At 58.0% G+C, this 51,791-nt stretch overlaps 2 protein-coding genes across 3 annotated transcripts; both read left to right on the forward strand.

The window, feature by feature from the left end:
- The first annotated feature begins 8,751 nt into the window (after positions 1–8,751).
- CFAP45 (cilia and flagella associated protein 45) lies at positions 8,752–31,101 on the forward strand. 2 transcript variants are annotated; one of them, XM_059414142.1, is made up of 12 exons: positions 8,752–8,801; positions 13,150–13,275; positions 15,613–15,749; positions 17,518–17,662; positions 17,963–18,133; positions 19,169–19,347; positions 21,114–21,243; positions 24,018–24,164; positions 26,492–26,605; positions 27,212–27,405; positions 30,358–30,582; positions 30,905–31,101. In XM_059414142.1, the coding sequence occupies exons 1-12, from the start codon at positions 8,799–8,801 to the stop codon at positions 30,981–30,983; spliced, it is 1,650 nt and encodes a 549-aa protein (XP_059270125.1). In that variant the 5' UTR covers positions 8,752–8,798; the 3' UTR covers positions 30,984–31,101. The 2 variants fall into 2 exon arrangements, with proteins under 2 accessions (XP_059270125.1, XP_059270126.1); XM_059414143.1 differs by lacking the exon at positions 27,212–27,405 and having other exon boundaries at positions 30,905–30,988.
- An 8,932-nt stretch (positions 31,102–40,033) lies between these two features.
- Positions 40,034–46,857, forward strand: VSIG8 (V-set and immunoglobulin domain containing 8). Its single transcript, XM_059413957.1, has 7 exons — positions 40,034–40,139; positions 43,413–43,588; positions 43,966–44,167; positions 44,257–44,478; positions 45,048–45,167; positions 45,478–45,685; positions 46,528–46,857. Exons 1-7 carry the CDS (start codon positions 40,034–40,036, stop codon positions 46,808–46,810), a joined length of 1,317 nt encoding a protein of 438 aa, XP_059269940.1. The 3' UTR covers positions 46,811–46,857.
- Positions 46,858–51,791: the final 4,934 nt, after the last annotated feature.

Below are 51,791 nucleotides of genomic sequence, written 5' to 3' on the forward strand. Positions count from 1 at the left end.
TGGAGAGACCCCGAGGCCCAGGCCCTGGATCTTGCAACTCGGGGTTCCTGTCCTCAAGGCTCTCTGACTTTCTGGAGCTTTCTGACTGCTCAGCTTACCCCGGCAACAAAGGCTATCGAGACCATGAGGACTTGGAAGGCACTCCCGTGTCTTGGAAAGGCTTTAGTATTCCCATATCCTTTGTAGAAAAGAGAAAAACACACCTGAACAGTGTTAAGTGGCGTGCTCTAGGTCCCAGCGTCCTCGAACCCCTGGTGTATCTGCCTCTGGCTTCTGGCGCTCAGCCCGGTAGCTCCTGGCCCACCAGCCGGCTCACGGGGAGTTGGTGGTTTTGCACTGGCTCTGCATGTTCTAGAATCCAGATCTCTGGACTCCTGATCACTCCCTGGACACTGAAGATACCTAAAGTGAAGCATCAACAGGCCTGGGGCCGGTGGCCGGCGCCGGCAGACACAGCAGGGTTGGGCGACCCTAGGTCCCCTCCCGTATCTCCTCCGGTCCTCCACAAGGAGCCCAGCTTGCTCAGATGTCTTCTGTTCTCCAAGTGACATCTGTCCTCACGGTGCCAATACTGAAGTCACCCTGGACGCTGGTTTGAGATGTTTAGAAACACAGATTCCAGTTTGTCCTCTTAGAACCCTCCACCCCCCCAGTTCCCCCGGGGGGTGGGGGGTGCTCTCTGGAATTTGGTTTTAAACGGGTTTCCCCCATAATTCTTAGGCAGCCCTGTCCTCAGAGATGCAGAGAGAAGTTTCTCCACGGAAAACAGGTCTGGGAGGGCCCTGGCTGGAGGCCTGGCCCGGGAGTCGTCCCTCCCCCTCCCCCCCTACTGCCCTGTTTGGCGACTGCGGCTGGGTTGCCGGGGAACCAGGCTCTGTAACTTCCGGCCTTCGGCGGCTCTCCCACCTCGGCCTTATCTCAACATCCGCCAGGCAGTCCCGGGTCTGTGCCGGTCACGTAGGAGGGGAAGCTGGTGCCAGGCGTGGGGAGGCGTGTGGGGCACCAGGGACCTGGGGCAGGCCGGAGGGTGGAGATGGGGTTTGGAGGAGGGGCGGGGGCTGTGGTTTCCTCTAAGGTCTTTCTCCTTGGCCTGGGGGCTCTCTGCCCTGGGGGGCTGGGGCCAGGTAGGGGGTGGGCCGTGTGGCCTGCAGGGCTCTGTCAGCGCTCTGGAGGTCCCCCCACCCCCCAGGCCTGAGGGGGGTAGGGCACAGTGCTTCCTCGGCCGGTTCCCCTCACCCCTTCCCTGCTTCCTCCCTGGGGCCCCAGCGCCCTGGGGCGCCTGCCACACCCTCCTCTCTCTCCCCCAGCCCTCCGTCCCCCGCCCTATGCCTGGTGCTTCCCAACGTTCCCCAGGGTCCTCCAACTCTCTCCCCAGGCCTCGCCTCCTGGCTGTAGGGAGGCCCCACAGTTTTTAAGGATGGGCAGGAGAGTTGTGAAGAAAGAGGGGAGGCAGTGAATACTCGGGGGAGAACAATTCACGCATTTGAATGTTTGTTCCTGTGTTCGGCTCTACTCTGCTTTGGGAAGAACTGAAGGCCGTTTTGAGAGTTCAGGTGCTCCAGGAAGAAGGGGGTGCTGAGACAGGCTCTCAGGCATCTTTCAGGCAGCCTGATTCCTGACCGCATTTGTACTACACCGAGGACGAAGATGTCCCCCGCCGTGGCCCGCACATCCCCTGCTCTGGCGGGGAGGAGAAGGAGTAGTAACCGCCAGGCACGGTGCAAACTCTTTTTCGAGCCCCGTCGGCACAGTGCCTTTTGGGGCGGTTACCCCATGTCAGATGAAGAGGCAAGGCCCCGTGGCTGGGCAGGTGGCCCAAGGGCTCTCCCCTGTGAGCGGCTAGGTCAGGGCTCTAATCCTGCCAGTCTGGTTCCGAAGCTGCTGCCCCTCGAGCACAGATTCAGAGACCACACGAGCGGCCAAGGCCCCGTGGGAGAGCTTCTTCACCGGCTGGATGGACTTCCTGGCCACGAGGCAGCCGAGGAGCAGCGTGTTTTCCTGAAAACAGAGTGCGCATCCGCAATTCCCTTTACCGACAGCTGGGGTGCCCCCCCCCCCCCACCCCGGCCTCCAGCAGAAGCTGGCAGGCCGAGGCAGGCAGGTCCAGAGGAAGGAGATGGGGGCCCTGTGTCGGAGAACTCCCAAGACCCGTGCATCAAAGGCGTTCAGAGACCACAGGAGCGAGGAGAGAACTCACCGCGACCAACACAAACTCTTGGAAGCCCCTGGGCTGCCGGCCATTCTCTCGGTGTGGCCCAGCTACCCCCAAGTCCCTTACAGGACCCTCGGCCTCGCGGGTCCCCGGCCTGCAAAACGCAGGTTCCTAAATGCTTTTCAAGCACGGAAAGAGAGAGAGAGATCGAAAGAGATAGAAGGGAATCAGCTTCTCTTCTTGCCCTTAGGAGACGCGCTCCAGCGAGCGCCCAGACTTGTTTTAACCGTCGGCTCCTCGGGTCTTCTGTCCCCGGCTCCTCCCATTTAAATGTGCTTATTCGTCAGGGTCCAGGTTCTTAGCCCTCTGGCCGGAGCCAGTGTGGGGAGGGCGTCGGGACGCCTGCAGGGTGCGGCCGAGGCCCGGGAGGGCTCCAAGGCCTCGTGCGGCGAGAAGGAGCTGCGGGGGTGCCCAGGGGCCGCGGCGAAGGGGCGGAGCGCAGGGCGCGAGGGAACCGGGAGCCTGGGGATGCGGCCGCGGGAAGCGGACGTCCGAGTCGCGCCGCGAGGAGGCGGGACCAGAGGGAGGGCAGCGCGCAGGGGAGGAGGTGGGCGAGGGCGGCGGGGAGGAGTGGACGGAGCGGGCGGGGGCTGGGAGCGGAGAGCGAGGGCCGCCCACCCCGGCCCCGCCGGATAGGGCCGCACTGGGGAGCCGAGTTGTGCTAAGGGGAAGGCTGCCTCCAGGCTTCTGCGGGTGGACCCAGGCTCGGGGCGGCCCGAAGCGCGCGCAGTCTGGGAAGCCCCATCGGGGGAGACAAGGCCACGCTATGCATGCACTGTTAATGGCGAGCCTGAACGTTTATGTAGTTTAATCCAACGTGACAGGTTGGAAATGTTTCAAAGTCTGGCAAATACTGTAAACATCATCACATCTGGAAGAGTAACAGATTTAAGTGAAGTCACGGCCTGAGACAACCCCGAAATAGCTTTCACCCTTCCCTTTTTTGGGCTGTTTATTCTTTGTGTCCAAATGACAGCGATTTTATTGATATTTTATATGGAGAATAGAGTGATAATTCATTCCTTCTGATATGGATTCACACTTTTATTATTATTAATAGATTAAGGGGGCGCCTGGGTGGCTCAGTGGGTTAAAGCCTCTGCCTTCAGCTCAGGTCATGATCTCAGGGTCCTGGGATCGAGCCCCGAATGGGCTCTCTGCTCCGCAGGGAGCCTGTTTCCTCCTCTCTCTCTGCCTGTCTTTCTGCTTGTGTCTGTCAAATAAATAAATCTTTAAAAAGAAATAGATTAGGATGTTTCTTTTATTTCAGTTTGCCTTTGGTAAAATCATATCAATTTTTGTAATTGTACAATTTGGGGAAATCTGTGCTACGTTCCTTACCTGGGCTGTAGAATTTCAGGACATTGTTCAGTAATTACATGTTCTTTGAATTGATGGCACTCATGAACCAACTTGTCTTCGGTTCTGATTCTAGTGTACTGAGTTTTATGCAAGCTCTGTCAATGTCAGTATTTTATGTCAGATCAACAGGAAATCTGATACACTCCCGATGTGTTCATAGGATTTTCTTCTTGTTAATTGCATTATTCAACAATCCAAGGGCCTATTTATTCAAAATTTGTCTATTTCTCTTATTGAATTATGCTGTTGATAGAGTCTGAACGTTTTTGCTACAATTTACTTTTCAATTTCATAATAATTTGTACTGATTTCATGGTTCATTTTTATCACTTTGGTTTCATAAACCTACTGAGTTCTTTTATTGAGATATAATTGACACAGAACATTATATTAGCTTCAGGTGTGCAACAGAATGATACAGTGTTTGTATAAACTGAGAAATGATCACCACGAGAAGTCAAGTCAGTGTCTGTCACCACAAATGGTGACACATTTTTTTTTCTTATGATGGGAGATGTTAAGGTCTATCCCTTAGCATCTTCCAAGTATACAGTACGGTATCATTAACCACAGTCGTCCTGTTGCACATTCATCTCCGCGACTTACTTATTTGATAACTGGGAGTTTGTGCCTCGGGTGGGAGCCGGACGGTTGGATCTTCCACCTGCCCCTCCAAAATCTTAAAAGTTTGAGGCCTTAGCTGGGTCCAGTCACACATACTGGCCAAATGGTCTCAGTGCCCCATCGTTCTCTTAAGGCTGTGTTCTTGGAGCAGCCTCTGGGAGTGGTAAAGCCAAGTGGAACCCATATTCCAAGGTCAGGGTGGGGCTCAGGAGCCTCTGATTGCCTGGGTCCAGCTTACGGGTCAGCCAGTGGTCAGGTCTTTGATGACCTCCCCCAACAGCGGGATCATACCATTTGTCTCTTCCTGTCCAACTCATTTCACTTAGCAAAATGCCCTTGAGATGTATCCATGTTATCACAGATGGCAGGATTTCATTCTTTATGGCTGACTAGTATTCCATTATATATAATATATGTATCACATTTTCTGCATTCAGAATTTTCTGAATTCATTCAGACACTTAGGTTGATTTCATGTCTTGGCTATTGTAAATAATGCTGCAAGGAACACAGAAGCGTCTATATCTTTTTGATCTAAGTGTTTTTGTTTTGTTTGGATAAATACCCAGAAGTTGATTGCTGGATCATACAGCAGTTCTCATTCTAGTTGTGTGCGGAACGCTGTTTTCCACTGTGGCCGCACTAATTTACATTGCCACCAGCAATGCACAAGGGGTTCCTTTTCCCCACACCCTTGCCAACACTTGTCACTTCTTGTCTTTTTTGAAACTAGCCATTCTGACAGGTGTGAGCTAATATCTCATTGTGGTTGGCATTTGCATTGTCCTGATGATCAGTGATGTTGAGCCCCTTTTCATGTACCTGTTGGCCATTTGTATGCCTTTTCTTAAAAAAAAGATTTTATTTATTTATTTGAGAGACGGAGACAGAGCACGGGCAGGGACCAGGGATAGAGGAAGAGGGAAAAGCAGACTCCCCGCTGAGCCCCCCCCCCCCCCCCCCCTCGATCCCAGGACCCTGAGATCATGACCCCAGCCAAAGGCAGACGCTTAACTGCCCTTGACTGAGCCACCCAGGTGCCCCCATTTTTATATCTTCTTTGGAAAAATGTCTACTCAGAACATTTGCCCATTTTTGCATTGGATTTTTTTCTTTTTTCTTTTCTTCCTTTTTTTTTGCTGTGGAGTTGTAGGAGTTCTTTATATATTTTGGATATTAACCCCTCATCAGATACACAATTGGTAAATATGTCCTCTCATTCAATGGATTGCCTTTTCATTTTGTTGATCATTTTCCTTTCTTGCGCAGAATAAACTCATCAATTTTAAAGTAACTTTTCTGTTCTTCAACACATACGTTTAAAGTTGATGAAAGAAGGGAATGTGCTCTTTTTAAAAAATTAAAAAAAAAATTTTTTTTTTAAAGTAAACTCTGTGCCCAACATGGGACTGAACCTCACGACCTGGAGATCAGGAGTGGCACGCTCTCCCGACTGAGTCAGCCAGGTGCCCCGAAGAGGATGTCCTCTTGACGTAGGTCCACGTCTGTTCAATCTCACTTACATTATTGAAATCTTCAGAGAGACTTCAAGATCAGTTTAGAAAGGCATATTCAAGTTGTATCAACTTTTTGAATAAATAGTTTTGCATTTCCTTTTTTGTATTTCTCTTCCCAACCTTTGAAAATATGTTACAGATCCTTAAAAGGTCCATGTTACCGAGCAATGTGTGGTAGGCAGAATAAGGCACCACCTCCCCTCCAAGTACCTACCTCTTAATCCCCAAGCCTCTAAATATTTACCTTACGTGGTAAAAGGACTTTGCAGGTAGGAATAAGTTAAAGATCCTGACATGGGGAGATTCTCTTGGCTTATCATGGTGGGCTCAACCTAATCAGAAGTCCCTAAATGAGAGCAATTTCCCCAGTAGAAGGAAGGATGACTTCTTAGAGTTGCTCAGCTGTGTGATGTGACAGGCTTTAAAGACGGGAGCAGGGGGCCGTGAGCCCAGGAACATCGTGGCCTTCAGAAGCTGGATAAAGGACTCACCCTAGAGCCTCCATAAGGAACACAGTCCTGCTGATACCTCAGTTTTTAGGCCGGTGGGAACTCCAGGACCATGAGATAATACATTTGTGCTCTTTTAAGCAACTAAATTTGGGGTAATTTGCTAGAGCAGCAGTAGAAAACTAATATACAGGCTTGAACAGTTTTTAAATGGAAGGAAGTTCTCACTATACTCAGAAGAGTATATATATATTATATATATATTCTCACTATACTCAGAAGAGTTCAAGTGGGTGTGTGGGTTTGAAATTATTTACGAGAAGAATGCAAAAAGGAAAAACTGTGTCTATCACTGTTGGCAAAAACAGAAGTTGTCAACACGTTTAGGCCCTCTGGAGGCAGTTTCTTCTCTGGTGAGATGTGTAATGTGTTTATAATCATATATGTTGTATTACTAGATCTCTTCCTGGCCAGCGAGAACTTCCTTTTCGGCCTGGCAGTGATAAGAACAGAATCTCCACTTACAATTTTACAGAGTAGGAGGGTAACATTGATTCATGGACTGGCTTCTGGCTTCTGAAAAAATTTCAAACTTTGTTTTTCTTCCACTTTGCAAATCTTTCTGCTGTCGGGCACGACAGCCCCTTTTTCCCACGGAGAATGTGGCCAGCACTTTCCTGTCCGGACCTCAGGTGAGGTGGCAGGGTAGAGGGTAGAGGTACGTGGTGTCGGCCTCACCAACAGCCCGCCGGGGAGGCAGTAAAGCAACAAGAGAGGTGATGGGGAACCGACACAAACAGGTTTCACCCAGCCAAAATCCATGGATCCCTAACCCCGCTTCCTTTTGCAAACTCCAAGCAAACACACAGCAAAGAGCCCTGAAGGCCCGGAAGCATATTGGGCTTCCAGGTCAATGCAAACAAAGCTGGGCGAGGGGCTCCTGCTCTCCTTCCTGCCTCAGCCTTAACCTGGCCTTCAGAGCTCACCTGGGTTGAGAAAAGAACACCAAGTGTTGAGTTTGGACGGTGGTCCCTCTGGGCCTGTCTCCTCTCTGGGGATGGGGATGGGGATGGGTACACAGAGATGTGGCTGCGAAGACTCAGTGGGACACTTAGGGGAAGAGTCCCGTCTGGGGCAGGCCGCTCACGTCGTCCTGTCCCTTCTCTCCATGCTGCTGGGAAGAGGCTGGGAGGAACCCCAAAGCCCTCCCCTCATTCCCAAGCCCGTGGGTTGTGCTTCCCCTTCAGGCCTGCCCGGTGGGGTCGCTGCTCTCTCCTCCAGGTCGGATCCCACCTCCCACACTGTGGCCTCCCTCAGTCCCGCCCCCATGTTCTTTTGAGGATCCCAAAGGAGATAAGGCTGGGAAATCTGGAGAAGGAATGTGAGGTCTGTGGGAGTTAAGTCCTTTTAAGAAGAACTGGAGGTGACCCCGGCTGCCTTCCTCCGTCCCCCTGGGGCTGTGGACAGCCCTCGGGCCCCTGGCTCTGCGGACGGTCCAGCCCGGAGTGTGTCCCGGATGCAGCGCGGGGCTTGGAAGCAACAAGTCAAGCTGGAGGGAGCTTCAGAAGGGCGGGCTGTGAGGGCGTGGGGAGAGGTTCCCCAGTGGGAGGCAGTTCCCAGGATCACGATGTCATCGCGGCCTTCTGGCGGGAGTTCAGCTCGTCAGGGCTGGAGGGGAAACCTGCCTGGTGCTTGCAGAGGCTCCGAGGGGCTTGGGGTCAGCAGGCCGAGGCCCCAGCTCAGTTCATCCCTGCAGGCTGGGAGGCGTGAGGGCGAGCCAAACTGGGAGAATCCTAGAGCTCCTAAGACCTCTTCCAGAACAGTCCACACAAACGTTAAAAGGCAGATTTCCTAATCCAGTTCTGTCGATTTCCATGCTGGTAGTCTTTGGGGCCTCCCCGGTGGCTGAGCTGGAGGGCCCAGGAACTGCTCCTGAAGCTACACGCGCGCACGCACACACACACGCACACACACGCGCAAGGACAACATGCACGCACACACATACACACACATGCACGCACGCGCACACACGTGCGCACTCACATGCACATGCACGCACACACACACGCACGCACTTGCACACACATCCGCACACACACGCACACACCCACACGCACGCACGCTCACACACACGCACGCACGTGCTTACACACGTACTCGCGGTGGTAAGTTCGTCCTGCGGTCTCACTAGGCTCCCTCTTGGTGTGCAACTTGTCTCCTCTGATCCAGGGTTGCCTGGCATCTCCCAGGCGGCCCTTGGGCAACAGTAACCATGGTAACCAGGGGGCGTCTGGGCCTGGCTCTTGCAGGAGTGCCCGCAGTTGGACGTCCTCGGCCCGTGCCAGGCCCTTGAGGGTTCGGGTTGACCCTACGGTCCAGCCAGAGCCAGTGAAGAGCCGTGCGCCCTGGGCTCAGGCTTTCGGGAGCGCGGTTCCCAGTCGAGGCGGGGGTTCGGGTCCCGGAGATCACTGGACGCCGCGAGCGTCTGCGGGAGCCGAGGGGCGGGGCCGGGGGCAGGCCTGGGGCGGGGCCGCGGCTCTCGCTCGCGCGCTCTCTTGTTGCTATGGTAACGCATCAACATCCAGTGCCCGCGGCGGAGGTGGCCGAGGCTCTGAGCCCGGGCGGGCCGCTGAGATGGTGAGGTCCTGGGAGGACAAGGGTGGGGGCCCTCGTGTGTCCTGCACTGGGTTGGGGTTCTGAGCGGGGAGCGCGGGGAGCTGGGGAGCGCAGAAGATGAGTCAGGGTCTGCGGTCCGGAAGGGCTAGGGGCAAAGAGGACATCCCTATAAGAAGTAAGGGAAGTCCTGAGGAGGGTCCACGGGGGGAATTAGGGGTGGGGTCGACAGGGCTCCAAAACGTGGAAAGGTGCTAGCCCGAAAGTTGCCGAGAGAGGGACACTCCCTTCCCTCTCCGTCGGCCTAGAGCCTCCATGGGCTGGGGACAGTGCGCGGTGATGTGGGACAACCGCCGCGAGGAGGCTACATGCAGGTTATAGGACCTGCTGGGCCACAGCTAGCAGAGTGACAATGCGTAAGTCACCTAATGTCCCCGAGCGTCAGGTTTCTCTTCTGTTGGTGGGACCTTTGTTCCCGCACTAGGGCTCACGAAGTACTTGTGCATGAATGAACGGATGGGTAGGTACCAGCTTTGAAAGACCCTGGGGAGGGACCGGGTCTGCTCTAGCAGTTGACAAGGGCACCAGGCCCAGGAGGAGCTGTGAAGAGGTGTCCGGTTTCCAGTAAGGAACGTGTTGGTCCCTGAGGGATGGGGGAGTGAGCCAGAAGGTAGGCACTGGAGCCTTGGGGTGTTGGAAGTAATGTAGGAACTTCTGGGGCACACCAAGGGGCAGAGATGGCGACCTGTGTATTCTGTGGGCACATTTCACGCCCATAGGTCACGCTGCTTCTCTAGGACCAGTGGTTCCAATTCAGGGCCGCCAAATAGGGATTTCCAAGAACTTTGTTCATTATACACAAACCAGTCTCCAACCAATGCAGCTCCCCGTGTCTGAGGACTCCTTGCGGTGTGGCAGTGGGGGCCCCTCGCGGATCTGTTTTATCACATAGTTATCCCGGGCTCTCCCCGGGGCTTCCTAAGTGCAGGGTGTAATCTGTTTATCTGGGACGGCCTAGCGTCACCTCAGGCATCCCGGCTGGCATCTCAGGGCACCCAGTAACGGTTACTTCCTTTCTTTCCGGTTTAAAACAATTCATATTTTCCAGTGCAAATGAATCAGCTGCACTTAGGCTGGACGTGTGGGAATTAGCAGATCGGGCTTCCCCGCCAAGGGCCACTCAGGGCAGGGGTCAGCCCACTGTCTGAGCATTTCTGAGATCCCTTGGACAGGACCGGGCCTGCAGGCACCTTTGGGAAGCAGTGGGTCGAGTTAGTGGTCTCCGCCTCCTAGCAGGCTGTGTGTGTGCGCGTGTGCGTGTGTGTGGCTGCTGCTGAGTGTGTTTGGAGGGATGGGGAGAGGTGCTGGCGGCCGCCATGGGGAAGGCAGGGGCCCAGGGAGGCGGAGTCCCAGGACTCTTACGGAAATGACGAATAACACCATCCTCCAGAAGGAGGCTTGGGACCTCTGTACTGACTAGGATGCCACCTTGTCTCCCATTTGAGGAAAGAGGTGCCCTAAGTGGATCACTCAGTAAAAGGCAGGAGCCGCGTGCTGGGGCACCCTCGCCTTCTGGGTAACCACAGCCCACGGAAAGGGAAACAGCGTCGGGCTGAGAGCTGGAAGCTTGCCTTTGCTGGCCCCTGAGGAAGCTATATGCAAAAGGAACGGGGCGGCAGGGTGAAGAGGGCGTCCGGGGAAGGACGCCAGAGGTCTTTGTTCAGTCGGCAGGTGTTACCATTACGTCAGGGACACTCGCCAGCTGTCCGCGCCACCTGTGCCAGCCCCTTCTCACCGGATTCGAGCTGAACGTACAGGACCGGGGACATCCAATACTGCTGTTAAGGGCTACACCCTTCTGTTCAGAGTCCGGGACTAGCCCCAAGGCCAGTCCTTTTATTTGTTTTCAAATAAAAATACAGTGTGTTACCTACAAAAATAGTTACCGACTCAAAGGCAGAAAATTATTCTCTACGGGAACTGACGGAAGTTAGTGTTGTTTGGTGAACATTCCTTTAATACGCCCTTGGGGTGCATACCCTTCAAACAGATATTTTCGCAGGAAGAACTTTCATGGGTCTTCTCATCTGCTTTCTTCAGATCTCAATATGTTCTGGAGATTGTCCGTATCAATGACCGTGAAAATCGTCCGACTGACCCGCTCATCTTTTGGCACTGGAGCCTCTCCCCACATTCCTAGCAGTGGCCACATTCCTGCGGCCCTGGGGAGGGAGGGTACGCGAAGGGAGGGGTTAGCTGGGTCAGCAAGATGAGAACATCAAAGCGGAGCTGGCGTCTTTATCTGTCCCCTGTCCTCATCTTTGCCCGTGGAACTAGGAACTAGATGGGCTTGTCTCTGGGCGCTGCTCACCCTCCTGGGGACATTTATTTCGTGATCCAAGAAGTCACACCAGCCCCTCATTTCCTGAAAGAACCTTTTGGCTGCCGTCTCTGGCCTAGAAGGATCTAACTTTCCATTTCTGCTTGGCTCTTCATTTTTTTCGAGTGCTGTTCCACAGTGACCTCCCTAATTCTTCTTGTTGCTCTTGGCCAAAGTGACCATTCTAACCATGGTGCGTGGCTTGTGGCTTCAAAGTCAGCATTTCCTCAGTGAGGTTTCTCAGCCACCCAGCCCTAGACAGCGCAGTGCCTCCCTCTGCCCTGCCCACTGGCCACTTCTCTGTGGTCATCTCTTTTCCTTCCTCTGTTCTGACTTCTAGGCTCTGGCGGTGGACCGTCCCTTGAGTGGCTTCCTCTTGAGCTGGGTGCCAAGGGTGCAGGAAAGAGGTCACTCGGTGTCAGCCCCAGAGGAGCCTGTTGCCCGGTGGGCACCCGAGCAAAGGGCAAACCTGCAGGAGCCCTTGGAAAGAAACAAGAGAACACATACAAAAACAGTAATAATACTTTCCATCTGCCTTTCAAAGCCCCGTCACGGCGTTATTTTCCACAGCGATTTGGAAGATGTGGGGTCGGGGAGGGGCCTGGAGTCAGGCGTGTTCTGGGGAAGCTTCCAGCTCAAGCTGGCCCATGGCCCTCGAGGGGTCACCTTGCTTGGTTCCATTCATTCGCACTTCATCAAACGCGTGTCGAGCTCCTCTGACGTGCCAGGCACCCCGGCTTTTCCCGTACTTAGAGACGAACTCACCCCGTCCCTGCTGATCTGGTAGCTTCCACCTCTCTTCCTTCCCAGTGCTTCCCCTCAATCCCACTACCGCCGGGTCTGGTCGTTTCCTCTGGTTCTATTTTTGGTGGACAGGGGAGCAGTGGCTCACCACTAACCATGCAATAACCCTTTCGAGTCTGTTATTAGGCGTCCTCGGGGATGTTATATTTACCTTTTAATAAACCCAAGCTTTCCTGCTCTGCTGTATTGGGGTTGCCTGGAGCTCTAAAGGGAGGCTCCCACCTCACTGGCCAAGAGCCAGTAAGCCTCTTGCTGGCTGGGCAGGCAGAGAGGGGCCAGGCGCACGCAGCGGTACTCAGCTGGAGAATCAACTGGTTTAGCGGTGGGGCAGGTGCTGGGGAGTCTGGTTGGTTAGGGCAGACGGGAGAGAGCTTTGGAAACACACTGTCCAGGGCTTACTGACCCGGAACGACAGGGTCCGTCTCCCTGTCTACACTGTCCCCTTGACGGCTGCTGATTCCCAGGCTTGGGAGACCCAGAGTAGGTAGCTCATGCTGCGGGACATCTCATCTTAGAGACTGGGGGGCAGGATGTCTCCTGCAAAGGAAGAGTGGGATCAGCTGGAGAGTAAGGCGGGAGATGCCCACAGTCCTCACCAAAGTCACCTGCCGGAGACAGACTCCTCTGAGGGCTGAGCTGGGCTGTGGGAGTAGAGGTCGTCTAGTGCTGTTAGGTGCAGACAACAGAGTCAGAACTCTGGTTCAAGTACAAGGGCACACAGGGCGGGGGTATTGGAGAGCTTGCTGGCTGGGAAACTGTGCTTGGAAAATGGGGACAAAGGGAGGCCCTGCAACTGGAACCGGGGCCCAAATCACAACCCAGACCCGGTCTGGCCAGGCCCAGGCATGCGCCGCCGCCCGCCCAGCACTGGCAGCTTCGTGGGGTGCTGCTGTGCGTCCTTATCAGCACGGCCCCAGACGCCGGCTGTGGCTGCTGCTCTGCCTCCGCCAGAGCTTCTCTGGGCTCTCCGGGTGCCACCAGCTCCCCTCCATCTCCGGCTCTGGAGATCTGTGCCCAGCCCTGTGCCCAGGCTCCTACATATCAGGGTTTACCCGGTGCTTCCCCCCAGTGGTGTCCCCACATGCCCACCTGCTTCTCCCCAGCACAGGCTGGTGAAGTGTTTACCTTGCCCAGAGTCCTGCCGGCCTCTCCGTACAGATGAGTCGACCTTTCTGCCTCTCCCTGCAGCCGCTGAGCACCGCTGGCGTCCTGAGCTCCGCTTCTACTGCTTCCAACAGGTCGAGGAATAGGACGCGCTATAGGACCAAAGCCGTGAGCTCCGAGGTGGATGAGAGCCTCTTTGGAGGGGTCAAGGTAACCATCCCCCAGCCCCTCCCGGCAGCTGGCTCCTGGAGGCAGTGGCCGACTGGCATTGCTCAGGATGAAGCCGGCCCTGGGCAAGCCGTCCCCTCCCCTGGTTGACTCTCAGAGGGAGACTGGAGCCGCGGCACGCTGGCACCTACTGGGGCCCTTGTGAACGGGGGCACCCAGCTCCCTCCACCCCTGCAGTCTTCACATCTGCCCTGTTGTGATGTCGGGGTTGGGGGGCTCTGCTGCAGAGAGCAGATCGCTGCCCAGTGAGTGCCCCAGGAGGAAGGCCTGCGAGGGCCACGGACGGAGCTCGCAGACCCGGAGCTGCGCATGGCCCCCAGCCCGAGAACAGCGTTAGAGACAACCACAGATCCCCTCTCCCAGTGCCCCAGCAGCAGGGCTCATCAGCTCCGGGGAACCCCGAGCAGGTCTTCTTGGGCCGGTGTGGTCCCCACTGAAAGGCCGACAGCGTCCTCCGTGCGGAGGACGAGCGCTGGCTAGAGCATGACTCGGACTGTGGGACGTGTAGCAGGTGAGAAGGGGGAGGGCAAGGTCGCAGGAGAATGGGACACGGGGAGAGGGCGGCGAGGGACAGACAGAGAGACAGACGGACCGAGCCAAGGGCGGGAAAGATGCCGGCAGCTGTGTGAGCGCCAGCATGGATGCCTCTGCACGCCGGGGGGGAGGGGGGGGACAGGAGGCGAGCGGATGTGTGTGCTCCTCGCTGTCCTCAGAGCCTAGGACTCTCCGGGGACATCTGGGTGGCTCAGCTGGCTGAGCGTGCGACTCCTGGTGTCGGCTCTGGTCTGATTTCGGGGGTGTGAGATCGAGGCCCCGCCCGCATGTCAGCTCGGCGGTGTGACCCGTGATCGTGGCAGTCGGCTTGGGGAGTCCTTCACCCTCTGCCTCTGCCCCCCCAACCCCTGGGTGCTCTTTCTTTCAAGTAAATAAATAAATCTTTAAACAAACAAACAAACAAACAAACAGAACTTTCCAGAGATTTCAAGATGGGCATCTTTCTCCCTTTATTGTTTTTCCTTATTTATTTGTTTATTTATTTATTTGGGAGAGAGAGAGAGAGAGAGAGATGAGCGAGCCCACGGAGGGAGAAGCAGGCTCCCCACTGAGCAGGGAGCCCGATGCAGGGCTTGATTCCACCACCGGAGCCAAAGGCAGATGCTTAACCGACTGAGCCCCTTAAGTGCCCTGCTGTTCTCCATTTAGAAGAGCCCATCTGCGACTTTTCTATCGATGGGGAAGGAATCGAAGGAACATACCCTCACTTACAGACAGGTTCTGATTTGGGCCCCGGGGGTGACGAAATGTTTTGGAAATGGCCAAGTTCTTCAGGTGTCCGCCGTCCGGCGGGCTCTCGGGAGGGGCCGTCAGAGACTTGCCGGTTCCTGGCCCTTGGGCCTCCTTGCTGGGGGAGTCTGAGGTCTCTCAAGCCGGCAGCAGGGGGCAGGAGCGGTCTGTGGCGCCCCAGGCGCGCCCTCTTGGAAGCACACGGACAGCAGGTGGCAGCAGCGCTCTGGGGACGCTCTGTGCAAAGGGCCCTCAGGACCCCAAGGCCCACCCCCCAGGCCGGCCGCTGGCCTCCACGCAGGATCACCGTCACTGCCTTCATGAGACAAAATTCTCTGCTGTGTCCAGAATTTTCCTGAAATAAGTGGTTTCATTTTCTTATTATCTGACTCCTTCAATGAAGGTCGGAATGTTTCGGAAAAAACAAAACAAAGCAAAACATGCATTTAATATGTATTCCTGCTAATTCTGACTCCCTGACATGCTCACCGCATTCCATTTGGCCATTTCTAACATCCTCCAGGTGATTTTTTTCGGGGGAGCCAAAGTAAATTAATCATAAGGAAAGATTGAAAATTTCGAATATCATAGGTTGGATGAGTCTGTAACAAATTGTATTAACTCAAGTCACACTGTGGTCCGAGAGAGATCATTATTTCTTCTTTCCTAAATCATGGAGGGGGAGCAACGAGAGACCCCAGATTTTCATCCCTGATGGTTTTAGGTTAGGAACGGACACAAGCTAGCCACTCCCCTCCCCATCCATCCAGGACTATCTGCGCGAGACACGGGAGGGCCCTGCTCTCAGATGGGCTGGTCAGGAGGAACGCACACAGCCATGGTCAAGGGCCAAGCCGTGTGCTGCTTCCTCAGTGCCCCGGAGACTCTGGTGGTCCTGAGGTCTGGGCCCCAGCCAGCCTTCTCTGCCACCGGATGGGCTGGAAGAAAGCGGGGAAGGCTGCCCTTGAGGAAGTTGGGATGGACCCGTAGGATGTGGGCTGAGCAGCTTCTAAGCTGTCCTTCCTGACCCCACAGCCTCAGGCCCAGAGCGACAGCCCCATCGTGCTCCTCCGAGATAAGCATGCCATTAGGAAGACGCTCACGGCCCTGGGCTTGGAGAACAAGCCAGAGACCATCCAGCTCATCACCCGAGACATGGTCCGGGAACTCATGTGAGTGCTCAGGGCACAGGGCCTGCCTCCCCATCCGGGCCTGCGTTTCTGCTGAGAACCTGAGCAGGGAGAGTGGCCATCTGGTCTCCTCCAGAGAGCCCAGCCCCACTTCTGTCCTGTTCATCTGCCCCGTTCGCTTCCTGGCTGTCCTTCCTCGGCATCCGGCCTCTCTCGTTTCTCTGTCTCTTGTATCGATTCTTGCCTTGGCCTTCGGTTTCCAGCTCCTTCCTCTTCCCTGTCTCCTGGCTGTGCAGGGACCCGTGGACCGCGAGAGGCGCCGTGTGTGGTGGGTCCTCGCTGAGCCCTCCTGAGTGCCCTTGGTAGAGGGAAACTGTGCAGATGAGCCAACGCCTTCTGGCTGCACCAAGAATCTGAAGTGAAGGGAAACTGACCGGAGGCTAATCGGGCCCCGGGCTTCTTCCCAGGCTCTGAGGCCACAAGAGAAAGTTCCCCGGGTCTCTCGGGTTCCTTTGGGATTGGCTTAGCCTGGCTTCCTGACTGGAGCTGCCCCCTTGCTTGGCACCCCTGTGGTATCAGCAGTGGGAACTGAGCTGTCGCTGGGCGCGGGTTGGTGGGGGGAGGTGAGCTGCTCTCTTGGAAACCATCCTCCCAACTCTGGGTTCGCCCTCGGGGAATCTGAGCGCCCAGGAAGTGCCATCTGTGTCACGAGCCCAGGGTCACGGAGCGTGGTCTAATCAGCCATAGTGGCAGATGGCCATTCATGGTCCACGCCATCCTGTAGCACCCGTGGTGTGGCTTCTTGGTGTGGTCTAGTCTGGCAAGCGTGAGATCCGTCCTGGTCAGTCCAGGTCCCATGACAAGCCCCAGATCCACTCACTCATTCAGTCTTCCTCCTGGACTGCCCCCCAGCATGCACACACACACACACACATTTTACGAGATGAGGTTTCACTTCCTGCCTCAGACCGGCTGCGTCTCATTGCTGTGTCCCTGTTAAAGGGCCTCACCCAGAAGCAGCTTCGTTCCTGGCCCCTGCTGTTGCCGTGCCCTCCACCTCCAGTGCCTGTCGTTTGTTTGTAATCATTATAATTAGCTATTGGTTTGTTGAGTGTGCTGGGCGGCTCGGAGGAGAGGTCCCCAGACATGCCTCTGACTGTTGTTGATCAGAGATTTTAATTAATATTTAGGGTTCAAAGCTTCTCTCTGGGCCGGATGGACCAGCATGCTTGGGTTTCTCATAGCATCCGTTTCACACTGGGCTGGCGTCCCCCTGCCCTTTTTATGTCATCCTTGAGGAATAAGCTATTTTAAAAGTCTAGTTCACCAGCGCGGTTTTGAGGCCTCCCCCTGGGCTCAGCACGGCACCGGGGGGCTGTGCGGCCACTGTGGCCAGTAGAGGCTGCATCCTGGGGGAGCACACGGGCCATGCCTGGGAGTGGGGACACAGCCCAGTCCATGAGGGCAGAGCGTGGTGGCCTCCAAGGAGGTTGGCTCTCGGCCTGGCTGGGGGAACTGGCCTATGTTTACATGGTGGGGAGGTTCTCTGATGGGTGCACAGAGAAAGTGACACACGTACTAGGCCTTTTAGTGAAAGCCCTTAAAATGTCTCTGTTTGGCTCATCCCTCACCTGGGGCCCTTTCTCCCCAGTGGGCCAGGGGTGCAGCGGGCGGTCTCTCCTGCCATCGGTGTGGCACTGTGGGACACGGGCCGTGACGGGGGAGGGGTGACGGGGCCCGCCTGAGCACCAGCAACACTGTGCTAAGAGCTTCCCTGCGCCTCCCCACTGACTGCTATCCCCTGGGGCAGCGTTCCTGCCAAGGATCCCTCCGGGGAGTCCCTCATCATGAGCCCTGAGGAATTTGAGCGCATCAAGTTGGCATCCCACGTCCTGACCAGAGAAGAGCTCGAGGCCAGGGAGCAGGCCTTCAAGAAGGAGAAGGAGGCCGTTGTGGTAGCTGCCCTCCGCCAGCCCTGATCTCTGCAGATGGGAGGGGGGAGCTGTGGTCTGGGGGCCCTGGAAGGAGGCGTGAGTGTCTGCCTCGTGGAGACCAGAGGCGTGGTAGCGTGGACACCAGGTGTGGGAAGAGCTGGGGGCCGGGGGTGGGGTGAGGAGGACTCCAGGCTCGGAAACTTCTGGGTTCTGCTAGCAGGACGGGCGAAGCCACATGGTTGGGGGGTCCCACTGGGTGGCCTGTGGTAGCTGGGCCAGCGCCCCTGGCAATCCCCCGCTGATCCAGACCGTCTCCTGTAGGAGGCGGTGACCAAGCGCAAGAAGATCATGAAGCAGAAGGAGATGGCGCGGAGAAACAGCGAGAAGCTCAGTGACCTGGAGGAGGCGGCCCAGGAGAGGGCCCGGAGCCTGCTGCAGAGAGCCAGCGCGCTGCGCATGGAGCAGGAGGAGGAGCTCAAGGACATGAGCAAGGTGGGGACGTCGGTCCTTCCCTCCTCCGAGGACTCGCGGCCACGCCCCCTCCCTCCTCGTGGGGGCTGGCGGCGGGGGGCTGTTGTTGCCGCCGTGAGAGGGAGGAATGGCCCTGCCGCGTGCTAGCTGTGTGACCTTCAGCCGGTCACTCACCCGCCCTGGGCCCCACTTTCTTCCTGGGTCAGACCACTTAGCAGGGTGATTGGCGGGGAGAACTGAGCTCTGCCAAGTGGAGACCTGCCTTCTGTTTCTCTCCCGCGGGCTCAGTCGTGGCCGCATGGGGGGGCCCTGGGAAACGGGCTTCTCCTCAGGAAGAGGAGAAACCAAACTAAACCAAGTCCTTCCTTTAGCTGAGAGCGAGAAGACCGGAGGCTGGGGTGGGTATTTGGGTTCTCATTTGCATGTGGTTCACTTCCCAAGCAAATGAACCCTGCTGACGCCCAAGCCCGTCATCTACACCTTCTCTCCCAGGCCGATCTGTCCTCATGCCTCCTCTTGTTCTCTGGTGCTTTCACTTGGTCGTTCTCGTGGACGGCTGTCCCCCGACTGTCATGTCGGGTAGCTTGGCCTCTGCATGAGAATTTTAGTTTCCCTGAGAAGTAGAGCAGATGTTGGGGTTCATGGGTCCCTAAGGGGGACCTTGAATCTCTGCAGTTTTGTGGAAATTTTATGTTCTGTATACAATGAATCTTAAGGAGGACAGAGCCCATTGCTTCCCTCATACTCTCAAAAAGGGGTCCATGGCCCCCCAAATACGAAGACCCAATGCCCCGAAAGGTACTCCCATGGCTTCTCCTTTCACGGACTAGCACTTTGCAGGAGCCCAGTAAGTGCCAGTGCAGAGCTATAGTCAGGGCACGGGAGCAGAAGAACGCTCTTGCTCTCGCGGGCTTGCGCGTGGCTGCGCGTGTGTCCCGCGCACTCCGTAGCACCCTGCTCCCGTTTCCCCCTCCAGCTCCCTCACTCCGCGATGCGTCCCTCCCTATCTTCGTGCCTAGACCTGGTGCCACTGTGTCATTCCACCTCCCCCCACAGATCATCCTTAATGCCAAGTGCCACGCCATCCGGGATGCCCAGATCCTGGAGAAGCAGCTGATTCAAAGAGAGCTGGACGCAGAGGAAAGGCGACTGGACCAGATGATGGAGGTGGAAAGGCAGAAATCCATTCAAAGGCAGGAGGAGCTGGACCGGAAGAGGAGGGAGGAGAGAATCCGGTAAAGCGGTGGTTTTGGCATCTCCCTGCCTGTCATTTTCATGCTTCTCTTTGTCAAGAGGGAAGAGAAAGGGTCGTTGCCGCCATCTATTAGGATCTCAAAACCTTACGAAGAGATTCATAGAACCACAGACTTTCTTAAAGCTGATTCCTAAGATCACAGCAGGAGCTTCACAGCCGGGCCCCCGGGCAGCCTCACTCCCCGCCTTCCCCTGCCTTCCCCTTTGCACTCTGCTGCCCCCCAGCACACCTGGACTGCTCACGGTTTATGCTGTGGTCGTTCCTTCCGCTTTTAGTACACTCGTCTTTCCTTTTCCTCTGGAAAACGCTTTCTCTTCCTTTAGTACGTGGCTTTGCTGTCGCCTCCCCTGGAAAGCGCGCTCCCCCCAGCAAGCAGGCTTGGGGGCTCCTTTGCTTGTGCCCTGCCACACCGTGTTTATACCCCAGCACATGGCTTCTTGCGCTGGGACTCTCTGGCCCTCACTGGAGGCCTGCACGCTCACGGAGGACAGCACTCCTGGTGTGGTTCATTTCTGTAGCTCTTGGAACTAGCGCACTGTTTGGCCTGTGGCAGCTGCTTAACACACATTAGAGGGATACATTCAGTCCCCTTCCTTTTGCAGAGAAGGACAAGTAAATTTACCCGAGCAGGTAAGTTATTTACCAAAACGACAAGTAGATTGACCAGAACAGGTAAATTACAGAATCCCAGGGTCCCGGGTCTAGAACGTCAACCACAGAACGCGAGCGTCACCTTGAACCACCCTGACCGGCTCTGCGCTCTCCCGCTCTGATTCTGTGCTCTTGAACCATTCATCTCTGGGCCTCCAGTAGGTACCTGCTCGACTGTGGCAGGCTCCCTATAAATGTGGATTTAATGGCTAAGTGGCTCTTCATCTTCTGCATAAACAGCTCCAATTAAAGAAAAATCTCTGCCTCATTAGGCCGCTCTAATGACCTGAGCTGGTCCTTACGCCGAGCCCCAGCCTGCTGCCGTGTAACTCTTTTACTCATTCCTCCCGCGTATTTCATCTGGAGTCATGAAGCCATTCAAGGGCTCCACCTGAACGGGCGCCCCATTGTCCTTCCTCTTGATTCTTACCTTACCCCGTGTCTTCTCTCATTCTCCCAGCCTTTACTCATACATCATGGGGTCTGGATGCTTCTAAGTGTATTGCCATCCAGCAGCACCTAGGGAGTCACTGGCAGCAGCACAGATTGTAGACTCCGGGCTCTCTGCTTTTTACTGTGGAGCAAGGGCCTCGCTGAGTGGGGAGGCTTGTTCAGACCCAGCCCTGTCCGCCTGCGGTGGGGGAACCGTGGCACGTGATAGCGAACGCAGTGGGTGTGGGAGGCGGGTGGGAGACAGGACACACCGGGTGCTAGCAGGAGCCCCAGAGGAAGGAGAGGTCCTGGGCTTTCTAAATCTGTGACGCTGGCAGAGGAAGCTAGCTCCCCACGGTTGCTCCGGAAGGGTTTGGGAGGTGGTAGGATTTCAGAAGCTCTTGACCCACTGAAAGGCAGAAGGTTTGTTGCTGATGTGGGGTGCAAACAAAGTGGGGGGAGTCTCAAGACGGGCAGCTTGCGAGAGGAGAGGACAGCCCCTCACGACACTCGACACTTGAGGACTTTGGTCCGGGCTCGCGTGTAGGAGGCGCTTGTCCCATTGTCCCTGCGACACCTCCCATCTCGGTTATTTGGGTGGAGGTTGGAGCAGAGAAATGTGGGTGTGGGTTTCTAAGCCCCTGCGGTACCGTTCACCCCTAGAGGAAGACGGCACATCGTGGAGCAGATGGAAAAGAACGAGGAGGAGCGGTCGCTGCTCGCGGAGCAGCGGGAGCAGGAGAAGGAGCAGATGCTGGGATACATGGAACAGCTCCAGGAGGAGGATCTACGGGTAACGGGCCAGACAGATAATGCCAGGTTCCACCAGCAACAGGGACAAAGCTCTCCGGGTTTGGGGGTGTCAGGGGGTGGACCAATTTGCTGTCAGGCCCGTGCTCACTTTGCAAAACCATCACTGTCAGCTTTTATGGCCATGTTGAACGTTCATTTGGCTGTGGCACCATACTGGGGGTCGAGCCGGGATTTGGACAGCTATCTTCTGCCTCCTGGGGACTTGGGGTCTGAGACCAACGCATCCACGGGCATGGACACAGAAAGGAAATACACAGCTCTATGCATTGCACCAGTAAACATAGGGATGTTTCCTGGTCTTTCCGCAGCTGGTTAGAGATGTGATACATTTTGTAGATGTCTTAGCCCTCTGTGTCTTAGGCTCAGGCTCCCTGCTGTTCCCTCATATCAAGTACACAGCATGTGAGTGTGGTTAATAGTGTGAAGGAGCCCCCCCCCCCCCCCCCCCCACTAATCTAGATAAGATTTGCAGGCATTTCCATTGCAAAAGAAATGACGACATGCCTGCTCAGACCCTCTTCTGTTTGCCTGCTCCGGTCTGTTCCAATACAGGGACCCCTCGCACGTGGGGGGCCGGGCGAGCCTTGGGGTGTTCATTCTTTCTGTCCCCCTCAGTTTTTTACCTTTGAAAATTTTTATACACACAGACACGTTGAAAGAATTGTATCAGACCCGTCCACGCTTCATCTAGATTTCATGATGAGATGAAGGTGAATCTGCCTTCATTGTTTGTCCCTTTTCGGGGCATTTTTGTGTTCTGTTACTGTGAAAGTCTTTGACCGTGAGTTGCGGACATCTTGAGACTTTGCTACTAAACACTTCAGCCCTCGCCTCTGAAGAACAGAGACGTTCTCTTACCAGTTCTCTCACCATTACAGCTGTTTCATTCCCTCCTCCAAAAATGGAATCCAACGGAATCCAGTGTCATTTAATACTTAATTCACATTCAGATCTCCCCAATTGTTCTAAAAATGTATTTTTAGTTTTCTTTTTTTCCAGCCAGGATCCATTAAGGTTCCCTGCCTTGCATTCACCTAAACCTCTTTCATCTACTTTGACCTAGAATTCTCTCGTTCCTTCCTTCCTTCAATTTTGGGCACCCAGGCCAATTGGCTTGAAGAGTTCCCTCCATTCTGATCTGTCGGATTATTTCCTCATGGTGTCATTTGACTAGTGGGACACGCATTCTTCAATTTTTCTCCTCTTCCCCCACGATAATGGACAGTGGGGTTGTCGTCTCCCAGTGATCTGATGATGGTGGAACCAACAGAAACAACAACATGGAAAGTAAATAAATAGGCAAAGAAGTAAGTCAATACATGACGGTATACTTGTCCTAGATCAGCATTTGGCAGGTTTCCCAGCTGTGCTGGTCAGTGGGATTAAATAATGCGTGGGTCCCGACGGCAGGACTGACCCTGGAGGGAAGCTGCGAGAAAGGGAAGGAAGAAAGGGAGAAGAGGGAAAGGAGTGGAGAGTCACTGGGCCAGTGGGGAAAAGTGGGGTGAGTGAGAAGTGGGCCCGGGGAGGGTGAGGGAATGCTGGCGGCCGTGAGTCACGCACCACTGGCCGGGTGGGAGGCAGGCAGCACCAGGCGCAGATCTGGTGCAGAAGGCTCTCCAGGAGGCCGGCACGTGGCTGTGAGTCAAGCTTGGGGAGAGCCGGCAGCGTTGTCTCCGGATGAGTCAGGGTAGAAGCTGGCCTGAGGAGGAGTTGGAAGCAGAGGGTGGGGCATAGCCTTTGAGGAATGGAGGGAGCCGGGGACAGCGTGTGTGGGGAGCTGCTGCGTGGAAGAATTTGGAGGAGAGTTGGAGGTCGGTGGGAGGTCATCGGTGGGCCAGCTGCCGAAAATTCTACACTGGGGCCTGAGAATGTGCTCTGCTGACCATCCGGGGCTTTGAAAGGCTCAGGATCCTTCCTTAGGAGGGAACTTGTCACTCAAGGTCACGCTGGTACCCTGACCTCCATCATTCATTGTCTCTCTCTGTGTCTACTGGTTTTTCCCCCTTTTTCTCACATGCCACTCACTTTGGTTCCCCCTTTCCTTGTTTTAGTTTATTATTTGTTGTTTTCCTCTCATCGGGCTATGCATGTTGCCAGGGAAGACAGGGAGTGTGACATGGTCCCCATCCCCCGAGAAGATTGGAACTTGAATTCGGAAAGACCAGGTTTCAAAATTCTGGCTCTGCATTTTGTTAGCTGGATGGCCCTGGACAAGTAAATCTGGGGCCTCATCGTCTTCATCAGCACGAGAAAAATAACAGGTTCTACCTTTCAGGGCTTGGGGCTGTATCTGGGTTTCCGAGATAGGCTATGTAAAGTGCCCAGTGAATAGAAGATACTCAATGAGGGCGATACTTCATTATTTCACTCCTCACTATTGAACAGAGGCCAGAAGCCAGGGTTTGACGACGAGAGGGAAACTGAAGGCAGGGGAAAAGACCAGGAACAATGGGTAGAACTTCGCTTGACATGTGGGAGACACTGGGGAGACTTTTAAGAGCCTCCTCTTCCCTGAGAGTGCGTAGAAATCATCTGAGCCAGGTTGCCACCAAGCCAGGTGGGTACAGACTGAGAAGAGGCCATTCGGCTGCGAGGGGTCATTGATGACGCTTGAGAGAGCTGCTTTACCAGAGGCTAGTGGCAGCAGCTGGCTTGCAGATGTGCCCTTGCCCTTGTGTTTCTGTCCTTACGGGCCAGTGTCTCTGGATCTTGTCCACTTCTACTGGGAATCTCTCTTCCTTCTGATGCCAGGACATGGAACGGAGGCACCAGGAGAAACTAAAGATGCAAGCTGAGATTAAGCGCATTAATGACGAAAACCAGAAACAGAAGGCAGAGCTACTGGCTCAGGAGAAGCTGGCGGACCAGATGGTGATGGAGTTCACCAAGAAGAAGATGGTAGGTTCCTGATGCCTGGGACTTCTGGCCATGGGGAGTGGCCAGGTGAGATCTAGGGGACTCACACCAGAAAGCCGTGTGTCCGTTCCGGAACTCATGTCCTTCGTTCAAGGGCCTGGCTGCTCCTCCTCTTCCTTTTGGCCAGTGGTTCATTAGGCTGGAAGGGACACCCAAATTAGGGCATTATATCCTCGTTAACACCTGTGATTAGAAGTCGAATGAGGGTCAGTTACAGGCCGGGGAGAAGATGAAAACTATTGGGGAAAGTAAAGTTTTGTGGATTCCTCATGGAAAGCATAATTACATCCCCAGTAATCAGAGGTCACCCGCCCTATAAATTTCTTGTGACAATTCTGCTATTGGGCATCCTGTACTGGGGGCTAGACTTCGAGAGGAGAGCGTCTCCCACCGCGGCTGTGGGAACTCCAAGCACAAATGCAGTGCGGGGCAGAGAGCGACACTGCTCACAGGGACCCGGAGATGCTGCTCTGACGCAGGTGCCAGGCTGAGTAACGGAGTGACTGGGGGCAGTGAGAGGTGGAGGGCGAGAAAAGCTTCTAAGCCCAGTTTAGATGGAGTGAATATGGGGTGACACAGAAAGAGAAGGACTGAACGTGGCAGGAATGTTATTCCGTTCTTCATGTGTTGGTCCTGCCTCCCCTGCTAGTTTTGAGGCTCCATGGTGACAGAGAGCACCCGTAGGGGTGACAGGCAGGGAGATGGGTGCGCTCTGAAAAGGCGTATTTGGTATGGCCTTATGCTCCGAACGCAAACCTCAGAAAATGAAGCTCAACCAAGGGTATGTTTGGGCTTTGGCTTTCTTATTGGATGCTGGGATATGGAGGCAGCAGAGCAAGAACACATACGGGGACAAGGGTGGTTGGTGCCTAAGAATGACCACCCAACTCCATTCATTGAAGGTGAAGACTGTGCATGGGCTCTGTGCTAAGTGCTTTCCCTGTGGGTCTCGTCAAGCCATTATAATCCTGTCACTGAGTGATTCAAAATATCCTATGCGCTTCCCTGTGTGTCCAGTATGAGCCTGGGCTGAGTAACGGTGTGGACTTTGTGCAGAGCTCAGCCGCCGTTTCCTGGTGGGTGAAGGTGGTGAGATGAGCCGGTCAAGTGCAGGAGCTGCTGAACAGGTTGGCTGGCTGCAGCAGACCTGATGATGGTCATGGTCAGAGAGGAGGTGGTGAGGAGGCGGGTTGCTGAGAGCAGCTGCTGGGGATACCTTGAACCTTGAGCAGAGCTGGAAGCACGGAATGAGGAGGAGTCACTGTAGATTTCTGAGACTAGGGCCTGTCTTCGTACGTGGAAAGAACATCGGTAGGAGGAGCCACAGGACAGGCCAGCCACTGCCAAAGGGTTGGGCATTTGGGCATGCCCACAGCCCGCCCTAAGTACCAAGTGTATCACAAGTCCATCCCTGACCCCACAGTGGTCTCTCTTCTTGTAGCCGGGGCTGCCCCTTTAAAGCTAGGGGCAGAGATTGGTTGTGGAAACCTCCAGAGTTCCGTGCCCTGCCGTCTACGGGGGAGGTGGAACAGAGACCAGCTTTGACACCCAGCTCACAATCAGGCAACTCGCTGGGCTGCCCTGGAGTCTGGGCAGGTAGAACGGTGGTTATAGAACGTTGTTTGGGGGAGGATCCTATTTCCACTCAGCTCAAGCCATTCGTCTTATGACTACCCAAGAATGGCGGTTGGGAGGCTGGGTTGGGGAAGATCTTAGGGGTATGTCTGTTCTTTCAGAGAAGTGGCAAAGGGAGCTAACTTTGATGGTTCACTCCTTTCATATCTGCTAACCGCAGTGGGACTGCCCAAAGCATGGTTGGCCATTCGCCCAGGGACTAATGAAATAACTTCCACCTGCTGCACTTTACAAGACAGGCGGGCTGCCACAGTTGTTACTTGTAGAAACGTGACCCAGTGGCCTTGAAACTTAGACATTGTCTGCAATGCAGTGGAAGGGACATGACGGCTGGGCTTGGGATACCTGTGTTCAGATCCTCTTTGGTATTTGACTATGGGATCTTGGGCAGGACCCTTGATCTGTATGAATGTCAGTTTCCTCATCTATAAAACCTGTCCCACAAAATGTTGTAGGGGCCCTCTGGGATCATATAGGAGGAAGCATTTTGTAAACAATGAAGCATTTTGCAATGCTAATTGACTTTGGTCATTGACTTTGGTTTGCTAGTTATTTTGCCCTACTTTAAAAAGAGGGAGTGATACGGGAGATACTGGACAGACTGTGGCAGGAACTGTTTCTCTGCAAGGCTGGGGCAAGGGGAACCAATCTACAAGACCTTTTCTTCCTGGCAGGCTCGAGAAGCAGAGTTTGAGGCTGAGCAGGAGAGAATACGGAGGGAGAAAGAGAAGGAGATCACTCGTCTGAGGGCCATGCAGGAGAAGGCCCAGGACTACCAGGCAGAGCAGGTACCTTCTTAGTCTCAGCTTCCTCGAGCCTCTGCAACCCCTTAACTATTCCCTTGACAGCCTGCAAAATCAACCTGAAGGAGAGATGTGGAAGAGAGGGTGCAGGTTACCTAGACTTGAGTCATCTGAGGGCAAAGGGGTGGGCTGCCCCAGTGCCTGGTGCAGCGAGAACAGGGCAGGGTGTTACGTGCTGAAGGTTCAAGAGAAAGTTTTCGGCTGCTGTGAAAAGAACTTTCGACCTTAACTCTCACTGGAAAGTGTCACCAGAGGAACTGTGGTGCCTCCATCATTAGAATGAGAGGTGACTGCAGGATCGCCTGGAAGTGTTGGAGATACAGGGAAAGAACTGGGATCAGTGGTGGGAGAGGACAAGCCAAGACGCGTCAGGGTATCTGTCAACCAGAAAGTTCTACAAGAGTCCATGTGCTCTCCCTCGCACTCCACCTTGCTCTGGACTCTACCTTGTTGCCAGGGAAATAGGGAAATTCAAAGCTCTTCTCAAAGAAGGCTGTGTCAGATCCTGCGGTCGGCATCTTCCTAAGGCGCCCTGTGGGTACCGAGGTCAGTCTGCGCCCTCGCAGGTCTCCCCACCCTGTCCTTTCCCAGGACGCCCTGCGCGCCAAGCGCAACCGGGAGGTGGCAGACAGGGAGTGGCGTAGAAAGGAGAAGGAAAATGCGCAGAAGAAGATGGAGACAGAGGCCGAACTACGCAGCAGCCGGCTGGAGCAGGTGGCTTTCAAGGAGCACAGTCTGGCCGTTCAGGTGCAACGGGACCGGGATGAGTTTGAGAGGATTCTTCGGTAGGTGGGGCCGGGCGCCTTGGCTTCCTTTCCTCGTAGTGTGGCAGGGGTGGCCTCTACTGGGTGGAGAGGATCTTCCTGGCATGTCCACAGATGGATGTGTGTCCATCTTGCCTGGGGTGGTAGAGTCATTCCAATGAGATGAACAGCTGAAATGGGCAAAGACGAAAATTGAAAGCCAAGAATGTTCTGACCAGAGATTTGGAAAACAGCACCTGGACATGTCTAAGGAACTGGGTATTCCTGGTGTGAGTAAAAGTGTCTATCTTGTCCCTCTGCCCTCCCCTGCTTCCATGTTCCCCCTGCAAGTTAGGGATGAAGCTGCGGCAGGGAGGGTGAGGCGAGAAAGAGAGGCGTTCCAGCACCAAGGTTCTGGGTCCCTGGAGAAGAGCCTGGTTTGGGGGCTGGGGCCTTTGCCATTCATTTGATAAATATGTATGAAACACATAAATTCAGGACTCGGTGCTGGATTGTCTGGGAGGTATTGGAGGTGAGCAAAAGGCTGTCCTTGCCCAGTCATGTAGGAGGAGGCAGAAGACTCATATTTGGAGAGACCTCACCTAGATTTATGCATCTGGCCCGGCTGGCCTGCTCCTCATCCTTTTATTTTTGTTCTCTTTTGGCTCCGTGATAATCCCCACCCATAAGTGGAAGTGAAGAGCTCATGCCCGTCGCTGTCCCCGCCCCGCGTCCACCCCCAGAGCTGCCAGCAGCCACAGCTGCTCTGGCGTCTATCAGTCAGATCTGCCACCGCCAGACCCGGCCCCTGGGTGCTCCCCTGGCTCTGTTCCGGCCTAACTGGCAATGACTCCTTTCTTGCTCTGGTTCAAAATCTGTAAGATCAGAAGCTTTCAAAAGAAACAAACAAAACCGGAAGGGGGAGGGTGTAGATGCAAAATTAGAGAAATTCCGTTTAGGTGAGTGGAGATGCGATGGTGCAGCTTGGCTTTCTGGTCTACCCGCTCTCAGTGCTTGGCATTGTCCCAAGTACTTGCCAGGCAGCTCCGGGCCCCCTCAGCACCCCCTCCCACCCCGTCCAGGGCCCCCAGCTTGAGGCAGAGCCGACCTGTAGGAATCTCCGTGCTTGCCAGAGCCAAGTTCCTGGTCTTTTACCAGGGCCCCAGCCTGCCCCCACTAGCTGTGGCGCCCTTTGGCTCTGTAGCTTTCCTGGTTGGTACTGGGCCCTCAAGGGTCGTGCGATGGTCTCTGGAAGCCTGCTGAAGGAGGCAGCTTCCTCGATGGCCCCACAGATTCCGCCCCTGGGCTCCAGACTGCCTTTCAGATGTCTGCCATCACCGGCCTCTATGCTCTTGGACACCCCTGTTGCCTTTAGCAGGGAGTAACAAATATTAATGAAAAGGAAGTAAGGGTCCTCCTTTTGTCACTGACTCATTTGTCCCTTCTTCACTTTGTCTGCCCAAAGCATATGCACTAGCCGGTTAGTAAAGTGAGATCAGCCCTTTGGAGATCAGCCTAAGTGTGACACATAGGCTTCCATTTCCAGCCTGTTTTGCTTCACCTGATCTTCTAGGTGAGCATCTAGACCTGGTGTCCCTGGGGACACGTGACCGTCAGCGTGACTGTCTTCAAGAGCTCTGAGCATCTCTGCCATAGCCAGCAATCCAGGTTTTCCTATGTCAAAAACACGACCTTGTAGACGGCCTCTCTAGGGGCTTCCTGCTTCTGGCGAGAGCGATGCCTTTGCCAGGCAGCCCACTGACTAAGCAGTGATAGCTGACCTACCGTACCCGGGGGCTCTTAGAGATGTCTGGGAGCTCCCATAGAGCCCTGAGACCTGGGCTCCAACCCCACAGATTCTGATGTAACTGGTCTGGGGTGAGTCCTAGACAGCTGTAGGTTTTAGAAGCTCCTGGGTTTCTGTAAGACAGCAGGCTCCAAGGTCATGGCCCTAATCCCATGAAGTGACTAGACTTTTCCCCATTCAGATTTCTTACTGCCTGTCAGCCCAGGGGCTCCCTAGTGTGACACATAGGCTTCCATTTCCAGCCTGTTTTGCTGCTCGTGAAATAATAGAACACCATTCTCTATATAGGAGAATACATGGGCAAGGCCAAGAGGTGGGGCTTCCTGTTATCACGGAGGAGTCTGAGTGGTTGGGTTTGGAGTCTAAACAGAGGAGTGAGGAAGTCGGCAGGTGTCTCCTGGTGGACTGGCGGGTGGGGGGGGTCCTCTGGGGCAGGTGCAGCACTGGGAGGTGGTCCTGGGCAGCTGAGCTCAGCGTTTCCCCTGAGATGTGAATACATTTCATTCGAGGTTTTTTGGAACCTGTCTGGCCCCCATTGGCTGCTTTCTCCAGGGTATCGGGGCCGGTGAAAACCCCCTTGTGGGGAGGTTCCTCTGAAGAATCTGGAGAGCTGGAGGAGCCGGAGCACTGAGAGGTCCTGGGGCAGCTCCTTCCTCCTTCCAGCAAGTGGCAGAGCTGCTGTTACCAACACCAGCGCTTTTCCCTTCGGAGCATCCCCTTTGCAGTTTTGTTGATGTCATTGCTACTGTTCCTGGGAAGGGAGGAAGGAGATCTCGGTGTCTTAGAACCAGCTAGAGAGGAGCTGTGCATTGTTGCAAAAGAGAAGAGCTGGAAACATAGTTTCTGATGGGTGAGCCAGCTACTGAATTTGCAGGGCCTGGGGGTTCCCTGGTTCAAATAAGTATGAAGAATTTCAAAACAGTGATGAAAGAGCGGTAAAGCAATGTGGGGCCCTTCTAAGCATGGACATAGAGTCCTGTGCCCCACAGCACCAGGCCTGGCAGAGGAGAGGGGCCGCATGCACAGAGCAGCTTGGAGGCTGATGTCTGAGCCACAGAAGACGGTCGGAGTGGGCAGGGCTCTGAAGCGCGTCCCCTGGAGAAGCCCTTCTGGAAGGCTTCCTCAGTGCCTCTCCTCGCTGGGCCAGCTCAGCCTAGTCCATTCGGCAACCCGTGTCCCTCCTCCAGGGCTCAGAGAGAGCAGATCGAGAGGGAGAGGCTAGAGGAGGAGAAAAAGGCCACGGGGCGCTTGTGGCATGCCAACGAGCTCAGGCGCCAGGTGCGCGAGAACCAGCAGAAGCAGGTGCAGGACCGCATTGCCACCTTCGAGGAGGGCCGGCGCCTCAAAGAGGAGGCCCAGAAGCGGCGTGAGCGCATCGATGACATCAAGAAGAAGAAGATCGAGGAGCTGAGGTGCGCTGCAGCTCCCGCCGCCCGCTGCCTCTCCCCGTCTCCCCCTCCACCCCAGGGCAGGGCATGTGGAGTCAGGGGACCGAGGGCGTGACACGTGCTCTGGGAGGGCCCTTTCTCCTGAAGGGAGCTGCGGCTGAAGGCTCTGGGACAGGGGCTGCCTGGCTTTCTGGGAACTCCGAGGCGGGGGGCTGGAGCCTTGGGGGGAACGGGTTTGGGGGGTGGATTGTGGGGGTAGGGGTGGGGGCATCCCCCAGGTTCTGTAAACCCCCCACAGGGTCTGCTTCCTGCGTCCCCGTCACACCTGCCCTGTGTCCCCCTGCAGAGCCACCGGTCTCCCCGAGAAGTATTGCATCGAAGCGGAGCGCAAAGCAAACATCCTGCCAGCCGCCTCTGTGAACTAGGGGAGTCTCGGTGTCCCCGGGGACGCCCGCGGGGACAGGCTCTGCCCAGCCTCTGGGCGTCCATAACTGCCACTATCCTAGACATTTTATAGTTACAGATTAAATTGATTCTACTTAATTAAGCCACAGTCCAGCTTTCTTGGGGGCCTGTGGCTGCCAGGGGCAGGGGGTCCTGCGCTGAGAGCCCAGTGGGCCGTGGGAGCGGAGGTCATGGGTGGTGTCATGTTCTGGGGTGGGGGACGGAAGTGTGCTCTCTGCGGGTGGTCCCTCCTAGCCGCACAGGCCCTTTGCCCTGGGTCCCCTGACTTTTTTGGGACCCTGGGGACATTGCCTTTACGTCCACCTACAGCACAGCCTTGCTCTGGCTCTTTTCCGTGCCCGGTTCAGAGGTATTTCGGGACGGGGGGGGCTGGGGCTGCTCTCTCCAGGAGGGGCAGGGTCAGGAGGGAGCAGGGCTTCAGACACAGAGCTCCATGGGGCACCTGTAACTCAGATCACACCTGTGCGGGGGGGTGCGTGTGCACCTGGGGCTTGCCCTCGGGCTCTACCCTCCCCGTCAGAGTCCCACAGACACCTGCTGTCCCCTTAGGCACACCCAGGGCCCCACTCCTCACCCAGACCCGGCTGCCCCCTCACTGGAGCGGGCTGCTGGGCTCTCCTCGCTCCGCCTCACGCTGACGGGTGGGGCTCCGCATGGTCCTTGTTGCCGGTGTCAGCCTGCCTCTGTTTCCCCCAAACCCTCTCAGTCATTCGGTCCCTCACTCAAATGCTGCTTGGGTGTCTCCTTCGTGGGGTCCACGCTGGGCCCCCAGTGCCGCAGACCTGGGTCCACCATATGTCTTGTGCCTTTAGAATAGTCTCGGCTCCTTTGGAAGCAGCCTGATTCCCAGGGCCCTTGGGGGCTGCAGAGCTGTGGTCCGGGTGTAGAGCCATTTTTCCGTTTTGTGTGCCTGGGGCATGGGGAAGGGCTTGCCTCCCAGCTCCCAGCCCTCGGGGCCACCCTGCCCCCTCAGTGCTCCGTTCCTCCAATCCAGAGCCCAGCCTTGCCGCCCTCGATGGGCCCAGCACAGAGGAGGCCGAGAGCAGCAGCTGGGCGTGTCCTGAGTGTTTACAACGCCAGGTTATAAGGGCCCCGGGCAAGAGTCCTCTTTTCATAGGACCCAGGGAGAGTGGGCGGGCAAGCTGCTCCCTGGGCTTCCTCCTCCTCAGAGAAGCCTCTCCAGGGCCCTCTCCACCTGCCCCGCCCCGGCCAGGCTAGCTGCTGGGGAGGGTGGTGCTTACCCTCCTGTTCAGTGTCCCCAAGGACGCCCGTCCTACCTGGGGAAGCTGCTCCCTTCCTCCCAGAGGCTTTGGAAAGACGTGGTACTCCCCCAGGATGGGAGGGAGCCCCTGATCTCATGGCAGCACCACCGAGGGGCCCGGCATCTCCTGTGGCTGGCTGGTGGCTCAGCCTCCGGTGGGTGAAGCCTCCCCATACCTGCAGGGACCGAGCCATGACCCCTAACGTGTTCCAGGGGACCCTCCTGCCAGGACAGCCAGACAAGGCCTTGGGTGCTTGGAGTTTGAGCAGATCCCTCCCTGAGTCACCCGTCTTGGGGCGGGAGGAATGGGTGTCCTCGGAGTAAGGGTCGGGAACAAAGGCGTTCCAGGCCCATCGCTAACTTATGAGGCCACGTGGAGAGAAACTGGCGACGTTCACAGGCTTAAAGCCAGGCTTGCATTTTGGCAGAACGGGTCCCCGTGAAGCTGCAGGTGTACAGGGCCTGGCGGAACCCACAGCCTAAAACTGAGACCATCCTGACATGGCCTGGATCAAGGGGCGCGCAGCTGTAGTTCTGAGTAAATGCCTGGCTTCAGAGGCTGAGGGGCCGGGGTGGGGGCGGGACACAGCTGCCTCGGAGCAGGGGAGGACAGTTCTGCCCTCGGAGTCGCCCCCTCTGGGAATTCTTGGGGTCGGCCTGTGATGCGGAAGGGAGGTTTGGTAGCTCCCCTGGGGATTCCTCAGCAGCCCCCGTGCTGGCTCCCGCGGGCTTCGGGACAGGCCTGAGTCACCCGCAGGAACCCAGTTCCTAGAAGTGGACATTCCCGAGGGCCAGGCGGGCCGCTGGCATCTGAGACGAGCAGGCGGCTTCGGGGCTGCATCTTTTATAAACACCCTCCCGCCCCCTTGCTGGGACAGCAGTTGGGATAATGACAGGGAAGCGGTCTGTGTTAGTGGGGCCAGTGGGGTCAGGCTGCAGGAGGGCGGTGGCAGAGCCCCGCTGACAGAGAGGGGGCGGGACACTTCGGGGCAAAGCGGAGAGACTCATGGGATTCCTGGAGGACTTCGTGGGCCCCGAGCTCAGGAACAACCAGCCCAAGTCCTGCTGCTAGAGATTGGGCCTTGGGGTGGACGGTGTTTTCTCCTAGGGAGGGCTTTGGTTTTTGTTTTTTCTTCCCTGCTCTGGGGTGGACGTGTCGTAACCCATTGAGCCCCCGAAATAGCTCAGGGGTGTCTGGGAGAGAGAGAGCCGTGCTGGGGGAATCAGGGCGCGCTGTTTGGTGCGCTGTGTTGGTTGCTGTAAAGATGTTAGAAATTTGTGGGAAAAAACAAAGTATGTCCAAGCTACGATTTAGTTGTGTGGGTACCCAAGGGGCTCCCCAGCTGCCTGTCCCCGGCTCCTTGGGTCTTCTGGTTCTGGTAGTGTCAGATCGGGCTGGTTGGCGTCGTCTGGCAAATCCAGTGGTGGGGCTTCACCTCGGAGCCCTGGGTCAGGTCTCCAGGCAGCTGCCTCCTGCACACGTGACCCCGGCTGCTGGCGGTCCCGGTGCCCCTACCTGGCCCTGTGTGCCTGTTGCCTGTGTCATGCTGTGGCTTGGGGGCAGTCTCCAACCTTTGCACCTGCCGGAGAAGCAGCTCCAGTGGAGTGTGACTCAGCAGCATTCCCTGGTGGCCAAGCCAGGCTGTCCCTGACTCAGTGGGGCGCTGGGATGTCCTCAGCATCCCCATCTGGGACTGGGGTCACAGCCGGGCGTTAATTGGTCTCAGTAAAAGCACTTTGATTAGGCTCGGATGAAAGGGGCTCAGAGAGTTCAAAGCCACACGGGGCTTTTGGGGTGAGAAAGGGTGGCAGCCGTCTAGGTGACAGTAGAGGGGAGACGCGGGAGTCTCAGACAAGAAGTCTGGGGGCGGAGGCCAGGGAGCTCCTCACTGGTCTCCCTTTCATCCAGGCTGACAGCTCCTTCTGCAGAGGGGGAGTCTGGGAGACAGCTGGGTCTCCCAGCATCCGAGGCTGCTGCCAAGGTGACCTGCCCCTCCCCCACACTCTGGGAGGTATCCCCACAAAGCACCCAAGTTCCCCCGGAAGAAGCTCATTTGCAACATCACAGACCTCCATCTGCCAGGCTTTACATGGTTAGACCTTCCCCCTCTCGTAGCCTCCCTGGCTCAAGGTCTTCCTTTCCCCCTTGGGTCCTCTTGGGAGAGCTGTGGTCACCATCTCAGTGCCCATCGATGGCTTTGATGCTGGGATAGGAATAGGGTTGAGGGTTTGGGTGGCTTTTTCAGGAGGCTCCTGGGAAGAGGAGTCAAGGGGGTGGTGAGAGTGGAGATCGCGAGGAAGCGGCCAGAGCTAATGAGCGTTTCTGTGTGGCTCCTGGGGAGAGACCGTCCCCAGGCTAGTGGGGCGAGCCCCAAATCAGAGAATTTGAAGTCTTGAAGGGACCCACAACACCCTATGGTGCTTGGATCTCCTTTGTAAGCTCTAACCAAACAACTGGGCAGTGTGAACTTGCACACTCCGAGAGAGAGGGTGCTCACGACCTCAGAAGGCAACCCAAGCTCACCCAGACCAGCCCTGATGCTCAGAATGTCCGCCTGTGCACCCACCTGCTGGCGGGGCCCTTTCTACACACCACACCCCTTCAGGCACCTCGTACCCCGGGTCCTGTGTAGTCCGGCTCCATGTGGGCACGGGTTTGAAATTCTGGAAACACAGAACTCTTCTAAGAGTTTGTGGGGTGGGGACAGTTGTTGGAAGGAGGAGGCGGGGGAGGGAAGAAGCTGGGCATTTAGCCCTCCTGACAGTGAACGCTTCTGCTGCCCGGGCCAGGCTGGCGGGGCTGTGCTGCCCCTGAGTCCCACCCCTTGGCACCGCCTCCCCTCGCCTCGCCCAGTGCCTGGGCAACAGGGAACAAACAAACACAAGGAGAGCCCAGGGAGGGCTGGGCGGCTCCGTGGGGAAGCCTGAAGCTGACCCCCACCGGGCCTGGGTCTGCCCCTGCCAGTTTCCACGCATCAGCCACTGCCAGGGCCACGGCCAGGGGCCGCCCTGGGCACCGAGGAGGACCGCTGTGCTGCTCTGCAGCATGTGTTCGGGGATCCACACGGCACAATCAGAAGCAAATTTTATTTCTATAAATTCAAAGTCAGAGTCCCACTGGATGTGTGGAGTCACCCAGCCCAAGGTCTCCCCGCAGACAGATGTGTGCAGGCGTCTGGGAGGACCAGTCTGCGTCACGGGTCTGTCCTGCAGGCCTGGCTCCAATCCCAGTGATTGCCCTGCTGCAGGGGGGAGCAGCTCCCCAGCGGTCCGGGCCTCGAGGATCTTCCCCTCAGTGCGAAAGCCGGCATCAGCTGACTCTCCTGGCCTCATCCTCTTCTCCGGTGGTTGGACACCTTCTGGTTTATTTCCCGAGGGCCGACACACTCCTCCGGCCACTCTCCGTGCTCCCGGGGGCATCACGAGTGGTCCTCCAGAGCTCTTTGTATGCACCTCCCACTAGGGCTGCCCCCCTAGCGCCATGGCTTGCGGCCCCGTGAGCGAGGGGGCACCTCTTCCCTTGCTGATCTCCCCCAAAGATGGGGCTTCAGGAGGACAGGGGGGTTGTGCTGCTGGCTGCCTCCCCGGGGCCCAGCCGTTTGTGGGATGCACGAGGGTCCCGCAGGATACGGCTGCCCTCTGTGAGCGGAGCACAGCTCCGTTCTCCAGAGCCACTCCGATCTCTGGGCTTGTCCCCAGGAATCCCACACTCCTTCTAAACCAGCTCAGCCGGGGATGCTGAGCCCCTCAGCCCCAACCCGGTTCCCGAAACTGAGCCCACACACGCATGTCGGCCTTTGTCCATCACTGACCACCGCTTCCTCGTCCGAACTCGGCAATCTCCCGCCACACCCCCGGTGCCCCCCGTAACCCACTCTTCTCGTCCCCCCCACCATGGCCTCACCTGGTCGCCCGCCCACCGGCAGCCGTTGCTGAGAACAGCTGGAAAGGGCGGTCAGCCGTGGGGCTCTTCTCTTCTCTGCCACCCTGAACTCGGAAGCAGGTCTGCGCGCTCTGACCCCGCGTGCTGGTGTCCCTCCCGTGGCCGTTCAGACAGCTGCTCCTGGACCCTGTCCTCCGGGGCCCCTCCCGGGTCTGCTGCCTGCGCCCTGGGTGGGGTAGGGGTGAGCCTGGGTCTACACAGGGTCCTGAGAGAGGGGGTGAGGAGGAGCCTGCTCTGAGCGTGTGTGTGGAGCTTCGCGGGCGGCAGGGTGCAGACCCAGGGCCCTGGAAGGGGGCGGTGGGAGCTCGAGCTTGAGCCTGCGGCCCCGGCGGCGGGGCTGGAGGCCGGGCCCAGCAGGCTGCGTGTGAGCCGTGCGGGGCTTCAGAGGAAGAGGAGGTTGGCTGCGGCCTCTGCTGTCCTTCCTTCCCCAAGACGTCGTGGGGCCGCGCTGCCCCTCGGCTCAGAGGCAGCCTCTGGCTCCTCTGGCTCCTGCGTCTGCCTCTTCCCTTCTGCTCGGTGTCTCTGTTTACTCCTTTCTATGTCTCTGTCTTGAGATTCTGCCTCTGTCTTAGGAAACAAGGAAATACAACCCACACTGGGCGGCCCGTACAGAGGAAGGGCCATCTCCCCCGGTGAACGGCGGATTTCTTAGGAAATGTGGGTGCTGCACCCCGAATGGCAGCCTGGGCCTCTGCCGCCTCTGTCCCTCGGAGCCCCTGATGAGCCACCCGGGGGCCTCTGCCTTCACGAGCCCCTGCTCTCCCTATCAGCTTCTCTCCCCCTGGGGCGCAGGCAGCCGCCACAGTCCCCTGGATGTGGCCAACCTTTCTGAGACCTGCAGAGAAAGTGGGTGGGGACATGGGAAGGTTGGGGCGGAGGCTGGGCGGGGGAAGGGGAGAAGGAGGAGTTGGAGTCAGTGTGGGGGGGGGGGCTCCCACGAGCGACCTCTCTTCCTTTGCTGAGGAGCAGCCCAGAGCAACACTCGGGCTGGGGGCCAGGTCTGTGCTGTGAAAACCAAGCTGATTCCCCAGGGCCCACCCTCTGCGCCTCCCCTCAGAACCCTGCAGGGCTCAGGGCACAAGGCAGGAAGGCGGCAATTAGCCCTCAGTGGGTCAAAGGGAACAACAATGTGCTTTGCCTTTTGAGGCTTTAAGGGGCCTCTATGTGGAGTCCTCAAAAGTGGCTGTCCTTCTAGAAGCATCTAGGCCCTCAGTCTCTCCCAACATGCATCCCCAAGACTCTAAAACCAGCCTCGTCTGAGCCAGTAACACTGCCGCTGCTGGACCCTGTCTTCCGGTTCCATATGTGTCTGCGCCCCACTCACTGCTGAGGGCTCCGGCACCCCACAGCCCGTCACTGGGGGCAGGCTTAGGCTGTGAAGCGGGACTCCTGCGGTTACGTTTGCTAAGGGATTAGGTTGCTTTACTGCGCTCCTGCATACGTGGAACTCTCTCCCCAGCCCTGGGACCTCCGTTCACACGCTGAGCTACGATGAGAGGGCGCTGGTGTTCCAGAGCCAAGGAGTGAATATTCTAGCCAGTCTGGGATTTAGCAGGCGGACACTGAAGTCTTTCTGTCTCATAAATAAAACCTCACTTTGGCTCCCCACACATCACCCTGCCCATAGAACGGCAGCCCATGTCCTAAATGGAACCATCGTCCGTCCAAACCCAAGTCCCCTACTCAGATCGAACAAATTCTTGTAGCAGGAGGCCCAGCCCGAGTCTGTCTCAGTCCGGCCTTCAGCTTCCCGAGTCAGGCTGTGAATGCAAGTGAGCCCCTGTTCATGCCTTGTCCTAACACGGACCCGGACCGGGACCGGGCGCCACAAGCCCCAGCCTCAGCTCCTGCTGTTAATCTAGCTTAATCTAGGCTTTTGCTCCCCTCCTGGCCTCAAGGCTGACCGTGAGCTCATTGGCGATCCCAACTAACTGACCGAAGTTTCACCCTGATTCTGGCAGGAGTCATCAGGACCCAATGTACCAACCCTATACTCCAGTGTGTCCAATCTCCTTCTTCCTGGCCCACGGTTCTCCCCCTGCCCATCCCTGACCTTCCACGCTTTTCCCCTGCGCGTGGGTCTATGATCCCACAGGGCCACGGAGCCCTTTCCTGGGGCCACTCTGAGAGTCAGGATGCTCGGCTGTCCCCCACTCTGTCAGGCCCACAGCAGCCCCCGGGCTGTGTACCCTGTCTGTGGGGTGGGGAATGGTGATCCCTGTTCCGAACGTGCAGGACAATCCCATAAACCTTGAAATAAACAAGGAAATAAGGATATTCTCTGGTACGTCGGAGCACCCTGTCATTGCCGAGAGCGCGGTGGAGCGGTATGGAGCGCGGAGACGCGTGCATTCCTTGTGCTTCCTTGTTGGGCTGCCACTGAGCCTGGAGCTTTCCCCGAGATTCCCCCCCCACCCCCACCATCCTGTCCTCTCTGTGCCTCCTGCCAGGGAGGGGGAGGCCCTGGGTTCCTTTGAGGGAGCTGAGCTGCTGCAGCCGGCCACTCGGGACCCCCACCATCGTGAGCGGGCGGCCCTGGGACACCCCGCCCCAGAGACCATTAGTGGGGCTGGTGCTCTGCCTTGTGCCTTTCCCTGCCAGGACCTCCCCACCCAGCTCCAATATGCCCAGAGCTGCGCTGGCCTTGTCACCCCAGTGAGCTGTCCAGGTCACAAGGGTCCTGGTTGCCTTTCTGGGCAGAGAAGCAAGGACACCAAGTGGTCCCTAAATAAGTACACACAGCAGAGATGTGGCTCATGTCAGGTGAGCAGGTGCACATGGGCTCGCCACCCCAGGCCCCAACCCTCTTGGGACTGTTCCTGCCAGTCCCCTGGCTGCCTCAGTGGCCCGTGCTCTCCCCTCGCCCCCTCCACACACCCTGGCTCCTCTCCTGCCAAGCCCCGCTGCAGTGGTGTTGGTTTTGCAGGGAGGGAGGCCTGATCCCCCAGCAGCCCTGCTCCCAGGGATTCCCTGCGCTCAGGGCTGACCCCCCCCCTAGGTATGGGTGTGGGGCACGGCTCCGGAGGGGGGAAGACCCCCATTCCCAGACACCCCTTTCTCTCAGCTCTGCAGGCTTGACTCCCCTTGAAAGGCCAGAAGCCTACCGGGGAAGGTGGGCTAGACGTTCCCTGGCCCCTTTCATCTGCCTGGGCCTTCCCTCCAGCCTCTGTCCCCTTCCCAGCAGGCCACTTCCACAGACCTCCACGTGGTGGGGGGTTCCCTAGGGTCTGGATGCTGGAAGGAGGGACTTGGAACGCTGGAGCCTGCAGGGGAGGCTGGGTCAGGCCCTTGGGCTCAGTACTGACCCTTCAAGGCCTGGCCGCCCTTCCTCCCCAAGCCTGACTCTCCTTCCACTTCCCCATTTCCCCCAGGGAAGGAGGCGACAAATGAGTGGTGAGGGGAGCCTTGTGGACGCTGTGAAATGGGGCGACTGTTGTTACCCCGAGGATGGGGCCAGGAGGAAGTGGAAGTTTAACAGGAGCCTAATTACAAGACCCGCTGGCCGCCCTGCGCCACTCTCGGGATCGGGAAGAGCTTGGGTGAGGGCTGGGTAATGCCTGGGTAGGCCACTCTGTCACCCCGATAATTAGGGTTCCTGGGGCTCCTCCCCAAGGCGGGGACCAGGCCCCCTCCCTCCCATAGAAATAACTCCGGCTGCGACTGGGCACTCATTGCACCTTCCTGCCACCCCGGGCAGTGTCTGGGCCCTCAGTCCCCCCCTCCCTCCACCCGTCCCCACACGCCCACCACCACCACCGGCCCCCGGGAAACCCAGCCCAGGCGGAGGAGACACCGAGCCTAGAGACATGGGAGTTCGAGGAGCACTCCACCTTCTGCTCGTGTGCCTGAGCCCAGGTATGCGGCTGGGCATCGGACAGGGACGCCCACACGACGCCGGGGCCCAGGGGGCAGGTAGAGGGGCATCGAGGGCCCCGCAGAGGAGCCTGGGGGTGGTCAGAGACACCTGCTGCCCGCCCGCGGTGCATATGGCCAAGGGCCCGTCCCCAGGAGAGCCCTGTGCCTGAGGGTTTGGGGCACGTGTCTGTGGGGCAGGAGATCCTGATGGATCTCGGCTGTGCCTCTGAGCCGTGCGGGGCTCAAACATGCATGCACATGTGCATGGGAGCCCAGGCCTGCCTGGGGGACTCGGGGCTCTGGGGGTGGGGCAGAGGGTCAGGTGAGCAGCAAAGCTGGAGGCGCCGAGGAGGAGCCTAGAAAGACCCTTCTCCTCAGCGTGTGCTGGTCCCAGACTGGGGACTCCCCAGCCCCAGGCTAGCATCAAGGGCCTGGAGGTGCTTGCCACGAGAAGGCAGAGCCTCGGTGTAGTCTGTGGGAGCAAGGACGGACCCTGCTCCAGGCCCCTGAGCTCTGAGAGGCCCTGGGGAGCGCCACACCCCTGGCATGAGGCCTGAGGAGGGCGAGGAGGGAGCTGCCCAGAGCCCTCTCACCCCGGCGGGGCACACCGGAGAGCAGGTGTGGCCGCCTGCCCGGACTGGGGCAAGTCCCAGCATGGGCCGTTCTGTGTGGGCCTCGCTGGAAATGGCTCCGAGACCCTCGGGGGTTCTGGATTTGGCAAGAGGGGCTTTGTGGGAGGAACTCCGGAAGGGGAGCACATTTTCAGCCTTTGTTCATGCTCGTGCGTGTGCGTGTGTGTACATGTGTGAGAGAGAGAGATTGAGAGAGAGACTGTATTGGCAACAAGGTGCTTGCAGAGCCCCCGGGCCGCTGGGAGCAGGTCGGCAGAGCCCACTCGGGACGCGTCCCTGTGTGTAGTGTGGGTGCGGGAGGGCAGAGCCCGTGCTCCAATACTCTCTCCTAAGGGCTGCCTGTTGTCCCCTCCCCAACCTCCAGAGGGAGGGCGAGCAGCTGGGGAAGCCGCTTGAGGATTCTTGGAGGGTTTACAAGCTGAGAGCAGGTAGTGCAGCGCCCACCCCGTGCCCTTGTGGGGGACCCTGCATGGCCACTGCCCCGTCCTCCCGCCCTCTCTGTGCCGACCAGCTCTCTCTCCCAGCCTGGCTTTCTTCCCTCTCTCGGGTCTCTCTCTTCTCTCCCATTTCCTGGAATATGTCCTTAACTGCCACTGCATGAGGGACCAAGGTGAGACAGCAGGAACGACTTCCTCAGGGGAGCATGAAGGGGTGTGGAAAGGCTGGAGCCCTGGGTGGAGGTTGAGAGGCTGGTGAGGCTGGCCCGGGACGGCGGAGGGTGGACGCACTCCCCTTCAGCCGGTCCCTCCTTCCCAATGCCCCGACCCTCCTGCCCACCAGCCCCCAGGGATGGGGGCAGCTGGTCCCCTGGGGATGCGGACGGGCCTCAGGGCTGTGGGCTGCTCCCAGAAGCCCTTCCTCAGGGCGGAGCCTCTGCTCTCCACTGAGCCGGCCCATCGCTGGCTTGTCGCCTGCTGCCCGGGGAGCTGGGAGTCAGCACTAGGATCCTTATCTCAGGAGAGCGGGTGTTTTCTTGGCCTGGGGCTGGAGGAGGCATCCCTGGATCCCGTTAGTACCCAGGGGCCAGCCTGCCTGCTTCGGGTCCCTCTGGAAGCTATGGGGTTAGGGCCGCTGCCCGCCAGGGTCCCCGGGGGCAAGCTCAGTGATCCTTGAGGGCTCGGGGGCTGTTGAGAGGGCCCCTGCTGGCTCTCTAGAACTGGGTTAAGCTTCTGAAGATGTGTCTATTCTTGAAGGAATGCACATGGGGACTCTGGGAGTGTGCGGCGGGTGTGTCTTCCGGGTGAATGCAAACTGGTGTCGGCGTGCGGCGGCAGGTCCGTCCCGGTCGGACCGTGTCCCCGTGGGCAGGGCGGTGGGACGGCACAGGTGCACAGCTGCATCTGGACGCTTTGCCGAAGTGTGTGGCTGTGTGGCTGTGACCACGGCATCGCTGCATGTGTATGTGGGACACACTGTCTACCAAGAACGCAGGCCCCAGAAAGATCAAGGGAAGGGCAGAGCCAAATGAGAGGCTGAGACCTGAGACCAGGGCTGGGGCTCCAGAGGATTTGCTGGCTGTCCTGAGCATAGGAGGGGAGAGAGCCTGGCTGGGCCAGGGGCCTGGGAGGTGGAGCCCTCCTGCCCTGCTTGCCAAGGTTGGGGCCCTGGCACCCCCTCCCCCTTGGTCTTCCTCTCTGGGTCCAACCGGTCCGGGGCTAGTGCTTGCCTGGGGCTTCAGGTTAGGGAGGGCAAGGAGCCCAGGCCCGAGCTTCCGGATCCTGGCCCCTCACCTGGGCTGACTCAGCGCAGCTCAGGCTGTTTGGAGTGGGAGGGGCCCCGAGTGGAGCGAGCAGGAGAGGGCGGCTACCCCGAGCCGCACCGTCACCGTGTACAGGGAAGGACACAAGTCCGCGACGCCGTGTCACCACGCGAGGCTCTGACTGCGCTGCGGAGGCATGGGCCGTATTCCAGGCACACAGCCTCCCTCCCCATCAGACAAAAACCATCAGACAGGAGCCTGGCTACCTCCTGTCGTGCACGGGCACAGACGATGGCTCAGAGCACTGACACAGCGGGGCACACGCAGCCACACCCAGGCTTGTGGCCACAGGCACGCACGGTCACACACAGAGACGCACACACAAGCATGACCGGCCTTCTGCTCCTCGGGATGGAAAGGGACCCTGGAGGCTGTGGTGGCCATCCTCCTAGAGCCGGTGAGCCTCCCTGGCTGGAGGAGACGGCTCTGCATGAGCCCGGCTTCTCCGTCAGAGCACTTAACGACCCTGGCTGTTTCATGCGCTCAAACACACACACGCACACACACGCACACGCACACGCACACACAGTCCTGTGTGCATAAGATACCCTGGTTATATGCAGGAGATCCCTACTGTACACTTGAGCAGCCACAAATACTCACAAGCACACAGTGTACACACGCACACACAATCATGCACGCACACACGCAAGCACATGTAACAGGCGTACACATGCGAACAGTGTTCAGACGCAATCCCACACTAGTGTAGACTGTAAACATGTACACAAGTACGCGCAGACATGCACAGACCAATCCCTGCCTTCTCTCTCTCTCTCTCTCTCTCTCTCTCTTACACACACACACACACACAGACACACACACGATGGGGGCGGCTGCTCCTTCCTAGGGAACTCCATTGAGAACAGTGGAGAGAGGCGCTGGAGCTCACGCCCCCACTTCCCCCGTCTTCTCCACCCCCATCTGCCCCTCCCCCAGCACTGCTGACTGCTGTGCGCATCAACGGGGATGGCCAGGAGGTCCTGTACCTGGCGGAAGGTGATAACGTGAGACTGGGCTGCCCCTACATCCTGGACCCTGAGGACTATGGTCCCAATGGACTGGACATCGAGTGGATGCAGCTCAATTCAGACCCCTCCCATCGGGAGAATGTCGTGAGTGTCTGGCTTAGGGTCCCCCCTACCCTGCACTTCACGGTGTCAACCCGGAGGGCTGCTGACACCCTCAGGGGAAAGGGAGGGCAGAGAAGCAAATGAAGACCTTGAACTTCCCCCACAGCCTCTCTGGGAAAGGGGGCTGCAGGGGGGAGGGCTCTGCCATCACAAGCCACACCTCGCCCGCCTTCCCCCACCTGCTGCAGAGGGCACGGGAGGCCTCAGGGCAGTCCCAGCCCGACCTTGCGCTTTATGACCACCATCGCTACCCTCCACAGGGACTCTGCGAAGTTCAGTGAGGCTCCTGAGGACTCTGAGCCACGCGGGGCCCCTTGCTCTGCCTGTGTCACATGTCCCTGCTCTCCTCTTCCTCACAGTTCCTGAGCTACCAGGACAAGAGGATCAATCACGGCAACCTCCCCCACCTGCAGCAGAGGGTCCGCTTCGCCGCCTCGGACCCCAGCCAGTACGATGCCTCCATCAACCTCATGAACCTGCAGGTGTCGGACACGGCCACTTACGAGTGCAGGGTGAAGAAGACCACCATGGCCAGCCGGAAGGTCATCGTCACTGTCCAAGGTACCGCCGGGTGCCTCTGGGCGCCCCTGCCGCAGGCTGCGGCGCCTCCAGGCGGGGGCCCTGGCTCACACCTGCCCCGTTCTCCGCAGCACGGCCCGCGGTGCCCATGTGCTGGTCCGAGGGCCACATGACCCACGGCAACGACGTGGTGCTGAAGTGTTTTGCCAACGGCGGCACCCCACCGCTCTCCTACAAGTGGGCCAAGATCAGCGGGCACACCCACCCCTACCGCGCCGGCTCCTACCACTCCCAGCACAGCTTCCACTCCGAGCTCTCCTACCAGGAGTCCTTCCACAGCAACCTGAACCAAGGTGGGACTGGGCGAGCAGCGGGTCCCGGGGTGCAGACGGCAGGGTCTGGGACAGATAGGTAAGAGCGAGGCTTGGCTCCTGGATTCACCACTGGTTGGCGGCAAGACTCAGGCAAGCGGCTGCATGTTGCTCTGCCTTGGCTTCCCTCCCGTGGAAAAGGGATAATAACATCTACCTTCCAGGGCCGTGTGAGGAGGAAATGGGGGGGGTGGGGACTGGGAGAAGCTGCGCACGACTCACAACCAGAGAGTATCAGGGCTGGAGGGGCCTGTACAAATTCCCAGGTCTAATCTTCTTCTCCCTGTACAAAGAAGGACACCAAGGCCTGGCGGGGGGGGAGGCGGGGGGGATGCATTTCCCTAAGGTCACAGAGTGAACGAAGGGTGTCTCTGTGCTGGGGCTGGGAGAGGGTGCCTTGCCTCTCTGTTTCAGCTGGGGGAAAGGGACTCACCAGGAGACTGGGGTGGGCCTCCGCCTTTTGGCCCCCGCAGCAGCCTAGGCCGGGGTGGTGCTCTCAGACACGGGGCCCCTGGGCCTCGCTCCAGCCCCCTGGCGCTCTTCCGTTTCAGGCCTGAACAATGGTGACCTGCTGCTGAAGGACATCTCCCGCGAGGATGACGGACTCTACCAGTGTACGGTGGCCAACCACGTGGGCTACAGTGTGTGTGTGGTGGAGGTGAAGGTCTCAGGTAGGTGCAGTGGCCGTGGCCCTGGGGGCCCAGGGACCAGAGGGCGGGGATGAAGGAACCTGGGCTGTGTTTGGAGCCTCCGCGCTGCCCCACTGGCTCTGGCAGCCCATTGCCATCAGTGCCTGAGGCTCTGCTGGGGGCAGCCGGGAAGCCCTGGGAGAAACATGCACCTAGCGCGGTCCCCACCCTTCCTCCCTGGGTGTCCCAGGGCCCTGAGATGGCCGGGGATCCTGGCTCTCCTTCCCAGAGAGCGCCTGCCCTGGCCCCTCCCGGTGAGCGGGCTCCTGACCGTCCTCACTTCTCTCCACAGACTCCCGGCGCATAGGCATGATCATAGGCGCAGTGCTGGGCTCTCTGCTCATGCTGGCCTGTCTGATGGTGGGCATCTGGGGGCTCATCTGCTGCTGCTGCGGGGGCCCCGGGGCCGGCGGCGCCCGCGGTGCCTTCGGCTACGGCAACGGCGTTGGCGGCGGGGTCGGCGGCGGCGGGGCCTGCGGCGACTTGGCTAGTGAGATCAGGTAAAACCTGATGCATGCTGCATGCTGCCAAGCGGCGGGGGACCGGCGCCCTGCCCTCCTCACCCCCGCCTGCCACCGGCCGGCGGGACCCCCACCCCCACCCTGCCTGCCATCGCCAGGAGTGCTGGGACCGCAGCATGTCGACCTGCCACTCGTCTGGCTCCTCCCCCTCCCGCGCCGGTCTTCACCTCTACCCCCTGCCCTCCGTTTCCCTCCTGTCGGTGCACCTCTCTGTCCATCTCGTCTAGACTGTAAGCTCCTGGAGGGCAGGGTCTGCATTTTTGCGTGTTTCCCCTGTTTCGCGCCGGTGACAATTCTGGACATGCTTATTTAAGAAGAGTCAATAGTAAGAATAGTGCTAATAACATATTAGAAACCAACTAGTAATAAAAATAGAACAAGACTAGTCGTGCTAATGGCTGCAGTGCCCTGGGGTTGGAGGAAGGGACGGAGCAGGAGGTTGAGGGGCAGAGGTGCGGAGAAGAGAAAGCGAGAGGGCGAGGCTGGTGTTAGCTACGGAGAGAAGGACAGGTAAGGCCGCCCCTCCTGGGTCCCCGCGCCTCCCTCCCCGCGAAGGCGGGCGGCCGTGCGCACGTCAGACGGGGCCGCAGGGCGCCTGACGGGGCTGCCGGACAGGCTCTGTCTGCGGCGTGGAGACGGTGGCCCCGGGGTCGCCGGCCCGGAGGAGGCAGAGGAGTGCAGGTGGAGGCCGAGGGAGAGGCGAGGCGCAGGCGGAGGGAGGCGCGCGGCCGAGAGGCTGCCGGCGCCCCCGGCTCCCGCCAGGCCGTGCCCACGCCGCGCCCGGAGGAGCCCGCTCACCCGCCCGCCTGTTGTTTCCACAGAGAGGACGCCGAGGCGCCCGGGTGCAAGGCCAGCGGGCGCGGCCGCAGCGTCACCCACCTGCTGGGGTACCCGACGCAGACCGTCAGCCGCTCCCTGCGCCGCAAGTACGCGCCCCCGCCCTGCGGCGGCCCCGAGGACGTGGCCCTGGCGCCCTGCGCCGCCGCCGCCGCCGCCGGCCCCTGCGAAGCGGGCCCCTCCCCGGTCTACGTCAAGGTCAAGAGCGCGGAGCCCGCCGACTGCGCCGAGGGGCCGCGGCAGCGCACCGACGGCCTCCTGGTGTGAGCGCGCCGCGGGGCCGCCCGCCCGCCGCTGGGAATGCGCTCGGCCCCGGGCCCGCCGCGCCCGCCCCGCGCCTCCCGGCCACCGGGGCCCGCGGCGCCTCCTCGGGGCCCGGGCGAGAGGGGCGCGGGGGCCGGGAGCGGGAGGGAGGGGGGCAGCGCCGAGCGCGGTCGAGGCGGAGGCCCGGCGTCTCCAGCCCAGCCGGAGGGCCCCGGGACCGGGGAGGGGGTGCGGGTCCGGACTGGCTGGTGGCGCGGGAGAGCTGAGCTCCGGGGCGGCAGTGTTAGCACAATAAAGCACCTGTAAGACCTCAAGACTGTGCCGGCTGTGGTTCCGCCGAGGGGCGGCGCGGGGGCGGGGGGGTGGGGGGGCGCGGGCGGCTGCTCCCGGGCCGGGGCTGCGCTCCCGCCCTTCCTCCTGCGGGGGTCGGGAGTGGATGGGGCAACTGTACCCTCCGTCCCGCTTTCCCTTCCCATTCCGGAAGGTAGAGGAGGGCAACCGGGGCCCTGACCGCGGGGACCTCCCGAAGGTTCCCAGCCGTCCTCCGCCCACATCCACCTCCTCCTCCTTCCTCCTCTCTCCGGGCGTCTGCCCGCCCTCTCAACCGCCAGGGAGGGTTTCAGAGCCCCACTCTGGGGTAGAAGACCTCTGAGGGCCTCTAAAGTGACCTCTCCCCACCCCGCCCCCTTTAATGGAAAACGGACAGACAGTTTTTGAGAACCCACTAAGGGCCAGGTGCTTTCCAATATTTTTGTCTTCTTTAATCGTTCCTTTAGTGGTATGATGTCGTGCGCTGTCCCCTCGAGCAGATGAAGAAACCAGGGCTTGAGGGATAGATATCTTGACCAAGGCCACAAAGGTAATGCAGGTGTTGAAGCAGACTCTTTGGCTCTAGGACCTCAGGCTGTCTCTTTGATATTTGAATTCCTGCTATAGCATTCCTGACAAATGATGCTCCGACCTCTTGCATACCTCCAGAGGCATCTTACTATCTCCCAAATCAGTCTCTTCGGCCTCGGACAGTCAGAGAGATATTTCTTCTATTGAACCCAGTGTTTGTTCCGTAGAACTTTTATCTCTTGGTCCACGTTCTCTCAGGGAGCCCTAAACGTCCTATTTCCAAGTCCGCCTCCTCTAGGGGACCAAGGGGTTCGACTCCGTACAGGATGTCTGCAACAGGCAACAGCTGGAAGTGTGTCTGGTCCACAGGCGGAGGGTCTGAGCACGGAGGGTAGAACAGGGTTCTACCAGCTGCTGCCCAGCCACCTGCCTGTTGAGAGCCCAGGCCTTTCCTTCTCTTTGCCTCTTTTTCCTGGTAGGCTTCCTAATGCGCCCTGCTCCTCCCCTGGGACTGCATGAAGTGTGGGGTATGGCTGGACCTCAAAGTAGCCGGGTTCCAAGTTTCTAAACTGATAAATCCCTGAGCCCCTGCCTGGCTATATGCAACTAGGAAGCCCTGCTGGTTGGCTTGGGTATTTGCCAAGGGACGAAGGCATGGCTGGCTCTGGCTTGCTTGAACTTGGGAAGAGAAAGGAGAGACAGTGGTGGGACTGAGGGAGCCAGGGACTAAAGCTATGGGGTGGGGTGGGTTCTTGGGGATGGGCGGGGTACAGGGGAAGGGGATCCAGTGGTTAGGGGCATGGAGAACTGTAGGGATCGTGCACCCCTCATTGCCTTTGGACACATCCGTGAGCATCTGGAAGACGACTTGCTGTGGGGAGAGTTACACCTTGGGCTGGGCACTGCGCCTGGCACACTTTTCCCCAAGGCGGGATGACTTGCGGAAGGCTCTCCCAGTCTGAGGAGCCTCCAGCTCAGCCTCCTGGAAGTCGGTGAGGGACGGACTGACAGCCAACTTGCTGTTGAATGACATCCTCTTCCCCATTCCAGGAACCAGGGAGCCATGCTCAGACAGCCTTCATTTGAGGGGTGAGGACAGTGAGGTCTGGCAAGAAAAGCTCATTATAAAGCAGTAAGAGAGACTTTAGGGAGGCTCTGGAAACGAATTCCCATAGGGTGACCCAGTGTGCCCTGGGGAAGTTCGTAAAGCCCAGGTGGGTGTTCCTTCAGTCCCACTGCCCGCCCCACCGCGGTGAGTGGGAGAGGCATCTGCCCCAGAGACCCTGGGGTCTCTTTTCCGTCCACATGAGCCCTTGTCAGTGCTGGGGGAGAACCTTGTGGGGGTGAGTGTGTAATGGTGGCTTTGGGAATGGAGGGGGGAAAGGGGCAGGGGAGCCCCGATTGGTAGCAGGTGCCTTCTCTGAGATGTGCGTCCTGCCAGCGTGGACGTGGTGTCCCGGCACAGAGTGGGTGCGGCATGCAGAAGGACGCCCCTGTAGGCTAGTTGCACGAACCAGGTTCCACGGAAGCAAATGACCTCCGGCACCGAGACAGTACAGAGCCTTAGTAGGGGGTGCCTGGGTGGCTTGGTCAGGTAAGCATCTGACTCTCCATTTCGGCTCAGGTCATGATCTCAGGGCTGTGAGATGGAGCCCCACGGCAGGCTCTGGATGGATTCTCTCTCCTGCTCTCTCTGTCCCCACCCCCACCCACTGCACATATGCTCGCTCTCTCTCAAAAAAAAAAAAAAGAAAAAAAAAAAGAAAAAAAGGAACCTTAGTAAGATAATTAGGCAGTGATGAGTTCTGAGTACTTACCTCTTTTGTTTTAATGTCATTTAATTGTAAACTTATAGAAATTAATTTTAATAATGGCTGCACTTAACAACAGGCTGGTAAATTTTAGGTGGGCTATGTCACTATGCAAGCAGATGGCTGTGCACCCAGATGCTGCCTCAGGAGAGGGAATCCCAAGAACAGTCCTGATTCTTCCATGGTTTTCCGTGGAGACACTAGCGGCACAAAGTCTCTCCTCTCCTTTCGGCTTCTTGTGCTGCTCTCTGTGTCTCTCCCCAGCCTTGCCAGAGTGGGAGGCCAGCTCCTCTGCTCACTGAAAAATGAGATCATTTTTGTGTCCCTGGTCACCTTCAGGGTGACCACAGAGCTCCTAGCTTGTCATCCACAGAATTCCCGTGAACCTGTCTTCCAGGATACCCTGGGAAATCTATTCAGGAGACACCGGGTCCCTCCTGACTCAGTTCCTCCTGAGTTTCTCCAGGTTTTAGGTAGTGATGCTCTAGTCATCCTCTTATAAGCCGCCAAGTCTCAAGAATGGAATCCCGGTGAGTTTTCTTCTCTGGGTTCCCGTCAGAGTAAGTCTCAGCATCGTGTGGCCCAATGTCTGGCGAGTGCTCTGGGCCCACAGACTCTGGTGGTGACTCTGGGAGGGACTGGCGGTTTTCCGGCCTCCCTGGAAACCCAGAGGTTTTGAGAATCACACAGTCACAGTCTGGAGGCAGGGGACGGTGCCGGGTGCTTCCCCGGAATATCTCCGGAAAGTCCTGCTTGCTGTCTGGACTGTGCCCCAGCCGCTCTGCCTCGATCTCTCATTTATTCCTGGGGTGTGGACACAGAACCCGTTCCAGTCAGTTTCTTGCAGTCCCATCAGGAGGGACGTGCAGAAGGGACAGAGCCTCGAGGGCAGTGGGACAGTGCAGGCCGGGTGGAACCACGCTGCTCTCTCTCGGTCAGGCTGGGGGAGCTCGGGCATTGTGCCGGCCAGTGAGGCTGGACAAGGCAGCCTGGCTGGGGCCATGGCAGGCCTGCAGGGAGGGAGATGGGAGGAATGAAGCCTTGGGGTTGAACTTGAAGGTGACTGACCACCTTGCTGGACAAGGCAGCCTGGCGCCACCCACATGGCCTTCCTGCATGAGCTTTGGGAGGACAGGGTGGGGCACCGCGTGCCAGGAAGGGGACTGGAGCCCTAGGCCAAGTCAGGAAACAGAGAGGAGCGGGATGGGGTGACTCTAGGGGCTGAGTCCCCCAGTGATGACAGACCCATGGTGGGTGTCTTGGGGGAAAAAGAAGAAAGGGGAGGGGAAGAAAACTTGTGATAAGTATGTGTGAGTTCGTCTTGTTCACACCTGCAGAGGAAAAGACCTCTGTTCTGCAGAGACCTGAGTTCACAGTTGTGTCATAGGCCCCCAAACCTCCTCTTCTTCCTCTGTAAAATGAAACAGTAACAGGGCTGATGCGTGTGAATGCTTATCCCAGAGCCTGGTGCATTGCTGGGGCTCTGCAAATGGCTGGCCCCCGGGCCCCCAGCCCTCAGTATGGAAGTTCATACTTATAAATTTGAAATTTCATGGAATTTCAAGAAGGCAGGCTTGCTGGCAGACGTCCAACCACACACAGAGTGGGGGCTGGGGCCAGGGCAGGCCTGCAGGGAGGGAGATGGGAGGAACGAAGCCTTGGGGTTGAACTTGAAGGCGACTGACCCTCTGGGGGAGGAGATGAGGATCCAGCAAGCCGCAAATAAGCTGGAGGAGAACCAGGAGTCCACAGGCGGGTATTCATATTGATGACAATGCTCGTTAGGAATAACGATGCTAATAATAACAGGAAGCACCAGAAACACAAGCTCAGCGGGGACGGGAGTCAAGCCTGGGGCCACCACCCTGGGCGTGCCCTCCCGGGCTCTTTCTAGTCTACCCCCTGGCTCTCCGCGGCGCCAGCACTCAGGCCCGCCGTGGGCCCCCCTACCCCCAGCACTGACCTCCACAGCGCCTCCCAGGGGTGCAGTCTCTGCTGAGGGGTCCCCACGCCCCTCCCGAAGCTGAGGAGGGACCCTCCCAGCAGGGGCCGTAGAGATTTTCTCTAGCATTTTTGGGAGAATCAGTTCAGTCTCGGAAGTGAGCTCCTTCAGCTCAGGACCGGTCCCACTTCCTGCCTGTCTCCACCTGTCAGTCCCCCGAGGGCATCCCCGGTCCCCAGCTCCGCCCCCTCTCCCGCTGGGAGGCCGCGGGCCCCTCCCGGCCAGGACCCGCCTCCACAGGCTCCGGGACTCCGCAAACTCCCAATCGGGGCCTCCACCTCCAGCCTCCGCCGGCCTCCGCGCTTCCCCAGCCACACTTCCTGCTCCCCCC

This window comes from Mustela nigripes, chromosome 10, assembly GCF_022355385.1.
Source record: "Mustela nigripes isolate SB6536 chromosome 10, MUSNIG.SB6536, whole genome shotgun sequence".
Classification (NCBI taxonomy): domain Eukaryota; kingdom Metazoa; phylum Chordata; class Mammalia; order Carnivora; family Mustelidae; genus Mustela; species Mustela nigripes.

Excerpts from the sequence above, each read along its gene's own strand:
- CFAP45 (XM_059414142.1), top strand. Across the intron at positions 18,134-19,168 it reads AGCTCAAGGACATGAGCAAG|ATCATCCTTAATGCCAAGTG; the intron begins GTGGGGACGTCG and ends CTCCCCCCACAG. Across the intron at positions 30,583-30,904 it reads AAGAAGATCGAGGAGCTGAG|AGCCACCGGTCTCCCCGAGA; the intron begins GTGCGCTGCAGC and ends GTCCCCCTGCAG.
- VSIG8 (XM_059413957.1), top strand. The coding sequence starts at position 40,034 with ATGGGAGTTCGAGGAGCACTCCACCTTCTGCTCGTGTGCCTGAGCCCA. Across the intron at positions 44,168-44,256 it reads GGTCATCGTCACTGTCCAAG|CACGGCCCGCGGTGCCCATG; the intron begins GTACCGCCGGGT and ends CGTTCTCCGCAG. Across the intron at positions 45,686-46,527 it reads GACTTGGCTAGTGAGATCAG|AGAGGACGCCGAGGCGCCCG; the intron begins GTAAAACCTGAT and ends TTGTTTCCACAG.